Source organism: Neopelma chrysocephalum, unplaced genomic scaffold (genome assembly GCF_003984885.1).
Source record: "Neopelma chrysocephalum unplaced genomic scaffold, ASM398488v2 Primary Assembly neopelma1_63, whole genome shotgun sequence".
Taxonomy (NCBI): Eukaryota; Metazoa; Chordata; class Aves; order Passeriformes; family Pipridae; genus Neopelma; species Neopelma chrysocephalum.
Genome location: NW_020897720.1, coordinates 7,897,331 through 7,958,278, shown reverse-complemented (window position 1 = coordinate 7,958,278; position 60,948 = coordinate 7,897,331). Strand labels below are relative to the sequence as shown.

Below are 60,948 nucleotides of genomic sequence, written 5' to 3'. Positions count from 1 at the left end.
TTGGTCAGGGGGCCATGACTGGCCATGCTCAGCAAGGGCCCTGGGGCATGGGCTACAGCTCAGCTTTAAAGGGAACAGTGAAAAAGGGCTTAAAGCAGTACATCCAAACATTCCTCGTTCTTCAGGGGACTTGAACAAAATTAATGTTTTACTTCTATGAATGAAAAATAGGCAGGAAGCAATATACTCTATAAATGCTTTTTCTTTGGAGATTCACAGTATGTTTAAAATTACAGGGCCTCACCTCAGCTGGTGAAAATCTGGAAACCCCTCCTGGGCTGTGTGGATGTCTGCCAGCTGGAGACAGGCTCCTTCCACTACTGCTTTCTGCTTTGTTCCTATCTACTCGTTGATCCGCGGAGAGCATGCAACCAGAGCCCAGGGCATGGCAAAGAATCAAATAAAACTGTATCAAACATTAAATTACAACAAGAGAATGAACATTTCTGAGTGTGAACATACTGATGGATGAAATGGCTGCATACCAGAGTTATACTCCTTTAAACGTAGAGGTCTGAGAAAATTTTTCAGTTCCCAAATTATTTTCTTTGCTAACAGCCAGTTAAATAGACCTGTGCAACTGATACAATGAGTTTGAATAATTATTTCTGGATTTCTTTTTTTTTTTTCGAGGAACATATGGTTATAAAAGTGCTTTAAAAATCATTTAAATATTCTTCTGAAATGAATATTTAAAAATCAGTGGGATGAGCCTTGTCACTCTCTCACATCCCTCAAGAGAATGACAGAATGTCTAGGCCCATCCACATGCCTCTAGCAAATGCAGCACATGAGAAAAAAGATAAACCAAGGGAAAATTATCAGCAGACATAATTTTGAAAGGCATAGATTTTTTGATAAAGTTTTTGAATGAAGTTTGGGTGCAGACACACTCAAGCAAAAGTTGTGGGGTTTGTTTTTCAAGTCACAGATGGGTAAGTGCTGATAAAAGGTGAAAAAAGATATCTCTGCTCAATATGAAAAGACTAAGTATTGTTTTCTACATTCCACTTATCAATCAAAATTTAAATGATTCACCTAATTCTTCCCCCTCTTTGTTTTGTAAGAAAAATTACTGTAGACTCAGAAAACATTGATAACACTATAAAGATAAGTCAGACAAACAAGGAAAGGGAGAGGACATTTATATTCTTAACATATTGCCTCTGTGATATGTACTGGTACATGTACAGGTCACAAATCCTGAGGCTGGACTGTCACCAGTGTGAAACACGTCAAAGTTTGTCAACCCTTGGCACAGCTCAGCCACTCTGTGCCCAGCTCCAGAGCCAAGGGCTGCAGCCTGTGGAGTGGGACCAGCTGCATTTCAGCACTAAATTTTAGATGCCTGATGTTGCAACTGTATGCAAAAATGACTGGAAAGTCGTTTTTTTCTTTGCTGCATCCTTGACTGAGGATATAAAGCTGCTTCCGTTCACAGCAAGAGTGCAAAAATAAGAGTCCCCTGAAGCAGGACTCAAACCATGCTTGCTTCTGATTCTTTCAGTGTCTCTTTCCAAGCTAAAAACCAAGCTTTCCTAGCACAACTGTTGAGTGGTTTTTGAGAGAAACCTGAACATTTTGAAGCTGCTCGGGCTTTTGCTCAAGGTGAGTAAGAAAGTCACCCTCAGGGCTCTGCAGCATTATGCACCTGAGCAGTGATGGAGCAGCAGGCTGAGCAGCACCAGGGTGTCTGTCACCTACACCCTGGAGATGTTACTGAGTATATTTGCAGTCTGGCAAGCACTGAGTTCATGAGATGATTGGGGACCCTGCTTGAGCAGAGAGGTTGGACTAGATGACCTCCAGTGATCCTTTCCATTTCGCGATTCTGTGATTTCTTGCTGTTTCCCACCGCGGTAACCTCTATCTATCCATGTATCCAACATTCCTCTATCTATGGCCAAGCAGGCACCCAATTCAGTGAACTGTAACCTGGACCACCTTTCAAGTTAGTGACACTTGAAACTTGGTATTGTTCTACCTCTCTCCTAAACCACAAAAATTCAATGTTTCCTCTTGAATGTGTTTGTCTTTGCCTGATCATTGCTTCCTTGTCATTGAAATGTTTGGGCTGGAAAAGATCTTTAGGATCATCAAGTTCAAACATGACCCCAGCACTGCCAGGGTCACCACTAAACCATGTCCTCAAGTGTCACATCTACATGTCTTCTAAATCCCTCCAGGGATGGTGACTCAACCACTTCCCTGAGCAACCTCTTCCAGTGCTTGACAACCCTTTCCATGAATAAATTTTTCCTGATATCAGATCTAAAGCTCCCTTGATGCAACTTGAGGCCATTTCCAACACAAAGCAGAAAGAAATCATCCAAGTAACAAACACTCAGTAAGTAACCCTGGAACAACTGAAAAACAAATCCAAGGCACAGGAAACCACACTGTCCCTGAGAAGGATGCCCTATTTTTATAGTTATATTGCTTCATAAAACACCCCCTGAGCCTGGGGGATATTTAAACTCCAATGTCAGGCTTTTCCCATTTCCTGGCCCAGTTTTAGTGATTTATTCCATTATGTGCTTCTACATGAAACCTACTGGTGAATACTGCATGGAAACCTCTGTCTAATAACCCCTTTGGCTGCTTCACTGGATTGCTCTGACTTATCCTCAACTTTGTTCCTCCTTGAATTCTTGTTTGCTTTTGGTGTCATCAGACAATGAGCTCCACAGAGGAGGCTTTGGCAGGGGTGTGCCAAGCCAATGCCATTCAGTTGGCCCTTGACAGCTTTACTGCAAAGGCTTCAGAAGGCTTGAAAAAGCCAGTGGTCAGAGCTCAGTCCAAGTTAAAGGCTGTCAAAGTCCACAAAAAAAAATATTCAGGTCTTATCCCTGAGGATAACCCAGTAACACTTAAACAAGACTGAAGCAGCATGTTCTGCAAAAGCACCTGAACAGAAAATGGCAAAAAGGTTATATAAACTAAAGGAACATTTACTTTAGGACGCAGACCAAAGAAAAGTACAATAAGCTATTGTTAGTTACAAATCATCTTGAAAACGGACACTAATGGCACAGAGGTACTATGGCCTCATTCTCTGGTACAATAGCCCCAGTATCTCCAAGTCAGGAACATTTGCCTGTAGCCTATTCTTCTGGCCTGACAATTCAAAGAGTGACTTTCCAAACTGATCCAAATAATTGTGTTACTCTCTGGTAAACTACAATGGGACATTGAACTGGGGAGGCACTAGCTGTAGCCCAGAAGAAACCCTGAACCCTAAAATACTGGACTTGCAATAGCTTTGGTGACCTCATGTGGAGGTAGTGGCAGTGGCTGTACCTGTGTTGCCAACAGATGAAGGGCAGCCCCAATGTTCCACTACCTCCCTGCCATCCATACAGACCACCAAAATGACAACAATTGTATCACCAAGTCATGACCTCTTTGGTCTCAGAAAAGTAGTAAAAACAACTCTGAGGCAGAATTGTTTTCCTATGACTTCTTATATATTCAGTTAAAACTGGTCACAAATGAACCTCTGAATCCTTTTGCTTCCCAGAAGTCTTTAGAAAGCAGCTCAGTGATGTACTAGGGCTGTCCCCCATCTCAGGGGTGATCACTGCCCACCAGTCCTGGAGATATTCTGTTGCATTAATAAATTAAGATATTTCATGAGTGGACACTTTTGCTGTTTGTGACCCTGATTGCAGCTCAATATACCCCTCCTGTAGATTATATCCTATAACAGCACTTGACACTGAGGACAAATTCAGTGGAGACAGACTGGAATCACCTTTCCTGACAGCAGCTGCTGTCCCTTCCATGGGACAGGCAGCACAGGCAGCAGGAACTGGGACAGGGGCACCTCTTGGCTAGGCAGCCAATTTCCTTTTCTAGCCCAAGCAAAAAAGTTCTCTTCTTGAGAGCAAATCAGCACCCACATCCAAACCATTTCCCTATGGAGGAGGTGGACCACACTCTCAAGGTGAATGTCTCCTTGCAGTGACTGTAAAGATGGAGTCTGTGATCAGGTCATACAGAGATATAGTTAGATAAGATTAACACTGACAAGGAGACTCTGAGGAGTAAGGAAGTGACTGGGAGCTCCACGGGGAGGTCAAGCCCTCATCAGAGCAGGGATGGCACTGACACGTGGCAGGAAAGGTTTCATCCACACTGTTTGGTAGAGGAGAACACCAACAGAAAAATACACAGGCACTCAAAGTACCATGTCAGGGAGGAGATGGGGCAAAACAGATGCAATATGCCATTAAGACAGAGAAACTTTGCCAAGTCAGTTTATTGAACAAGTATCTCAGGAGCTAAGGAAACAAGGCAAACTGAAGGAATGTTACTAGGGAAGATCAGCCCATGGCAAGTCTCATTTAAGGGAGCTTGTCTTCCTGGGCTGAACTCCAGCACAGACTTAGCATTCAGCCAAAGTCATGAGATTGAGAGTCATCCTGCTTTCCCTGGTGAGAAAAGGGGAGAGGAGAATTAGACACAGAGCATATTAAGTGCTGAAGCCACATTCCTCATTTCACTGGCCCAAGTGATGATTTAGTGTTGACTGGAGATGAAGAACAGTCTCAAAACCCCAAATACTCCCTTTCATTATCATCTTTAAAGGAAAGATGAAGGTTTCATACATTTGATACTATCCAATTGGTTTGGTGAAGTACTTTCCACATGCCCTCATGAGCTTGTGGGACACATTGAGTGCTGGTGAAAATGAATAAAATACTTTTAAAATAAACAAACAGAAGGCCAGGTACAGATCACAGAAATGGGCCCCTTGCATTTTCCCCTAAAATGCAAAAAGCCCATCTCCTTGCACAACTCATGGTGCACTGGAAATGTCCAGTATATACTCATAAGCTGTTAGTCAAAAAGGCATCATGAAAACAGCCCTGAATTCATAGTAGGTGCAGGAACTGATCATGAAAGAAAAGGTTTTACTCTTATACTTACAGGTAGGCATTGCAGAACATACATCTGTTGCTGTATGTTTTGCCATCAGAGCCACAGTGGGGCATATATTCCATGGTGCATACAGGAGACATTTCTTTGAAGCCCTTGCAGAGCTCCTGCACAAAGAAAATAGACATGAGTCTCTCTGCCTGAGAGCAAACTGAGTCCCCCCAGCATAAGGAATGACACCCACTGAGAAATGAAAGTGGCTGTAACATTATTATAACCAACTCAAAGTTTCCTCCTGGTGGCAGATATGATTTTGTACTGTTTCTGCTCCTTGCCATGCCTTTTCCTACATTGTTACACAGTAGTGGGACAGATGTTGGCTGTTTTATGACCTGTGTGAAATTCCCAAGGGATCTCCTCAGGTCTGTACACCACCACTCCCCCAGTTTGTAAAACAGAGTGAAAACAGTCCCTCATGAGCGTAACAGACACTGGACTTCACCCTTTGTTCCCATCCTTTCTCACTCACTCTTGTAATGTCCTCTTCACAGCGTCCGTTCTTTCTTTTGCCAAGGTTGGTCCGATGCTCCCTGGAGGAAGGAGAGAGCATTGTTAACCATGACCTTCCCCAGTACAACCACAGAGCAAGAACAAACCTCACTCCCATGGAGCCACAGGATTTTCAGATCAACCACCTTAGCACTGCCTGCACAGCACTAACAAGAAGGTGCCCTTGTGGTTCAGCCATGTGCCCATGGTTGATGCACCCCCCCTTTGTGGGGCTCTGGGGTTGAACTTCTATGTCAAACACCAACAAAGTAAGCAGGAAAATATGGGCAGACAGACAGGACCCCTCCAGCACAGGGTTTCAGAGAGAGCCCTTGAATTTTACTTGGCACTCAGGGATCCATCCACCCCCAGGGAGGTACTTACATGTTGTGGGCACACAGCGTACACTCGCTGGCATAAGTGACACCGTCGGTGCCACAGACGGGATCGTAGATCATCGTGCAGGCCATCAGCTGTGTGCCATCCTTCTGCGTGGACATTCGGTACTGGCTGCAGTTGAGCTGGGGAACAAGGACACCAAAAGCTCTGACACAGGCTCTGCTCTGTGCAAGGGAGCCCAGACACAACCCCCTCTGCTTTTGCCTCTGCCTAAATCTGCCTATGCCAGATCCTGAAGGGATCTGCTAGAGGACAAATTATGGTTATACATTAACTCATTCTTCATGGAAAACTAGGAATTTCCTTTCACAGCCTTATGCTGGAGAAGACTGAATGAAGGCTGGAAGGTAGACATTACTCATTCAGCTTTGCATTTATCACGTTGCCCCTATACCTTGCTGAACTGACCAGGATATTACAAAGCGCAGCTCAAAAATAATCTGCAAATCAAAATGACACGATTTATGCACTTCCTGCAAGGGGGCTGACTGTGACCAGGGTGTTTTTCATGGCCCACAAGAATGGAGGGGGGATGTGCTGACAGGACTTTTGTTGCAATGGGATGGTTCTGAGTGTTGAAACCTGCCAGCAGGACTGGCAGCCGTTGAAGCTGATTTACACCAGCTGAAGAGCTGCCCTTGCATTTTAGCACTCCCAGTTTCTCCAGTGTGAGCTCTTCTTTCCTGATTTATGTATCTCACCCACCCTGAGCACAAAGTGTACTCAGGAAACAAAGGAATGACATTTCATAGTTTGTTTGTATAGAAATGAAATATCTGACTCGGGATGTTGACTCTTTCAAACAAATGCTAATGAGGTGGCTTTGTTCTTCTATTCCCCAAGGAGAGTAAATAGTTTAGAGCTGGCCAAATATAGTTAATCTGGTATTTTTACAAGATTCATTGTTGGTATACATTAGATTACATTGCATTTACAAAAAAAAAAAAAGCAGGGATGGGTATCAGGTATCCCCTGATACCTTAGGTATTAGCATTCAAAACACAGGCAATTCTCTAATCTTTGTAGAACATCCTTTTGTAAAACACAAGCATCCAGGAGGCACTGGGTTCCCTGGGTACCCTTTCCATATTGCCAAAATGGGCTGCTAAGTTCCCGCAGCAGACATGATAGACCACTATGGGAAAAGGATTTCTTTGTGTAAAGCCTTAAATCATTTATGTTACCTGTCTCATAACTCATTCCTCACCTGTCCTCTCCTCTTTCTTTTCCTGACTGTGTGCAGGAAGTGCACAGCGTTCCTGCTGCCAAGAGGGTGCTATTCACCCACAGAAGGAAGGTCAGCACAAGCCATGACCTCCGGGGAGGCTACACCACCCAAACCAACCAGCGTTTGTTCAAGTTATGCAGTTGGCACCTGCTCAAACTGTTGTTTTTCTTTAGGTTTCACTTACCTGGGGAGCTTCCTCTACGCACCTTCCATCGTGCCTCTTGGCAACTTCGGTTCCAGAGGCGCTGGAAGAGAAAGGAGAGTTAAAAATGCTCAACAAATAACTCTGTGGAGCTCTCAGGGGGTGACCTCCAGGGCTTACATGTTATGAGCACAGAGCGCACAGTCGTTGCTGTAGGTGACACCGTCTGTCCCACAGAGCTCACGCAGGATGAAGGGACAGGCCATCATGACTTCCCCTGATTTGGTGTTGCTCAGGTATGTGCTGCAGTCAACCTGGGGAGGAAAACAGCAATGCTGGGTCAGCTGGTGCGAGATGGAAGAGTGTCTCACCTGCAGTCTGTCCACGCTGATCCTCCAGATTTTAAAGGCTTATGTCAGGGGAAAATCAGAGGTTTTTTAAGTTTACTTTTGCATTAGAAAATAGTCAAGTAATGGTAGTTGGGTTTGGTATTTTGTGCTAGCAGAGGGAAGAAAGGAACAGCCGGCCAAAAAGATTATTTTCCTAGAGTAGTACGCATACAAGTCTTAAATCCAGCATTTCACAGAATCATAAAGGTTGGAAAAGACCCCTGAAATCCAACTGTTAACTCAGCACCACCACGTTCACCACCAAACCATATCCCTCAGTGCCGCATCCACAGGTCTTTTGAACACTTCCAGGGACAGTGATTCCACCAATTCTCTGGTCAACCTTTTCCACTTACTGACCAGACTTTCAATGAGGAATTTTTTCCTAATGTTTAATCTAAATGTCCCTTAGTGCAACTTGACAAATCTGATTGAAAGTGTTTGATATAAAGTCCAGCTTGACATGGTTAACTGTATCTGAGATTTTGTTTCAGAGTTTCCAAAACAGCAGCAAGACCTGTTTCACCAGCTCCTGCCACAAAAATATTTACAATCTATTAATTCAAATATTTGAGGATAAATAGACAAACATCTATAGGAAATCAGTCTACACTGGCTAAGCACCACTGACACTTCACTGTCATTTTGCACAGTTTCCCCAAAGCAGTGTCTCTTATTATCCACATTTCCCACATGGTCCAAGAGCAAATTAAAGCAAAGACAGCATTTTAACAACTTGTCTTTTGTATAGAAAATATATTGCAGTCCCTCAGGATGCATGAAATTATTTTTGGTGCTTCAGAGCTGCTCTGCATAAGCAGAATAAATGTGTTGAGATATTATCAGCACATATTGTTGCTGTGCAGGATAATAAAGCTATTTCTGTACACATACCTGAGAGCAGATTTGTCCTGGCTGACCAGAGCACAAGGATTTTTTAACCTGCCTGTCTAGTGCAATGGAAATCCTATCACTGAATAAATACACTGACACCTAACACAGCCTTCTGCCTTCTCTCCTACTGTGCTAAAATGAGCTGCATGGTTCTTGTTCTGCCTCTGATGATTTCTGTTCAGAGATCTGCAGTACTGGGACATTTTTTTCTGAAGTCCCAACCTGTCCCTATCCTCTCTTGCCCTCATGTACAGCACATTGGCATCAGTAACTGTGAGCAACTAGGGAGAACCACAGCATCAGCATGAGCCCTGTGCACCAAGCTCCATCCATCCATCCATGAGCACAGAGGGTGCACTGAGCCCAGCCAGGGTCTTCCTGGAGACTGGAGAGAGAGTAGATGGTGCTTATTTTATAGCTAAAAGTACACTTACAGGAGTGCTTTCCTCCTTGCATCTTCCCTCATGGCTTTTCTTAACGTCAGTCTCGTGTTGTCTGAAAGGGAGAGGTTGGGGTTAGCACACACACCAGCTGAGCCCTGTGACACCCAGGTACCACAGAAACCAAACCAAACCCATAGCCTATATATATGATAAAGGAGGCATCTGATTTCCTGATGAACCAGCTTATCCCAATCATTTGCAAACATAATGGGTGCAGACCCATCAGGTCCCCTCACTATGTGCTACACAGCAGCCCCATCTTCTCTTTCCTCTGCCCAAACACCACAGTCCCACCCACTCTTTCCCCTGCCCAAACACCACAGTCCCACCCACTCTTTCCCCTGCCCAGATATCACAGCGCTCATACTGTGCTCAAATTAAGAACTGACTCTCCCACAGCTCCCCTGAGGAGCAAAAAGAGAGCATCAGGGAAGAAAATGAAGGTGACAGAGGCTTCAGGAGGTTGAAAGAGAAACAGAAAGAGATGTATGGATATGTTGGCACCAAAGAAAACCATCTGGAGCACTAACCATGGCTAGTCACTCCAAAAGAGAGTCCTATGTGCAGCACTTACACGTTATGGGCACAGATGCTGCACTCGTTGTCATAAGTAAATCCGTCTGTGCCACAGACAGGGCGCAGGATCCTGGGGCAGCGTACCAGGGGTTTACCTCCCTTCACCTGTCTTGTTGGGTATTGGCTGCAATCGATCTGCAAAAGGCAGCAATGACAAACGTGAGGAAGACCTGGTTTTGTGACCAAAAAAAATTCCATCATAACCTCCTTCCATGTCTTTTACGCTGGGATACTGATGCGACACTAGTGCTACGGCTCAGTTCTTGCAATGCCAGGTTGAGTCAGTTCTGCATGAATCCTCTCATGCACAGAAGGAACTGCACGGCACTACATGGTTTGTGAGATGCCAAATCACTGGAGTAAGAAGCTTGGTCAATCTCAAATGCAAGATATGTCAGAAAAGCAATTAAAAAAGGGAAAACATAGTCCTCTTTTCATTGTGCAGTATAGATATAAACAAAACACCAAAACAGTGAAGACTTTGATCTTCCTTTGAGGGTGCCCTTCAAACACAAAGCCCAAAATGACCAATTCCCTCATTTGTTTGTTGGCATGTCCTAGACACCAGCTCTGGGACTTCTCAGCTGATACACTCAGATCAAAACTTCAGGTGTGCTCCATATGCCAGAATACATCCCCACCCCCACCCCAAAGGCTGACATAGGTGTGAATTCATAGTGAAAGCTCTGTGCCTAGCTCTTGTGCAGCCCATCTGCCAGGGCTGTGAGGGCAAGGAGGGCCCAGAGGACACCTGCCTCAGATGGGATTCTCAGGCATCCTCAACACAAGAACCTGACAAGACTTAATAGACCAGTGTAGAAAGCCAGGCTTCAGGCCAGCTCACTTTGAGTACATGTCACTTCAGGGAACCTTTCAGTTGATACAGCTAAGAGAAGTAAGGCTTATATTGAACACTTACATCAGAAGTCTCCTGTCTGCACTGTCCACTATGCTTTCTGCCAACATGCGTCCTTTGTACTCTGGAGGGGGAAACAATAAAATTGAGGAACTAAATGCTTAACCTCTTGGTCACAGTCATGTGCAAAATGAAGCAAACTATGGCTTCAGACTCTATAAAAGTGTATCAGAATAGCTACTTTACTCATTAACAAGCTCATCCCATCTTCCCATAACATGCAATTTAAAGCAATATTCTGAATTGTTCCTTCCTCTGCCCAGTCACTGCCCAGCCCACAGACTAATCCAAGGAGCTGCCTTATTACTCTTCAAGGTTTCCCAAACCAACCCAGTTTCTAAGAGACTTGAAGAAACAGGCATAAGCAGAAATGCAGCAGGGTGGTTCTCAGGACTGCACAGCATTGCTGGCTACTCTGAAGGAGCACTTTAAGTATGGCACTTACCCATTGTGGGCACAGATCCCGCATTCGTTATCATATGTGTTGCCATCTGTGCCGCAAACTGGATTCAGGTCCCTTGGACAGGATACTAATTCTTTGCCATCTTTAGTGACTTGTGTTGGGTACCTGCTGCAGTCAACCTGTCAAAATAAGGACAAAAAGCTCTGGTGGAGCCCTTGCTATGCGAGAAAAGCTGATGCAAAAGCTGTTCACTCTGTATCCAAGCCTCAGTTGTTTCTGCAACAGGACAAAGCCCTGATACATTGAAGTTAAATTTCCAATCAGAAATGAGCTTTCTTAATGTTATCCCAGTTCTCTAGCAGTCAAGGAAAAGGACTATCGTGGCAAAGGGATTCTTCAGGCAGAAGAACATGTATAAAATTTTGGGCCTGTTCTCATCAAAAAAATGTTCTTAAATTTGGTAAGAAACATTTTTCCCCAGCTGTAAATCTGACTAATACTGTTTTGGTTTCTGTTGGTTTTCTCCACACTTCTCCAGCTCTGTGATTACTTCTTACTTCAGATTCCCTGTAGTTCAGCACAGGTTTTGAAAGGATAGGAAAAAATGGTTATCTATCAGTCAGAGAATGGGCTTCAGACATCCCTGAATTTTGGCGCTGAAATACAGAACCTTCTCTTCTTGAAGCACCAGACTGTTGGCCTCACACAAAGATACAATACACCATGCTCTATAAATATGTATGCCTAGTGCTCTTGTGAATCTCACTACGTCTGTGAAAACCACCAGCATGGGAATTTTGAATCTCTGTTGCTGAGGGTTGAAATGCTTGTGATCTCCAGAGAGAAAACTGCCAACCTGCACAGAATGTTGGCAAGTGAAATCTTGCCCCCCACCCCTTCCTCTGGGCACACAAGCCAGCTTAGCACGTAGGGAAGTGAGTTCTGAAGCACTGACTCACTGCAGCTCCTCATTCCATATCCCTCTCCGTCCTCCTTCCTCAGTTTGATATGGTAAGCATGGGATGACCTTCTCTTTGGAGCAAGGAGGATGCCAAATCCACCCACACCATCCAGAAAAGCAAAGCATGAACTGGGACCCCTGTAAGCCTTGTGCTATGATCTCTTGTAGTTTCCTAGGGAAATCTGTGGGGTCCTCAGGATTCTATTTGCAGCCCTAAAAAATTGATTTTTGACTTCTATTGCACTTACAGAGACAGACTCCTTGCATTCTCCGTCATGTATTTTGGTAACATTGGTGTTATGTTCTCTGAAAGAAAGAAAAGTTTTGGTTAGGAAGTATTGAGAATAACTTCCTCCATGTCACTCCAGGTACTGGGACAACAAAGCTGAGTCCCACCCACCTTGTGGGACACTACAACTGCTTGACTTGTCTGAATGCAACCTGCAGATGGCCACAGCAAATGCACAGTGTTCCCATATCCCGTGGGAATGAAGTGTTAGGAGTAATTTGGTATTATAAGTAACACTTTGATCTGTTCATGGCTCTGTTCTGGGTTTTTTGTGATTCCCCTCACGATCATCATCAAAAAATAGGGAAGAAAACTCAAGCTGGCTGAAGAATTAAAAACAGCCAGTTCCAAGGAGACCTACAGAGATACCTGCCTTAAGACTAATATTTTACAGAAGTGCTTCTGAGAGCCTTAAGTCACTAATTATCCAGAAGGATGTTCCACACACAAGACTTACATGTTATAGGCACAGATCCCACATTCGTTGTCATAGGTGAAGCTATCCGAGCCGCAGACTGGTTTCAATATCCTTGGGCACGCTACCACAACGTGATCATCTATTACAGCTCTTCGGTAGTTACTGCAATCAATCTGTACAAATAGCAGGAATAGAGGAAAAAAACCAAAAAACACTCATTTTTGATATAAAGATAAAACACTCCTACATAGTCTGCTTACTCTCAGTCTTTGGGGACAAACTAATTCCACTATCAAAAGCAGAATTCTCTGTGAGAATTCTCTCCCACTGAAAAGAAATGGCATAGCAAGAAGGATTGTGATTTGGGTTTTGCAAGATCCTTCATAAGATCCTGCTGGAGCTATCCAAGTGGTGAGATCCAAACCTCAGCCAACATATTACTTCCATTTTATTCCTAAATACAGAGACTAGAAGTCTGAAGTAGAAAATAAGAGAGACATGGTATCAGATAGCCCATAAAAACCCTCCTAGCTTTGGTTATCATCAAATTTTAATCCCTTTTGGGCTGTGCAGACCAGTTGTGCATGCTCTATTCTCCTTTTGTGTGGTGTTTGAACTGCCCCCATTACAGACTTTGTCTTACCACGACAGATTTTGGCTCGCATTCTCCATCGTGGGCCTTCTCCACACTGTCACCATGTTCCCTAGAAGGAAGCAGACCAGTGTCAAGGATCTCAGAGCACCATTGCCTCGAGGCTGGCAGTGTTGGCACCCAGCTGCTCCTCATCCCAGCTCATCTTTGGGGAACAAAGCTGCCACCTTTACCTGGAACCCTTGCCCTAAAGGTTTCTGTGAGGTTCCAGCAATACTTACTCGTTGTGCAGGCAGATCCCACAGTCGTTGCTGTATGTGTTGCCATCAGTGCCACAGACTGGTTTCAAGATCCTTGGGCAAGCTACCCAGGACCTTCCATCCTTGGTAATGCCTCTGGCATACGTGCTGCAGTCAAGCTGTGAAAGCAGCAAAGAATCAGCCCCAATTTTGGCTCCCTCATGGAATGAAACCCCCAGCAGCCTCCCACTGCCGCAGTGCCTGCAGCTCCTGCCGACAGGCAAATTAGAGGCATTATTGGGAATCTGCTCAGGCAGTCAGGAGAAGGGAATCCTCCCTACAGAAGTTTCTGATTATGCTTTCCTGATGGAGTCCAGGGGTGCACAGCACAGGGGAAGGATTGCTGTGGTTGAGACACTGTTTAATGAAGGCAGCTGGCAATTGGGAGCCCAGCCCTGCACCAGAGCCCCTCGGCTCAACAGCGGATCCTTTCAGATCGTGCTGCACTCTGTGAGTTACAGGAGTCTCGTAGCTGCGTGGGAAGAACCTGCAGACAAATCCATGGCTCAGACCCTGCTGTTTTCCTCTCTGTGATATAGGTACAGAAATTTATGCAAGGAACATAGTTCTTTGGGTCTTACCATATGGAAACAATTATCAGAGTCACAAGTCTTTGATACTTTCAAGCATATCATAAGACAGTATTCCTCATGAGGAGGCAAACTACTGCCTTTGGCTTGGAGTAACTAAATTATGTCTAAGAGCTAATATAATAGGATTGTACAATTACTTCTTGCTTTTTCCTTTTATTTAATGAACTGAAAATACTGTGAGAAATGGGGATCTTTTACTTTCTCATGAAATTGGCAATATTATTCAGCCATGCACTGGAAAATATTATTTGAACTAAGCTAAGATTTCATTAGATTTAATCCATGTGCTCATTGGGTAATTACATACTGTTTCTGCTTTACCAGAAACCTGAATAGAACAGAATAAATAGATCTGTAGCTTACCTGAACTCCAAAGGCAGTACCTAAAAGAAAAAATCGGAGAAAAAAAAATCAAATTACTAATATGCAAAGAATACATTTGTAAAGCTTTTCATGAGACTTTTAAATTCAGTGATGTTGTTGACTAACTTATTTAGTTTAGGAAAAATATGGAGTTCTACATTGTGCCAGTAAATGGCCATAGGATGTATTAAAAGTTACTAAATACAGTTTCGTTGCACTTCTGAGGGCAGATAAAACACGTGAGAGCATATATATTAATCCATCCCTCAGATGTTACAGGGAAGGTACTTTCAATTCAGTACTCTTGGATTTTAACCCAAGAGACTTAATATTTGGCTTTCCAAAGTTTGAACATGCGTGCTTAAGATGACTATCAACCACTGGCACTGTCCATCTCCAAACACATCTTTCTCAGTTACCAGGAGCAGCACAATAAACTTACAGAGCAACCCTAGAGTTTTAAGTTTGCATTTATGTTGCTCACATGGATAATGATGCCATTTCTAACAGCTTTGTTTTGGCCTTTATACACAGGACTCCCACGTGCAAGTTCCTGCCCTGCACTAGGGCTGCTCCTTTGGCAACTGCTCTTACAAACCAAGAAGATGGAAACAGTTGCCTGCATAATGTTTGCTGAAACCTCTATCTTGAAACCTAACTTTTTTGCTACACTCTCTCAAGAAGGATATTTCTGCACGGAATAAGGTTCTCGTCCATGTCGCAAGACCCAAAGACTCCTACTGAAATGAAAATTCAGCTCCAATTCAGCTAGATCAATCTCTGCAGTATCCCAGGAAATACTCACCAAAACAGCAGCAAAGGGCTAGAGCTGCCCTCAGGAAAATGCCTGTTATCTTCATGGCAGCCAAGGATACAGCTCCAGTGCAGTCTGTGTGCTCTCTGCGCGGGCGAGGAAGATTGCAAGTAGGAGCAGGAATATATAGCACACCATGCTATCAAGTGGTCCCACCTTATTAGGTAATGCTCCAAGCCTGTCATCACCATTCAAAGCCAAAAATGTGTTTACCCAGCTCTAGATGTCTAGCTAATGATTGATACAAGAGTGTATGCCAGGAAGGGGATTTCACGAGCAGGAACCGTGCCAAGACCCCTCTCCTCCTGGACAGATCTGCCCAGCTCTGGGCTGCCCCTCACATGGTTGCAGCTTGTTGCAGGCTCACATCTACCCTGTGTCTGGTTAAATGCAATTAGAACTTTCTCCTCCTCTGTAGTTTTCAACTGAGCTGTCAACTGATAGCCAAAACCCTCATTATTTAACCTCAGAGCATGATTTTGTACTCTTCACTGCTGTATTTCATCCCAGTTTGAGCCCAGGCAATTTCAGCCCAGAAGGTCACCCTGTGCTCTGCGGGAGGAATCCTGCTCTTCTCCTGTTTAAAAAACTCAGCAGTGCTCTGCTCCGTGTGCCAACTTTTTTTGTACAACAGCAAAGAGCAAAAATATGAAGTTCGGTCCTAAAACCCATCTTTTTGGCTGTTCACTGATAACTCCCATGGTGCCGTCTGCTCATCTGCTACCACCTCCCCCATGGCCAGTCCCTGACCCACCTCACAAAGCCTAAGTGACACCATCCCACAGGGCAGCAGGCCAAATGCCTTTAATGTCTGCATAGACTAGATGTACTGTATTTCCTTTACCTAGGAAGTCAGCCAACTTTGCAAAGATTGGTATTAGCCCACGCATGGTTTCCTTCCTGAAAATTCACTGTGTACGTTATCTCTTTACGCTTTATATCTTTAGTTTTCTTCAAACATCTCCTTAAGGTTTGCCCACTACTAAGGTAACGGAACTTAGATTGGTCCTGAACACTCCTTTTGTCCTTTATGTAAGGAGATTTTTGGCAGTTCTTTGGATTGGTCTCAATTGTAGTCTTCTCATCCAGGATCCTAAATTCTCCAGATTTCTCACTAACTTTTAATCTTTCAAATTCTGTACTTGGTAATCAAAATCCTTACTTGCAGATCTATTTTTGATATAATTTAAACAGAGCGAGCTCGTGTTGAATCATCACAGTTTTATTTTCTAAGAGAAGGACATTTCCAACATCTTTCTCACTTGAAAAGCAAATCCGCAACAATAAAATTTTGGGGATTGCCTAATGGAAAAATATTTACTTTCATATCCAGGAACTTTGCTACTATTAGTAGTTTGCAGTGTGCACCTGCAAAGCTGAAGTCTCTCCAAATGCCAGCCTTTCCTGCTACATTAGTCTCTAGGAACATGAGAGCTCATCTCCCTATTCATATACGTTGATTTCATTCCTTCCCTCTGATGTTCCGCCTCACGTTTCCTGCCCTTTCCCTTATCTCAGTTCCATCAAGTGTCAAGGGCTCCGGACCTTTGGACCAATCCAAGCCTCAGCTACAAGGACCTCTTTTCATCCTGATTACAATATCCATCTCTCTGGGCTTATTCCAGCCAAGACCAGCATCCATTAATGCTTCCTGGCAGTGGAAAATGTATCTTGACAACTTAATTGCCAGGCTCTGTAAAAGCTGTCATGGTCAAGCAAATTCCTGCCAATGTCCACAGCAATGACACCTGAACCTTATAGGAAAGGAGATATTATTTGCAAACCAAATCTGCAGTTAAAGTAGATTGACTTGGCATGTACTGTCAAAAGCAAAGTAATTCTTTTCCAACTAAGATTAGTTTTGGGGAGTAGTTTGCAATAGGAGACAGAGTAAAGGGACAGAAGAGCAAACACCTGTCAAGGATCTAAAGAAGGAACTAGGATTTAGAAAACATCACCACAGCTACAGCATGTGTCTGCTGTCCCATGTGCAGCCGAGGCACACAATGCTCAGCTTTGGGCTCCTGCCCTGTGCACAAGGAAGGTCCATGCTGTGACCCTACAAGCAAGCCCCTGCTTCAGAGAGAGTAATTCAGCAAAGCATTTGTCCATCAGGACAGAGCCTTTCAAGGCCAGAACAGAAGCTGCAGCAGCCCATCCCACCTACATGGGACAGGAATACCTTTGGTTGTGTTTACACCCTTCTGCTTGTGCAATCCCCACTTGCAGTGATGCTGTGTTGACATCTACTTGCTTATTTTCCCTTGCTGCAAATCCCACCTGGCCAAGCAGCCCTGTACATGAGCATTCCACTCCTCTCTTCTGCTGCCTCTCAGGTTACCTCTAGTCCCAGCTGTGAATCATCTGTCACTATTTCTGCAGAATTTCACTGACACAGGCTGGGAAAGGAGGCAAGAAGACAATAAAGCCAACTCACCTGTTTGTCAGAGATAAATGCATATTGTCCATGCTTCCCATCCTCAAACCACACAGGCAGCTGTTACTACACCAAGCACTAAACTGTTTGTTTTGGGACCTTCTACATCAAGGACCTGATTTTTTAATTTGCAAACAGTTGCATTTACATCTTGTTTTCAGTGAACAACATGAGTGGAGTTGCTCACACTTTCATGCAAATGAGTGTTGAAAGTGCTTGTCTTGCAGTTCAAGGGGAAGAGCTGGGCAGCAGGAGGGGTCTTGCAGCAGAATGGAGCAGGGAGATCCCAAGGAAATGGCATGGATGAGAGTTCCCTGTAGTAGGGAGACTCTTGCAGGAAAAGACAGATATTCTAACAGATGCCAAACAGGAGCCCTAAAGAGGGGAAAGAGGGAGGCCCATTCACCAGTCCCCAGTGTGAAAGCAGATGGGCCATGGAGCAGAAATTGTGATAATCAAGACAAATAACACTGAAATCCCCAGTTACCCATATACAGCTGTTGTGTAGTGGGATTGAGCATCACAGGAATGTAGTGAGAGCCAGAAAAGAGAGGTCTGCCAGAGGGGCTTGCCAGCACAAACAGCACCAGTCTCTTCCTGTCACAACTCACTTGGTTCTTGAAGGAACAAATGCCCCTAAACTGCTGTGGCAGACTGCAGAAGGTGCCCTGGCCAGAGCACACCATGGGGCCGTGCCAGGGCTCTCTATCTCTGTGGCTGCAAGAGCAGCAGGGAGTAGGTGGGCAGAGCTTCCAGGCTTCAAATGGACAGACTGCAGAGGACTGAAAAACACCACGGTGAGTTCAAGGTCTGCTGAAGCATCTGCCAGAGTCAACAGTCCTCACTGTATACAAGAGCAGTACTTGTACACCCTGAAGAATTGCATAAGGTCCTGACACCTTCTATGAAAAAAAGAAAAAAAAACAGTAAGAGGCTTAAGGTCCTTGCAGAGAGTATTTTAGCCCAAAACCCAACCACTGTGAGAGGCTGGAGACCGAACTGTCAGTTCATAATGCCAGTTCTGCAAAACCTCAGGAACTGCTGTGAACCACATGGGGTCTGTGGTTATTGGCAAGCAACACCCTTAATAAAGTGTAATTTACAGCAAACTGAAGAGTCCCCAGAGCGCTGGTACCTTTCCAGTTTCATAGAGGGCTGTTTTGGCCTTGTTACAGTTTTAAAGGGCAACACAAAGGGTAAGCAAGAGCAAACATAAAAGAAAGGGTAGCAAACCCCCAACACCTCATGAGCCTTTGCTTCCTTCTCCCCAGGAGTAACAATGCGTGGCTTCCGTCATGCAGACCCCACCGGAGCTCCACCACACGTGGTGCCACTCAGGACTGTTTCTCACTAGCAGCCCTTGGACCAACCTGCAAAAAGGGGTGGAAAGCAAGAACAGAGCAAGCAAGAAGGCTGCCAGGAGCAGGATGGAGCCGGTATTGCTGCTCACAGCAACACAGGCAGTTTTAGCAGGTCTCTGTCCTGCATCTTCTCAGCAGATAGGCTTGGAATCTGATTAATGATCCCTTATCACCAGCTGCGATTTTTGTGGATGATAATTTCTTCTGGCAGCAGGAAAAATTTAGAAGGTGCTCAAGTACTGACAGAAGAGGCTACTGGGGCACTGGCTTCATCAGCTCATTGCTTTTCAAGCATATTTAATGCAGGTTTTAGGGGTCATTATTTGAAAACTTAAATACTCGAAATCACTACAAATCATAGGAGCTTTCAAGAGCGCTGATTTTCATTTGCAAGAATTTATTTTAAGCCACAAATTGTGCACTGCTTTTATGAAATCATGTAGATGTCCCTGCACATGATTTTAGCTGGAATCAGTGAGCAGACATCATCAGAGCACATTTTTACTGTCTGACATTCATCATTCTTAGGTTGCATAAATAACATTCAAGAATGTACTTGTTTCGTCACAGCTCTAAGACAAACTCTACATTCCCCAAAACAGCTAACCAGCCCCAAATGGGTGACTCTTACCCTACATGACTCTACTTACTGAGGGGATTTTCCACGTAGAAAGAGGCAGTTATAATTTATTTCTAAATCATAGTGTTTGCTCACATTGGAAATCATCGTAAAAAATACTAACAACCACTTATGTCAGAGTCCGTTGATAATAAAATCAGGTTTTATTATTATCAGCTATAATAAAATGTGATGCAATACGTAAGCATTTTGAGAGTTTAAAATCAATTCTCATTAACTGCAGTAGAGTTAAAGGATTTGATAACTTAATTGAAAAAATTTTACGTCTTTGGTGGGAGTGAAATTAATTGGTATTAGGTAAAATCCTGTCAAAATTGAAAGAAAAATCAAGTGACTGTGAAAGAAACACATTCCAGCCTTATCTGCAAGAGAAAGTGTTTACAGATCAGGTCTAAATGGACTCAAACACCGTGTATGTTCATTCAAGGTCTTCTGGAAATGTCCTGAAATAAAGTTTATACAAATAAAGAACCTATTTGCTTTAAGTAACAGCTATAAAAGAAAGTACAGGAAGTACGTGCAAACCGCCAGCAGAGTTCTGTTAACCCACCATCGGTGTCTCCTGCTTTGCATACCACCCTATTCCCAGATTCACTGACCCCAAGAAGCCAGGGAAACCCTTAGCTCAAAGGCCTGGTTTTATCTTAACATAGTTTCAGAATATAAATTAATTAGAACTATCTGTAGGTCAGTTACACCTAAAAACAACAACACCTTTCCTTAAAAACCTTAAGCCATTTCATACCATGGAAATTCTCGCTTCTGCATCTGCCCCAGCACCAGGACCCCAAAGGAATGAGCCTTCTCTCCCTGCAGGAGATGGACCCAAAGATGGGCACTGGCTGAGCCCTTGAGCCCACAGGGAAGTTCAGGTCAAGGCAGAAGGTGAACCAGACAATGACAGTCCATGGGCCACCACGATGTCTAAGCTTTCTGTGCTGCCTTGAGGGTGCCATCAGTTGTTCTGCCCTCTCACAGCAAGAAATACTGCTGGTCAAATTCACACCTTCAGATTCTGCCTGGATGTGCCCCCAGCTCCAGCTTTGGTCGGGCAGGGTTTAGCACACCATCTGACATGACCACTCAAGATGTATCTACTTCCCACTATTGCTCAAAACAAAGTAGTCTGGATTTCCAAGTGCCTTAGATGAGAGGCCTGGAAGAGGACATTTACTGCAACAACTGAACTGCCAGCCCAGAGACAGGGTGCTTTAAAACCAATTTTTCCTTGTAACTTTCCAAATATAAACCAATTAAATCTCAAACAACCCTCTGAGGTAGGTAAGTATCTTTTAATGTTTGTTTTACAGGCAGGAGAAAAGGGCTGATAGGGCAGTGAAGTGATTGACTCAAGACCCCATAATGAGTCAGAAGGAACCTGACCCCTGGTCCCTCCTCACAAAACCCTTGACCACGCTCTTCCTCCTTGGGTCCAACATCTTCGCCAGGTATTTACAGCAGCTGGAGCACCTCAGGGTGCTTATTGCCTAAGGAGCACGTGGTGTAAAGCCGGAGTGGGGACTCGTGTGTCCCTCTCATAAGGCTTAGTGAAGAAAAGTGACATGAAGCTGATGAGTTATCTTTATTGTAGAAGCACGTTAAGACACAGCGAGGCGGCAGAGACTGCAACGACATGCACAGGGCAGACCTGGGAAGACACCACGGAGTCCCACAGCCTTTCGCCCTCCACCTGAGCAAGGACGGGCCCCGTTTGCTGCAGAAGGGGTTGAAGGCAGCTCTGGCAGTCCTGGGGACTTGGCAGCTCCCCTGATGCTCAACATCGACTCTTCCTTTACTTGCTCTATGGAGACAGAGGGCAGACAGTTCATTAGTATAGTCTCAGAAGGCAAAGGGACATGAAAGAACCATGAGGAAACATCAAAGCTGCCCCCATGCTCTGCAGGGGCTCTGGCCAGCCTGCCTCTCTGTGATGGGGGACAGCAGCACGCTGCTCTGCCAACATCCTCCCTGCTCTGCAGGGACAGCCTGGCTGGGAAAAACAGAGCCAGGGGAAAAGGAGTGGGCAGAGCCCACTACTGCAAGTTCCCACAGACTCAGCCCCTCCATCTCACATCTGCAGTGAGAGGAGGAATTCTGCAAAGCCATCTGTCCCAGCCCTGCTGCTTGTGTCCAGCCCTGAGTGTCCAGCAAGGTAAGACACTCCAACCCTTGTGAAACACAGCCCCCAAAGGACAGGCTGGCCAAGCAGGAGTAAGTCACTGCCCCTCTCTCCGTACCTTTGGTCACAGCTGATCCCTGGTGTTTGCTGGCAGTCTGAACTCCACTACTCCTGGAAAGGAAGAGCAAAAAATAAGTCCATCCCCAAGCTTGACCACTGCTGTGTGACACTGGTATCAGTGTGACAGCCCCTCCAGGCCAGCTCAGTGCCCACATGAGACAACTCCAGCACAGCCTGGCACAAGGACAGGCAGATTGGGCCACTGCCAGCTGAGGAAAACAAGACTAATTTCAGCCTGAAGCTAGGTGCTTTCCACACCTATTTTCTAACTGGGAAAGGTCCTGCTTGTCTTCTTTTCTTATTTTGCCACTTCAAAAAGCAGCATGGCAAAACAGAGAGCATTGTAAGGAAACTGGGACTTGCCCATCTAGGAGTTTTCTATTTGTTAAGAAACAGGTTTAAAAAATTAAAAAAGGAGAAACTGGGTATCCCCTTTTTTCCCTGAGTTATTGACTAATGTGGGCAGACTGGTGACTACTGCCTGGGTGATCTGTGGAAAAACCTTTAAACAAGTAGAGGAACTGCAAGATATGCAGCATTAAAAGTCAGATGTGCTGGAAAGACCCACAATCAATTCATCCATGTAACACGGCACTGCAGGACATACCAGCCAGTTAACTTACAAAAAAAACATATCAGGATGCCGACCTACATTTCTCATCAGTAAAGCAGAACAGGATCAAAGGAATTCAGTTACAGCACAGACCTCCCAGGCAAGGTGGCAAGACCCAACGCTGGCCAGTGGGGACAGGCTGACTCTGCAGCAAGGTTTTCCACCTCAGCTGTGCACAGAAACGCCCTTTAGTATCAGATCTCTATCAAACCACATTGCTCCCATCCCTTCCTACAAGCATCCTTCCCTGATGGCCATCAGGTTACCAGAGCTGTCAGAAACACATGGAAATCCAGCTGCAGCTTTGCAGGCAGGAGTGGGTGCAGGCAAAAGGGATGAGGCAGCTTGAACACACATTTTCTCAGGCAACCCAGCACTCTCTATGGATATATTAAAAACACAACTCAAGGGAATATTACAGTTTTTGGGTAACAATTTCTTATCTTCCTCCAAAGCATTTCATATTCTGCACATTCCAACTCTCTAAATCTATTTCTGATGCCAAAAGCACTGCTGGAAGCTGGTTTCCTCCAGGTTTTAGTAGCGTATATTCAGTGCCTGAGTCTTCAGCAGAAAAAAAATTCATTACACTGAAAGTGAGCACAAATTTCAGTGCTGAAAATAGCTTTGCTCTGTACATTGTTTATAAGCTCCCATAAATTTTCAGTCTGATCCTTCAGGTGACATAAAAAAAATGAAGAATAAATCATTGTGCATGGGGGTTTTTGTTTAACTTTTCTTGCCCCTCAGAAAAAGCTTATCACTTTCCCTTTTAATTGCATCCAACTCTCCTTGAAGTACTTAACACAGCTACAAGCTGTGACTGTCAGTTAATGGCATCCCCCTCTAATTGCAATGGCTTGAGAGCTGTAACAGCTTGGTAAAACATGAAACAGTAAGGAATTCCAGACCAGGCACAGTTTTGTGGGAATCCTCTCTACTTTTCTGTTGCCACAGTGTACCCAGTCTCATTCTGTCTCTGGCAGTGTGAGCACAGTCACTAACAGACTCACATACTGCCTGGTCTTCCTGTGCTCCCAGAATTCACAAGCCAACAATGGCTCCCTCTCACTAAAAATCAAGACACAAAGGCTTCCAGTACCATCACAGGCAAAATTCTTTCTCTCTGCACTACAATTTCTTCAATGAAACAAAGTTTAGAGCACCCTGCTGCTTTACAGAGGAGGGGAAAAAGAGCCAGGATGTTTAGTTTTCGCGTCTTGGGGATCTAGGGGCATCCTGTCACTGAGCAAAGGAAGGCATGGCATGACTGCTCTCATATCTCATAGCTCCCTGTTGCCTACAAACCCATGGATACCACAATCTTATTCAAAAGTCAAAGCTCCATCCAAAGCTTTACAGAACTTCTCTTTGACAGGTTCAATATTTGGATCACCTACAGGTTTAGAGTGGGAACAAACCTATTTCCCTTGGTACAAATATTCAGTTTCTCAAGAGTTCATGCCAATGAGGACAGTTGTCCCTGGGTGCCACAGGACATCCTGTGCACTCTACAGACACAAACTGGGAGACACTGGCTGCAAATCCAAATGTTGGAGACTGTCAAGCTTCCACTGGTAGAAAGACAAAGCACAACTGAGAAATGTTTAACTCATCTGCTGTGTGGGATTGCACAAGATGCCAAGACCTTTCTCGAAAGTATGCCACCTAGTGAATAATTTTGATTTCCCAACCATCTCCCTGGATATTATTTAGGGAAGCAGCCATTTATAGTTTACACAGTTGTGGTCTTCCTAGCCAAACCAAAGTCCCAGGAGGAAAGTCAGGTGTTTTCCCATCACTCTCCTACCATACAGCCTAAGCAAAACACGGAGACTATGCCCAGGTTATATATTAAATCTAAGTCTCAACCTGCATATAAATATCTGGACCATGAACATCCATTCCTGGGGCTCTAACGATCCTGCTGCAGATGGCAGAGGCCAGGTTGGCTCCCCAGCAGGCACTTGGAGTGAAAAATGGGATACTACACACAGCAAGAGGCACTTTTTCCTCCACACCTCAGCAACATTCCCATCCAGAAAAACAAAGGCAAGGAGGAAGAGAGATGGGGGCCCCAATACCTCTCTTCCCTCCCAACAAATGTGGCTGAAGAGCAGCTGCAGAGCATGGCTTTAATTATCCCACTGTTAATTGAATGAAAAGTTAACCCAGTTAACCTTCCAGCAGGGTCTAAGTGTAGACCCCCCAGCTACTGCTGAAGGACACAGTGGGCAGTTCCTGACTAAGTGCCAGCTACTTCTCATTCCTCACTCCCCACTGTGGCTTCCTGGATTTGATCCCCACAGGCTGAGGCAGTGCCAAAAGGGGAGTTTCACCAGAGGAAGGGAAAAGACTGATGTTCACAGCCCAGCCGTGGTGTGCCGCTTACCACTTCAGGGGCAGGCTCTCGGCACTCGCCTTGATAGTTTAACGTGATGAAGTTTGAAGCTCTCCTGCAAAGGGAGGACAAGACATTGCTTATTATTCACTTGCAATGCCACAGCTCTCTCTGCCATCAGCATGACAGTCCTCTGTGGACTCCTTAATGCTTTGATGCTTATGGTGGCATTTATTACTCCCCAAACAATCTGTGATTGGGCAGAAAGGGAATAGGGGACCCTGGCAACTTGTGTATCTTAATTAGCTGTCATCAGATTAATCTCAGGCATTTTGATCTATGTTTGCTTAACAGCAAAGCACCGAGGACACACTTGATAGTGAGTCATGATGTATCAAAACAAACACAGTTCTGCAAAAGACACTCGGGAATGGTGGATGGCCCTGTATTAGTGAAATCTCTCCGCCTACTCACATGGCAGCTGAACACAAGTCACATTCATTTTTGTATGTTTTCCCATCAGTGCCACAGACTGGTTGTGAGGATTCGCTGCAGAAAATCCTTCCACCCTTTACCCCGTGCAGAATTCGATCACAGTCCAGCTGAAGAGACAAAGAAATCACATTTGGTACTGGTTCACTTGCAAGACCCTCCTTTACGTGACTTAAAAGTGCTCATAAACCAAGCCCTGCATGGGGCCCCTCTGCCCTCTAGCATGTCCATCACACCTCCAGCCAGGACAGACTTGGAAAGAGATTGTGTCTCTTGTTGGACCAGCCAGTCAAGCTTTTGGGAACAGAGCCCTCACGCCCCACTCATCTAATCCACCTCAACACCATGGTCTTGGGCGGGTTTATTTCTCTCGCTGTTGATCCATAAGAAGACAAACTTCTGGTACCTGTTCCCAGCCCTCCTTATCAGGGCTTTGATGCCATTTCATCTCCAAGAATGAAGACAAAGCCCATTGGCCAAAATTAAGGAAAGACGTCTCCAGCAGCCTGGCGCTGCCCGAGGGCGGTGCGACACGCAGCACAACTTCTGCCGCCCACTGCGTCGACAGACACGAGCATATCTGAGCAGCTATGACTAATGAGGGGTGCCCTCTTGTTTCCTCTCGAGCATGGCAACGGGAACATTTAGGCACAGTTTTCCTTACAAACCCCACGTGGCACAGCCAGGGCAAACTCACAGCACAAGGAGTAACTTTTGGAGACCCCGAAAGAGCCTCTCACACCCTACCAGCAGAGCGGGGTGGGTGTTTGCAGAGTCATAGCAGATTTCCAACAGCAGAGGTCAGGGATAGCACAGCCTGTTCCCTGGCACACACAGCCCCTTCCTCAGCTCCGCCACCCACCGCTGCTCCAGGCATCGAGAAAAGACTGAGCCGAAAAAGTGACTAATGGGCTCCCAACCCCATCTCCAGGTGCTACAAAATATGTTGCTACGACTGCAAATGGTACAGTGGGACTGAGAGGGTATTCTACTTCCCATTCCACCTTGAGATGCAGCATTTAGCTCAAAAACGATGGTTTATCAATAGCCCTACAGGGTGGGGAGCACTACAGGGAAGAAAGATTTCATGCCAGGTGCTGTAGGGGGGTTTCAGTGATGTTGGGGTGCTGTGATAGCACCTGCTGGTTAAACATCACTTGTTAATTTCAGTAATGTGCTGCTTCCTCCCTCACCTGGGTAATTATTGCTGATGTGAAAGCAGACAATGCTGACCTTTGCAATCCTCTGCTCAATGCCTTCCTACGCACCAGACAGTGCTGCCTGCACCTCTGCCCAGGACAGGCGGCCACCCCACCAGCAGCCCCACATATCACAGGTGCCAGCAGCCAGTGCCACCACTCCTTTGGCTCTGGAGAACTGTGTGACAAAACCCACAGGTGGCCCTGGAAAGAGGAGAGGAGCAGATCTGCTCTCTGAATCACCTCTTGTCGGTCAGGCTCATCGGCATCCACTCCCCCTCCAGTGCTACCAGGAAATACCACTAAGCCCTGAAGCAGACTGGCCTTATTACACCTAATACTTCATCTGGAATGCATCAAAATTGCTGTACCTGAACTACCTACTGGGTTTTTAACTCAAATATCCCTTTTCTAAAAGCGGTCAGTGACAGAGGCTTCCGGGAGAATTAAGGCAATTGGTAGTAAGGTCTCTCCACCTATGGAAATACACTTCCTATCTCTTCCAAAATGTTAATTCAATTACTGCATGCAAATGCCAGAGGAATTAAAATATCAGGTAATTTTTTTTTTAATTATCCTACCTCTTGACAACATCCTGTGACAGTGAGATCCACAGTTTAGTCACCCTTTTTGGGGTAACTTATCTTCTCTTATTAGTTCATATTTTCCACTTTTAGCTTTGCTGGAACTATTCCATTTTCTTTCATGAGAAGGGAGACCAGACACTCCCACCTTCCTCCCACATTATTCCATACACACTTATCATCTACCGCTCAGTGTTTCTCCCTTTAGCACTCCCTCCTCCTGCCAACCTTGTCCTCATGCCCTGGTCAGCTCCATCACCCTGTTCTGGCCACGGCCTTTATCTCAGCACCTTCTCAAAATGAAGGAGGGGAGGGGGGGAGGTGGCACTTCTCAACCCAATTTGGCTACATGTGGGGCAGGCATCCAGCCCGAGTTCAAAACCAGCACCCCCATAGCTGATGTACTCCCATACGGAGCCAAGCCCTTCCCTCTTCTTCAGTGCTGGGTGATACAGGGACTGGTATCAGAGTACAGATACTTTCCCTCATTCAAACCCTTCCAAGGACACAGGGCCAAGTGAGAAGCTTTAGGGTTACAGCAAGAACAGGAGCATCTGCTGGGAAAGGTGCAGGGGGGGCTCAGCACTGGCAGAGAAGCCTCCTGTGGGAGAGGTCCCCATTTCTGCCCATACAGTTGCCATCCAAGGTGTAGGAGGTGGCTTTACCATCTGGGACTCATCGGTGTCTCTGCTCTGTGACTTGCGGCCAAGTGACCGGTCGCAGTTCCTGCCACGCTGAGCTGTGTTTCGTTGTGGGCTGGCAAAGAGAGCAAAAATACTGTTCATCACACCATCCTCCCAAACAGGGGGAGCACAGTGCAAACCCACCCTCCCCACGGACCCCCACAGCTCTGAGAGCTGTTTGCACTCTGACATCCACCCGCTCACGGGGATAGGAGAGGGCACATTCTATCAGGGAGGCAACCAACAGCAGGACAACCTTGCCCTGTGCTCAGCCCAAGTGTACCACCACCCCAGGGCTCTGCACCCCCTGTCTGCTGGCATCACTTGGTGGAAGGGGGATTGAGGAATTGCACCAGCCAAAAGCAAGAAATCTCAGTGTTCCCCAAAAAAAACTCTGAAAAAGCAGCAGCTGAATCCTGCTCAGGTCCAGCAGCTATAAAACAAACAGGAGTGCCTGACCAGCGCCCAGAAAGCACATGATACATCAGGCACTACCTCTGAGCCAGGGGATGAGGATGAGCCAGGGCTAACCCACGGGTGCACTGCCAGGAGTCAGGGTTTGCTGGACAAAGCGTCCTGAGAGGGATTCTGAACACAGAAATCACTGGTGCTTAGTACACAAAGTCAAGGCCAAAAAGGAGTAAGGGTTGCATGAGAAACATGCCCCACCATGCCTCTTTCCAATCACCAGCTTAGCCAGTGCAAAGACATGCTGTACTGAGCACCAAACAGAACAACATGGACTTCTCCATCACAGACAGTGCTGCTTGTGTGCTGCCAAAACACTCCTGCTCCAATAAACCTCCTGACCATCCTTAGGAAAACACATGTAGGTGGAAGGGGGCAGAAACCAGTGCCAGGGCTTGTGGTATGTGGGGAAGGACAGGTTGCCAACCCAGGTGCTGCTGAACTCACCCTCGGCCTGTTGAGAAGGGACGTCTCTCATTTACACCCTGCCGTGAACCACCACAGTTCTTCTGCAAAAGCAGATGGGTCACATTCAACAACCACAGAAACAACTTTTATACAACTAGAGAAGTGGCAAAGCTAAAGCAGCTCCTGCCCTCCCCCCTCCTCCTCCCAGACCCAGAGAATTACAGTGCTGTAATTAGAGAAGCAGGTTTGATACGCTCCAAACCCACCAAATGATGTCATCCGATGGCTTACAGGATTGTGGAGAGTCTGGACCTGTCCTTTATCTCTCATATAGCATCACTGGGAAAGTGAGGGGCTGTTCTTTCAGGTCCAAACATGTCCAGTTTGTATGCTTACACCCAGGTCCATCCCACAAATGACTGAAGCTTTGCAACATAATCTGCATCTCCCCCATCATTCACTGGCTACAGCATCCTAAGCACCCTGATTACTCCCAAGATGACCACAGGCAGTCCCTGGCCACCCAGATCCCAGACTCTTTCACTGAGCTCAATATAGTCTCCAAGCTCCATCTCACCTGGTTTGTCCTCTCTGACGTGGGCAATCTGTTACGCTGGCCAGTTCCACCAGACTGACCTCCTCTTTGAGCTTCCTTTTTGCTGGAAGAAGGGAAAAGGAGAAAAAAGGTAGTGCTATGGCAGCACGAGTGCCACCAGCACCCAGGTCTGCCCTGTAAGCCAGCATCATGCCATTAGGCACCACCTCCCCATCCACAGTCCCTGTTCCTGGTGGTCCTGTTCCTAATTCCCACCTCTAAGCCTTCTCCCTTCTCCTCACCATTCCCACTGTATGCTACATCCTGGATCCAGGTGGCTGCTTTCATATCAGGGCTGCTTCTGCATATGCTCTATGGGAGTAGAGAGAGAGCATCTGGAAGGCAAAGTACATGCATGGGAAACTCCTCAGGAGCTGCCCATGCCCAACAGTCCCCCGGGAAAGAGACTGCTCTCTGTCAAACTTGTTTCTCCTCCTCTACTCCATGCTGCTTCTCACCTGCCCCTAGGCCCTTAGCATTGAAAGGGAAGCAGGAAGAGGGGCAATGGCTGGAGCCCTACTGTCAGAGCATCTCTTGGAGGGCCACTGGGAGTCAGGACTCTCCCAGGCATTGCCCAGATGCAGCTTCACAATCAAAAGCTGCAGTTTTGCAGCTGGAGGTTTTCCCCCTTTGCTACTGTTGCTCAGAGGAAGCTGTACTCACAACTTGTCGGCACACATGAGACATTTGTTGGTGTGCTGCTTGCCAGAGGCATCCCGGACAGGGTCATTCTCCCTCGTGCAGGACAGTCGTCCACCAGCTTCAAATTGGGAGCGAAACTCACTGCAGTCATCCTGCAGAAGGAGGGCAGCAGTTTAGGGCACCCTGTCCTCCTTGTCTTATTGACCTGACCCTTAGGAACTTGGGTTTCCCTGCCAGGAAAGCATTGAACCATCACAAATGCATCCCAGGAGAGTCTGGGTGGGGGTGAGAGAAGAGGGTGTGCAGCACCAGTCACTTAGCATATAAACAGAGGAGTGAGTCAGAAAAATTCCAGATCCTTCTGCCTGCACAGCACGTGTTGGGGAGTTTTCTAGTACGGTCCAACTAATTATTATTCTCCTCATTGGGCTATCCAAAGCATGCCAGTGATGTGACCAATACGGTAATAAGTCACTCCCTCTTCTCCCAACATCCTTAATACATAGCTACAGCCTTTTCCCAGATAGTAGCTCAGATAATTTTCTTTACAAAGAGAGTAGTGTCCTCCAAATCAGCCACACTTTGGGATCAAAGTCAATATAGAAGAAGCAGTTAAAACATAAAAGCACAATGCAAACACACATAATAGTCCACAGGCAGAGGCAGGTGGATCATTAATTTGTTCCTTGTTCAAAATTGCTGCACAGAAACTGTGTTAACTTGCCCCTGTTATGTAACATGGATGGAAACATTCGGCCTCCCTAATTTCAACTATTTCACACACTGCAATAGCCAGTTCCAAACAGCAAGTACAGAGGGTAAGTAACTGAATTTCACTTACTCTTTTCTTTTTACAAAAGAGGTTTTAACACTTACAATTTTCTGCCCTTTTTGTGCACAGGATTTTTGATATCTTGCATGAAGGTCCCTAGCAGGTCACTGGCCTCGTTCTTTGCTTTGCTCAGAGGTTTATAGCACCTCCTCCTCTCTGCCACCAGATTTCCCCAGTGTTGTCCCTCATCCCATCCAGAGCATCTCAGCCTCCATCCCCTCAGCTTTCCCACAGCACTAACACTGGCAAACCACTCTGAGTGCAAAACCCCAAGTTTTCCTAGAGTCACACTAGCCATGGGTAGGAGAGGTGATCCGGTGCAGGATGAGCCTGCTCCTGCTGTGCTCAGCAGTCACAGTGCATTACTCCCACCACAAATAAGTACTGCACCCACTTCAGAGGGGCTCCCCAAGAGCCTTGCTGCTTCTTCCCCACCACCAGCATGTGCTCACACCCCTGGGCAGTTCAGGCAATGCCTTTGCTCCATGACTAGCACAGAAAGCTCTCCCAGCTCCTCTCTGTCTTGTTCCCTGGGGCCAGCCCAGCTCAGCAGCCCAATCCTCAGCCTTCAAGACAAATCTGCCTTCCCCAACAGCCTCTCTCAAATGCTCTCCCTTTGAACCAGCATTTCTGGAGCCCTGTTAACTTCCCGACCTCTGCTGCAAAAATCTCACTGAGTACATCTGAGTTGTGCATTTGCCTTTTTTGTGGCTTGTCGCATCCCTGACCCACTAATAAATGCAGAGCTTTCTTATCCTCTGTCACTTTTAACCAATGAGTATGAATTCTTGTTAATCACTGACTGTGTGATCTTGCAGTGCCATTACATTTTATCTTGTTTCTATTACTCCAGGCCTCAGTGCTATCCAATTAGTCTTGAGTGATCTGCTGATCCTCTTCTGCTGATACTGCCTCCCAGCTTTACCATAAGCAAATTTCACTTATACTTCTATTTTTTGGTGCCAAAATCATTAGAAAAACACTAAAACAGGATTATCCCCAAGACTGAAGCTTAAGGGGACCACACCAGTCCCTACCATAGCAGGAATCAAGAGGTAAGGACTGGAAAGCAACTATTTTCCACCCTTACAGAGCTGTTTTTGACAGCAAAGCATCAGGGCACAGGGACATGGTGGCTGCAGCATGCCAGGGAAAAGGTGGTGAGTGGCAGCTCCACGAGAACAAGGTTTCCAACAAAAAAAGCTAAAACTGAACAAGAGGTCTGGAGATAACACAAGGCTGAGCTTTCCTCCCAGAACACAATGATCTCTTAAGATGTGCAGAGTTCAGATTCAGTTTTCCACACATTTTTCTTTTTCACCTAATTAGCACCGTCAGCAGCACTGATGTCTCCACCCTCGAGCCCAGATTCAGGACAGTACAGCACAGCTGGTTTCCTACTCTTTTGGGGTTTGCCTGTACCTAGATCCACAGGTCAGTGGGACAGATCATGACATTCAGGCACAAGTTGTTTACTTGAGGGATTCAAGAGCATGAATAATAAATAGGGAGGGAAAAGAAAGTGGATCTCAAAATTAAGTCAGAGGAGACCGAGCAACTGCGTAGAATAACATTGCCTTTTGTCTGTCTTGGGTGGAAATCCAATAAAGTTCTATATTGACCTGCCTAATACTTTAATCTCACCTTATCTTTTCCTTGTCTGTTTTTAGATAACTTCCGTTCATTCTCCCTTTTGCTGGAAGAGAAGGAAGATGAGAAAGTGAATACCAGGGTGCTCCAGGGAGGAGAGGTTTTCCCCTTCATCAGCCGCAGGAGGGGCAAGTGATTATTTTCTGTTACTCACAACTTCTCTGCACACATGATGCACTTATTGCTGTGTTGCTTCCCAGAGGCATCTCGGACAGGGTCATTTTCCCTGGTGCAGGAAAGTTTCCCTCTCTTGAACAGATCCCGAAACTCCCGACAGTCATCCTGTACAAATACCAAAAGCATGGGTTGACACCGATATGCTGACAGAGACGCATCTCCCACAAATCCACAAAGGATTATTCACCCAATGAAATACATTTCAAACACGATTTTATTTCCTTGAGGCGTAACTCAATGGAAAACCATAGCATGCAGCATAAAACAAATAAATCAGCATGTTTAGATGAGCAGATCTGTCTTTTACATCCAGGGTAGACTTATTTCTATCGCTAACAGAAAAGACATGCAAGAGCCTGCCCAAAGGACCTAAGTTCTGCTCTAAGTATAAAATCTACAATTGCAGTGAATTTTAAATGAGAAAGTCAGTTTTCCCATCTCTCGTGAGAGAACATACTACCAAGAATTTTAAAATTCATGCACAGTAAAAAGATGAAGCTGCAGGCATAAAAAAGTATAATCCTTGCACACCTTACATTCCCAGGTACAGGAGAGTAAGACGTGGGTGTTTTTACCTTCCACTTAACGTGATGGTATGTGTTAATTGAACCCAAGCACTCTATTTCACAAAAGGCTTTTGTAGCAAAACCCACTTAAGCATTTCAGGCTGGCCTTTACTTTCCTCCGAACAGCTTTCCTATAACTTTCAGGGCAGGTCTGCAGCATGAGAAACCCATGGTACATGGGAAGTCTTTAGGTTCGTTTATGCAGCACTTACAACCTTATCTGCCATGTGATCTGTAATATATTTTTTCCTTCGCGCTGTGTAGAGGAGATGGTTTGATAACTTATCCCAGCTCTGCAGATGGGGAAGTCAGGCCTAGAAAATTACTTGCCAAAAGCCAGACAGAAAATCTATGGCTTAACAAAGAAATTCAGTGTAGGTCCCTTCCTGATGCTGTAAAACTGTCCTTCTGCCTTCAGGACCACACTTTGGCAAGTCAGGTGTTTAAAAAAAAGATCCCCCTTAGGACAGCTATGCTTTACAAAGCCTTTAATTTGCCCAGACACACAAGAGCTAGGAAGCTACCCTGCTTAACCAGATGTAAAATATAAATAAATAAATCACCACAACCAACACTATCTGATGGAAACCAATTCACTCCTACCTAGAATAAAAACCCAAGGCTAAAAAGGCAGCTCCCTCCACATAAAGACCTGCTATCTAGAAAGGCAGCTATGGGTAAAAGAAACCATCCAGGTGCATCGACAAGATAAACAAGGGACAATTAGAGCCGGCCTGTTCCCACACCCTGCCCTAGTCAGAGCTCACATGAGCCAAACTTGCTATTAATTATTTGCCAGATACCAATGGTGTGCCTTATAAACAGGCAGCTATCCTCCTTGGTGTGTACTCTGGGTCAGGCACAGACTGTATGTGCCATGTCGGTAATTGCCCGATTGGGACGAGATTGCCTGGGAGGAGCCGTGAGGAGTTTTGGTTTCTTTTATGCTCGTGAATGGCATAAAGCTTCACACTCCTTCAGATCCTCTTCCCATGGCAGAGCATGTTTGCCCAGTTCTCATTGCAGGTACATTGCTGGACCTTTTCCCATTGTCCAAGCCAGGATTTCCCACACTGCAGACAAGGAAGCACACTCGGGAAGCGGGTCAGAGGCAGGAGACACAAAGCCACTGCATCATCCTGCTCCCAGTGCACCAATAAAACTGGCTTCAGCAGTGATGTTTCACCTCACCTTTCCCAAGGAGTTCACATTCCTGTCCAGCTCTCCACCACTCCCTTTGTTTGAGTCTCTTTCCCTGCAAGAAAGGGAGGCGTGAGTGACGGAGCAGCTGCAGTCCTTGGATGCAAAGCCAAGACAGGTGGTGATTAAAGGCCAGTCCTGCCGACCCCACCTCCCCATTGCGCAAGGCAGCAGGATGGACCAGCACTGGGTGTTTAGCATCTCTGCACTGAGGGTGCCATCCTTTCTCCCTGCCTAATATCCAGGTCCCTCATCCTAATAAACACCATCTACAGAAATAAGAAACTAAATCTGTGTCAGTTCTCACTCTGCATACCCCGTGGTGAGTCCCCACCATGCGATGAGCTGGAGAGATGGACTGGGTTCACAGCTTTGCTGAAGAGTTACTAACTGGTCTGACTGGCCCAGGACAGCACAGAGACTCCTGAGAGTGGGCTCATCACTATGGCAGGAGAGGACATGTTGTGGATGGGCAGGATGGCCACTGGAGCCAGCAGGCAGCCAATACTCACAGCAGCCTTTGGCACATCATGCACTTGTTGAGGTCTCCTTTGCTATTCGGGCTCCTGAAGGGCTCCTTGGTGGTGGGACAGGAAAACTTCCCACTGCGCAGAAGTGACCAAATTTTCCTGCACTCATTCTGAAAAGCACAGAGAACAGTCAGTGGAGGCTCCCATCAAGATCCTGAGAACAGTTCATTCACATTTAATCTTTTTTGGGTGTGCTACATGCTCTCAAACAGCACCAGTTTGCTCACACCAGGCCTGGGGCTGCCACACTCCTGTTCATCCCTCACTATGCACCACACATGGTACAGGCTGTATCAGAGCCCTGCTCACAGCTCCCAAGGCAGAAAAGACAACTAGAAAGTCCAAAACCCATTGCAAGAATCATTAATCATGTGAAAAGGAATACATATTTAAAGAATATATATTTAATTTGCATACAGATGCAAATTGCTACCCGCTGCAGGGAAGGACTCCATGTTATAAAGTTATTCAAGAGCAGAAAATACAGGCCTAGAAGTGCCAGAGGGATGCAAGAGGAATGAACGGACCAGAGTGACTCAAGAGCAATTCAGGTGCAAGACAAGCATAGAAAAGTACAACCCTCTCAGGAAGCAGAGCAGTAATATTATGTGATGCTGCAGCAGCCCTTCCCTCATCTGCTGGGTAACTGGAATGCAGACTAGGGAGAAGCAATGAACCGTTTAGTTATTTTTGGCTACTCTGTTTTCCGAAAGGATCTTTACCAAGGAGACAAGCTTGCTTGATTAAAACATGAATGGAACTGACTTCTCAGTCATTGAATCAAATTATTTTCTGAGACTCAAAGGACTTGCCTTAATTCTTTTAATTATGAAACTCAGGAATTATCAGAAGCAGGAGTTTCTGATGGATCAGAAGCTATATTATAAAATATCATTAAAAATATAATTCATGCAATTTCTAACTTCATTTCATGAGATTTTCAGCCCACAGCTGTTTGAATATGTTCTCAGCATCATGCACCAAACACACACTATCAGCTAGAGCCATTACTCTATTACATTATAACAGTATTGTCTCTAAATATGAAGGGATTCACTGCTTTTTCCACCACTAAAAAAGCACTATGATGCCTAAGTATAGTCCTTCTAAATGACTTTGCTCAGAGCACGCATTAAGCAGCGTAAGTTTGCAAAACAAAAGGAGAATCAGAATAGAAAAGGTTGGACTCGCCTTAATCGAAGCTTGGCTGGCAACATCTGCGACAGAAAAACCAACAATGAAACCATACAAAAATCTTTGAAGGGAAATTTTAAACCAAAAGCATTTAATTAAAATAATGCAGTTTCCTAATCCACCCAAATACCTCTCGATAAAAGCTAATCCAATGCATTATTTCACACTGACAGAAAGGACTGGGCATTAGAGAGTTTCTGGAACATTGCACTTTTTGTTATTCAAATGCAAAAGCACATCCATATTTTGTGCCTTTGTGCCCTCCTTTACTGTGTTCCTTTTCTCAGGCTTAAAATCCAAGGATGGTTCAGTAACTGTTTTTCCATTATTCTACATCCCTGCCTTGGTAGTTGTATCAACGTCACAAAATATTTTTGGCTTTCTTCACCATCACTTAAAACTGGGATATCAGAGCTAGGCTATACCATTGTTGTTTGTCCAAAATGACAAATTCCTTTTCAAGGCCCATTCCATTTGCAATACCTCACACAAATTACTAAATTAATACTGAGTCAGCAGGTGAGTAGCTGATACATATTTCTTTCTACTAAGCCACTTAAAGCTGGTATAATATGTTTCATCCTCTTTTACATCATCAGTAGCATCGCAGGGAACCATCAAGAAATCCTCCATTATCTCTTTTTCAATGGAAACAGGCAGTAAATTGAAAGACCATTACATCAAACATAACTCCTGCTGAAGTCTCTCTATTGTAGCCAATTATTGCAGCCATATAAAAATGCATTCCTTAGCAAGTGTTGACAAGAAATTACCATTTTTCTGAATTTACCAAAAATTGTATTACATTCGTGTTCAAAGTTGGGCTTTTCATGCAAAAATTCAGTCTGTTTCGAAATTGGTATTCTTTCACTTAGACAAATGGAGTTTGGGTTGGGTTTTTTTTTCTTGAACTGTTAATTCTATTAAAAATAGATGCTTTTACCTACCAACAAAACTTCACCATTTTCACACACAAGAGCAAAAGCCATTATCAAGACGTTATATCAAATCAATACATGTAGTACAGCAAAAAAAAGGGTGGTCTTCTGTTATGCCACTATGCTCTTTAAACAACAAGGGCTCTAGTCCTTTATCCCACTGTTTTTATGGGATCTCCCAGGCTGCGTCCTCTGCCAGTCCCAGATTCAGCACAGAGAACATCAGAAGTTACTAACCTGAGAAGAAGCAGAAAAATGCCAGAGCAAAGACCAACGAGGCACCTTCTATTTTCATGGTGAGGGTGGCAGCTGTTTGCCTGTGTTGACTCTACTAGTGCATTGCTCAATGAAACCCAAAGAAAGGGCTCAGGTCTGACCACATATATATAGATGACCAGATTCTCCGCCTTCATTATGACATAATCTTCCCAAGAACCATCATTAGCTGAAAAACCAGTTTGTTGACACTACTCTAAATTCTAATGATCCCATTAACACAATTAATTTCCATAAGGATGGGACATATTTGAGTCACTCCCTGCATTTTGTCAAGGTAAGAAAATTATGAATAGATCATTTCAGATCCCCCACACAGCCAGAGGGATTCTTGCCATCTTTAGGGTGGTTCATAAGACAGTGGGTACTCCAGTCAACACACCACTAATACCCTTCCATATCTCAACAAAATAGCTGAAAGGGCTTTATTTTAATAACATGGCTCCAGAAAAGACAACAGGAAGGCCAGGTCACTCAAACCCCTGGAAGTCAGTTTGCTTTTATAAAAGCCCCTCAAGAGTAAACATTCAGGAAAGGTTGAAAAACAGCAAGTTTGAGGCTTTATTGAAATTCTTTAGGCTTGATGCTACAGTTCACAGAGTAGTTGTGTCAATGAAAAAACCATACTGCCAGATCCTCATCTTTTCCCTGTTGTCTTCAGAAAAAATTGCAGTGTTATTAGTGAAAACCCTTCCTCAGCCCCAGTGGGACTTGGCAGACCATATAGAAGCTGCTCTTTGAGGTACTCACAGAGGTGTGTTGTTATTGATGCTAAAGGGTCCAGTGAAGCAGCCCTGCTCAGGTCTCTCCCAAAGATGAGATAAGATGAAGGTAATCATCCTGTGCAGGGTTTCTCAGGAGATTCCAGAGAGGAAAATAAAGATGACATCAAAGTTTTGGAATGTGATTTACATGGGAAGAAGCTGCGTGCCCTGTTCTCCAGTGAAAAAGAGAAGAATTTGGAGAGAAAAGCCATTTGCAAGGTTTGAAAGAGGATAAATGAGTCAGTGAAGCAGAGCAGAGCGATGAGGGACTCAAGCACAGGCTGTGGCTGTGCAGAGAGGCAGATCAGTACCATCTGAGGAAGAAAACATACTTCTGCATGACATATGTGTTTGGCCAGACAAGCCACCACAGCTCAGTATAAATCCTTGTAATAAACTGCTGCCACACGCTTCTGAGACCAGAACAGTTGTTACTGTTTACAACTGGAGCCAAAGCCAAGCAATTAGAATCCTACTTTAGTGTGTGGTCATCCTTAACATTTCTCCTGAACTCAAAATGAAATCATGTGCAGGTTCACACAGTGGAGAGTTTGGAACAGAGAAGTAAACTGCCTGAGGTCATACAGATGGTTCATGGCAGATGTGAAGAGCTGTGTGTTGTCCTGAATCATAATTTCTGCATGCATATTTGGGTGTGGAATTAGAGGGGAGGCCAACAGGAAGAGAATAAAACTAAGCTGATACAGCATGTGTCAGTAAATCCTTGGGAGAACTGGAAGAGAAAAAGCAAGAAAGTGTATGGTAGTTTAAAAGAGCTGGGAAATCTATTTGAAGGACAAAAACAAAAGATGTTATTTGTTACTGAAGTGTCTGTCCATGAGTCAGCCATGAGGTGGGAGGGTTTGGGAAGGGGAAATGCATTTTTAAAACGGGTTTTGTTTTTTAAAATTTTCAATCCTCCAAAAGCTCGATTCCTACAGAGAAGTGAAACAATTCCCTGATTTAAGACAAGCTGGTTGATTGCCCTGTTCCTGAAGGAAGCAGAGTGGGTGCCAGATCTGGTCAGACTGGCCAGGTGAGAGCAGCTCCCAACCTGGCAGGGTAGAGAGGGACAAGGAAAAGAAGAGAGAGATCCAGGTCCTGACCCCACACTGGCCCTGTGACCACCCCATCTCTCTCCCATATTCCCACTACAGCAGCATCCTGTCCACCAATTATACCCACATCAACATGTGGGAGAAGGTCGGAATGGCCCAAACACACCTTGATATCAAAACCAGAACCATATTCAGTAACAAAACTCTAAGGAGAAAAAAAAAAAAAAAAGAGAAGGATTTCCATCTTAATTACTACTGCATAACTACAACTTCCAAAAAAAACCAGCAATGGTATGAAATGTGAAGTAAAGGGATGGAGAGAACCCAGCAAAGCCATATGGTTTGAAGGATTTGCCTGTGTATGCTTGAGTTACACAAACCTGAACAGAATAATGAGGGATGACAGCAAGAGTGTATTAAGCATAAACCTTGCCTGACTCACTTGATTGCCTGTATTGACCGATTTACACTATATTGATTGATTTACACTATAAAGTCTCAATCCTGCACTGGAATTCAGACAGCCCATTAATTTCCATAGGAATTTGTATTGGAGGACTGGATCTGTAAGAGAGATGATTCTGATGCTTTAGCAATGCATTTAGGATAGCATCTTGCTAATCTTAATTTTAAAAGTTATGCCAAACAGCTGAAGAGCAATATGCCACTGAGAAAAGCAGCAGAGGGCAAGAAGAGATATTGCAAAGATTCTTTTGTTCATGTCTCAGTTAAAATTTTGGAAAAGTAAACAGCGTATAATGATGCTATCCCTGGTAGGACAGCTCTCACTGGGTCTATTTTTCACCACATTCTGCTAGAAAAACAGGAATCAGGATAAAAATAATCATGAAGGAGCAACTATGAAAATGCAGGAGAAAATGGGAGCACAACATGAAATTTAGGGAAACTCTCATCTGCTGAAAACCCAAGAGACTGTGAGGAGTCCCAGGGACAAAATCCTAAAGCCACCAAGCTGGGCCAGCACTGTGGTGGGCAGGACACAGCCAGAGGGGCCATTCACCTCTTCCCTCTCCAGGGACACTGAAGGAGGAGAATGGGGAAGGAGTCCAATAAGCAGCCAAATGATTCACACCCCAATTAGTGATGTACATTACACTCCTTTTCCTATGAAAATTCTCCCCTTTTCTGATGTTGCCACATTTCACTCCTTCACAGCCTGTGCCTGCACAGGAATGTATCTATGGAGAGATAAAAATAATTGAGATGCCTTGTCCACTCAGGAAGTTGTTTTTCTTCCCATTAGTGACATGTTTTGCAGAGAGGATCACCTCCTTCCTAATGGGTTTAGCATCACTTAGGGATATTTTTATCAGGGAAAAACATCTTGGCAGAATAACTGGTTGGGGGCGAGGGTTGTTTGTTTATTTTGGAGGGGTTGGGTTTGCTTTTTTTTTCAGGGGGTTCAGGGGGAGAGGATGGGGTGAGGGTAGGGTGGGTTTGCCTGGGGATTTTTTTGATTGGTTGGGTTTGGGGCGTTTTTTAAACCATTTGTGCTCTGGTAGCTCTTCATTGTTTGAATGCCAGTTTCCAGCAGGACTTCAGAGACACCCATTTTTAATCAGTTTCTCAGCATTAACACTTTATATTCAGAGCAAACAGCCCCTTGCAGCTCATTTTGGGCTTATCTGCAGCTGCCAAATAAGAAATACCAAGGGCAGATTATTGTGCTGCTCCACTAACATCGAAGCTAACACAGCCTTTTGAGCAGCATCAGCAGGAGTGCTGCCCACAGGGAAAGTCTGTTCTGCACATCTTGCCTAATGCCTCGGAAAAGGAACCACCTCTGCTGGCAACCACCACGTCTAGATGGTTCCCTGTCCAAGATACCCAGTTATGCACCCACCCTGGGCTGCACTCTGCTGCAGGAGCAGTTGCAAGTCTCACCTATCTCCTGTGTGCAGCTTCAGAGGTCCCTCATCCACACACATCCCATGGAAGAACAAGGTTTATGACATTGGACGAAGCTCTTTGCCCTCATACCCTCCTGTGACCAAAATCCAGGTGCTGATCAGCCAACAAGCCAGTCAGCCCCAAGCTAATGGACGTAGGCTTGAGTTTCTGGACTGCAGTAGCCACATGCCTCAGAGTTCCCCTGTTTGTACCTTCTGCTGCTGCAGGTCTCAGGTGAGAACTCTGGAGAAACAAGTTTAGGTCACTTGAAATCCCGTCGTCACTAGAGGTACCCACAATCTACAACACAGTCTCTTCCCTTCAGCCAGGACAAGCTCCCTGAGCCCAAAGCAGAGCTCCACCAGTCTGCCCCAGTGTGAAGTCCTTCCCAAGAGGCTGCTCAATTCCCACCGTGGTGCTGGGTGTGCAACCCATCTGCTGACCCTTCACAACACCTGGCTGCATCCCTGCAAATGCTGCAGGGGAGGGTGTTAACTCCCAGCATCCTGGTGCACTACTCCCTCTCTGGCAGCTCACCAAGGAGGATGAATTGCTCGAGTCCAGGAGAGGAACGATGGGAACTTCCCAATTTCATCCACCTCTGAGAATCAGGTGCACAGTGAGTGCTGTGCACCCTAGAGCACAGGAAGCCTCAGCAAAAAGCATTCAGAAACACATCCAGAGCACAGCAGCAGTCTTTACTGAAGAATAAAACAGACTCAAAAAAACCCCCAGAATTCTGTGTTAAGTGAACTTACTATATCAAAAGGAAAGAAAGGGGATAAACTTAATTTGGAACAATTGATTTGCAAATCTCTGTGCACTAACAGCATTTAAGAACTTTCCCTAAATCCAGCATCTGCTGCAGCCTCCTCTGGACCTAGTGCCTCATAAGTTACACTCTTCCCTGTCTCCAGGTTTCCTTTCTCGCCAAAATCCACCTTTTTAGTTCTGATCTGAAAGTCACAGAATGTATCTTGGGTTATGGACTGTTATGTACATCCTCCAGCACAGAAAACTCCTGGGTCTCCTCGTCACACCTGCAGTGCCATGGCAGCAATTCCCAGCCCCCTGTGCTTGAACCAGAGCATGAACCTCATCTTTGCAACCCTTCCCAGGCCATGAGCCACCATGACATGTAGCTGACTGTCCTGGACAGGTGTTTGCCACTGCTGATGTGGCTTCACAGTGCCAGGGAGGAGGGGGAAATGAATCAGGAAGTGAGCAACAGCAAGAGGTGTAGGTCCAAAAGGCAACTTTGGAAGATCACAATAATAGCATGTAACACATACCATCTTCAAAGGACTAATGAATCCCTACAAGGTTCCCCTATTATTATTTGCATTTCAGAGATGAATACATTAAGATGCAGAAGGCTGCATTATCCTCTGGGTCACACCTAATTCAGTCTATTCATCTCTGGTCTTATATTGGAACTCATCCCTGTGGTGCGAGAGATCCTCCCACAAGTCAAAACAACAATGCTATCTCTCAGGCAAGCCTGGTACAGGACTCACTAGTGTGTCTTGGGTCTGATTTGCACAGCACACCAGACTGACTGGTCCTATTGATCTCTCCTGACCTTGAAAACTGATTAACTTATCAATTCTCCTTCCCTCCCATCAGGCTGAGCAGTACAAGCAGCTCTGGCTAACTGCTGGCTTGATTTTTTTTTTAAATGTACTTTTTCCTCTAGATGTGAAATACAAGACAGAAGAACCCTGGGGAGAGATGCATCTGAGTATGTAACACACCATCCAGTCTCATTCCACCCACCAGCCTCAGTCAGGCTGTGGAAAGGTCCCACCTTCCAGCCAGGAGCTTCCCTGCAGCTCAACAACTTTTGTTCGCAGAAGAATAAAGCTGCCCTGGGAAACAATGCTCGCTGGGAGAGCAAAGCTGCTCCCCAAGCTATAACTGATGCCATGTGGGGCTGGGGATGCTGGAACCAGTCTCTGCATTCAGAGGGAGATCCAGCATCGAAGCAACAAGCTCTCCCTGCTGACTCTGAGGAAGCAGCCTGCCATTCCTGCTGTCAACACTTCCCAGGGCAGTATTTGCTCATTGAAAATTGTGAGGCTGGAGATGGCAGGAGTTGGGTTTTGATCTACAAGGCCTCAGTAAATAACATCTGCATCCATAGCAAAGCACCATGACATCCCGTTGGAACTGCCAAGGACTTTCAGCCTCTGAAGGCCACCAAGATCTGTGCTTTGATAGTCCTTACCAGAGCCAGCTGATTTCACCACTGGTATAACAGTATTTGTACCTTAGATAAGGGTAATCAAAATCTCATCATTCAGGGTGTAAACTGATCGCCTGCAGGGGTTAGAAAGGAATTTTACTTCATGTGTAGCATTGCATAACTGCCTGGATTCATTGTGGGTATTCTCCAGCCTCTGCTGAGCACCAGCTGTGGACCACAGCTAGAAGTAAAGCATGGCACACCGGCTGGAAACCCGGAGTGGTCATGCAAAAAAACACAGTCCTATTGTTTGGGAACAAAGTAGAAATTTTTCTGACTCTGGCTTCAACTCACATATGGAAATGAAAGACAATGACTGTCACTGGGCTACTGAAACAGGAGAATTTCAAGAGAGGAAGAAAAATCTGTCCTGAGACGGTAAGGAGAGTGCCAGGAGAGCACAGTGCACAAAGGATTATGCCATAACCTGCCTGCCAGTAAGGACTGAGCCCCTCCATGCCACCCAACAACCCTCACCCCCAACCACCCCCATCTGAACAGCAAGTGACAAGAACATAGTGTTTCTCTCTCTGCAAAATTATTATTTATGTTTTATCAGCAGCCAAGGCTCTACAGTGCTGGAATCGGCCACAGGGTGTGGTGGCCTAAGTGCCGGTACCCATGGCTGCAGTGACAGCAGGAGGCCAAAAACACGCCCCATGTGGGCGTTGGTTGCTCTCAGATTAGAGTATCACCCCGCCCCGCTCTCCTAATTGCTCTGTGAAACTGATCTCTGCCCTATCCCATAACCAGCCTGATGCAGGTGCCTCGAGCCAGAGTGTGATCCCCCAAGGCAGCAGCGGTTCCTCTAGAATAGCCCACAGGAAGATTAGATCCCAATTTTCCTTGCTATGTAGAAAGTAATTGAGAATAAGGCATTTCTGTGCATGCACATGATAGAAAGCTGGTGATAGAACAAAGGAGAAGTGGCTTTAAACTGAAAGAGCTTAGGTTAGATATTAGGAAGAAATTGTTCACTATGAGAGTGGCAGGACACTGGCACAGGTTGCCCGGAGAAGTTGTGGCTGCCCCATCCTTGGAAGTGTTCAAGGCCAGGTTGGATGGGGCTTGGAACAACCTGGTCTAGGGGAAGGTGTCCCTGCCCATGGCAGGGAGATGGAACTGGATGATCTTTAAGGTTCCTTCCAACCCAAACCATGCCATGATTTTGTGGTGTTCTGTTTCTCCTTCCATATCCCCCAAATTTAAGGGAGAGCATACAACTGATATGAATATTTGCATTTGATCAACCCCCCCTATTTTTAAATTGAAAGCTGCAGAATATCTTCAAGGCACTCATCACTATTCAATCACTGTACTACCTTCCCCCAGTGTGCTGGTGATGTGGCAGTACCTGGAAAAGAGGAGACTTGTCCTTTTATGTGAGATGTAAAAAGGTTTAAACACATTTCTTTGTGAAAAGGAGGCACACTGCCAAACAGCATCATTACATTCAATAGCATCATTCTGGTTGCTGAAAGAATAGTTCAGCCTTAAAGATAATGGCACAGCCCTTGATGCTGCAGAGAGGAATCAGCAGAAATGCACTGGGATGTTGAGGAATCACTTCAAGTCTAACACACTTAAAGCATTTCAATTTAGTCCTCACTCACACACCAAAGCCCAAGTTTCATGCATTCAATATGTAACCCTGCAGTCTGCTCCTCTGTGCTGTGGTCAAGTGCTCCAGAGTACACGTCTGCAAACACTGAATTCCTTACAAGTTTGTACTTGATTTTCAGCTAATGCACTCACTACTGACCTAATACTCCCTGTGCTTTGGTGGGAGGGCTTGCCAGGCCCTTTCTGGCAGCAGCACTAGGACACCATGAGAGATTCCAGCTTGCATGGTTTCTCCTGCACACAAATATGACACTCATGACACAGAACTGTTATCCCTGAAGCAGGAATGTGCTCACCATGGGAAGTCCTGAGGCTTGCCTTGTTACATTTAATTACCTGTGGCTTTTGGCTTGCATTTAAAAACAATTTCACAAAACACACTTGCCTGTGCAAATATATCCCACTCAATAAGCATCCCATTGCACCTGGATCAGCAGGAAAATGGTGGAGGAGATCAGCTAACAAATGCCTGATGACTACAGTGGGAATCAATATGTCCAGCAGCAATAACTGATTAGGAAATTAGCTACCAGGAGTGACATGTGCCAGACAACAGCATCCCAGACCTGAAACAAAGCCAGTGAAAGACCTGAATCAGTGCTATTTCAGCTTTTTTTAAGAACATCTAGATCATAGTCCAGCCCTTTTCATCACCAGTTAGTTCCTGGCAGAAGGGTAAAACCTCAAATACACAGCAGAGTAGCCGAGCTCCTGTTAATGTGTACCTTATCCCAAGAGGTACACATGTTTTGGCTGAAAACACACCAGGTGTTTGCCCATGATGGTACAAAAACCACATCTTGATCCTTCCTGGTGGATTGAGATCTGTGGTCCCTTACAGGGCTAGGATTGCATTCACCCTGTGTTTCCCAACTGAAAACAAGGCCATAATCCAACATCTGGGCTGCAGGAACAGAGCCTTCTGAATAGGATTTAGTAAATTTGCATAAAGCTTATATTTGCAACTCTTACAGGAGCTGATTATGAAGCTGAGAATGCAGCACTCCAGCTGTTGCATGTGAGCACATCTGTACAAGTGTGAGCACACTTCAGGGTGTGAACCAAAAAATATCTCCCCTTTGCAGCACTGAAACAGAGAGCCCAGTGACAGACAGAGCCCTGGGGCTGGGGAGCAGGGCCTGAGCTGCTGCCTCAGGAATTCCCCCTTCATTTCCTTGTAGCAAGGTAGGTCTCTTATATTTGCAGATCCCTTTTCCTTTCTGAATCTGTTGCATGAACACTTGATTCTGGTGGCTACCTCTCCCACCATCCAGCTGCATTCACTGCAGAGGTTCATCCTTCCGGGAGTTCCTGCCTGTCCAGGTCTGACCTCCCTTCACTGGCTCAGGACTAGATGCAGCAAACAACTACCAGTACCCAAATGCTATTTTCGCCTTGCATTCATTGTGTACATGCCTGGTCCATGAGCTGTTGGCTGGTGTGCTGACTTGAGGGGACACACTTTGCCTAGTTGGAGCATAGTTGGAGATGCCATGGAGCCTGCTTCCAAGGATATAGAACAGATACACCCATGATTCATTCTAGCATTAGCATTGCGCTGCCTCGATGGAGCACAGAAGTGGAAAGGACCTCCTGGGTCATCAAGTTCATCTGCCTGTCATCACTGGTAACCACATCACTAGATCAATTAGGAGCTGTTTGATTGGCCTATCACAGCTAATGGGCTCCTCCGTCTGGCAGAGGAATAACAGGATCCAAGCGCTGGGAGCCACAACAAGGCGATGCCAGGCTGGAATCAAGGGGTGACCATCTAACGGTGCCTGGGTCTGTTCAGGGAAAGAGCACTCCAGGACATCCCACGTCACCCACAAGTTTTCAGACTAGCCTGAATGTTGTGCCAAGATTATTTTATCCAGTGGCTTTCTGCCCCAAACCCACAAGTCTGGGAATTTCCAGACAGCTGCTGCATGGTTTGTGAGAAGTAACAAAGAAAAGCGGTTATACAAGAACACACTCAAGTTTGGCTGAGGTTTTGGTGGGGGTTTTTTGTGGGTTTTGTTGGTGTTGTTATTTTGAATTTTAAGGAATTACGCCTTCTCTGAGAAACACCCAAAGGAAAAAATAAGCTGAAAGACAAGGTTAAAAAAAAAAAAGAAAAAAAAAGAAAGAAAATCAATGCTCTGAGCAAAACAAGAACTAATTCTTAAGCATCCTCTGGCTGCAGCTAACTGGTTTAAATCCCACCCTAAATGCTATGCCCATCACCAGGTTTACAAAAGTACACAGTGAAATGGAATTTATTGTTTGTTTTCATAATAATGGAAAAATACCATATCCATATGCCCTAGGCTTTTTCCCACATGCTTTTGAAGATGCCCTCCTAGAGATTAGACTGACATCTAAGATAATTAACATATCTTCAGGCTGGAGATTTAATTAATAACAAACAAATATGTCTCTCATATTTACTAAAGAGCCTGGGCAATCTCTATTCTAATATTTTCTCCTAACTGAACATATACACACTGCACCATGATTATAGTGGTGCTAGGATTCACTTTCTGTTCACTATCAATTCCAGAAAAAAAAAAATTACAAAAAAACCCACAAAAGTTGGGGGGAGTTAAAATTTCAGGCAAAATAAGATGTTTTCCTTCATTCTTGAGATTTTCTATACTCCACATTTCACATAAAACCAAAATATCTCACTTAAATGATGCAAATCACTGCAACGACTGCAAATCATTGCAACATCCCAGACACATACAAAAATAAACATTTTTATTCCATGGAGCTATGTTTCAGGCTTGTGTGGGATGCTTAGACTATGTAATTTAGTGGAATTACCCAGGATTGACAGCACATTCTACACAAGGGATCCTGAATTCATGGCGAGAATCTAATGGAGAGGATTTTGAATCCCTGAATGACAGGACATGAATTCACCTTGCCACTGAGCAATAAGACAAGCAGTTAAGTTCTGCTCAGGAGTGGAAGACAACCCTATCGTTTCTTAGAGAATATTTGTAGGATCTCTCAAAAAGCAACACACTTGAAAAGGTGCAAAAATCCTATAAAAAGAAACAAGTCTAAGCATTTACACCTGAGTACGGCACATTTCAAGGGAATAACTTACTCAATCTACCCCTGTTTAGTGGACATCCAAAGGCCTTTTCTAGATGAAGAACTCGTGGTTTGGTCCCCATGGTCACCACCAATGCAGGATGGAGAGAATAATCTTGAAGGCAATATTCAGCTGAAGACCAGGACCAACTCAGTAACATGCTCAGAAATGCTTCCCCAAGTGCCCTAAAATTAAGTCCAGAGTCACCCCAAGGTACAGAGTGTAGTACCTGAGGACAGGCTTGAATAGGTAGAGCCTATACAGTAAAGATATAAGTATTAAAGGAAATGAAAATGGATCAAAGCTACTGGCACAAAAAGAAGATCCTTTAAACTAAATATTATAGGAAAGCCAACAGTTTGACAAGATGTAGCTTGGGAAAAGGCAGTCTCCAGTGGAGATATCATGAAAATTTTGTATCCTTGAAGAAAAGGATAGGAGAGAAGCCAAAAACAGTCAGGGAGGAAACAGCAGGCTGCACCCCAGCAGACATCCCTCCCAGGCCTGCAGAGAGAGAACAGGACAGGACACAACGTATGCATTTCTATCCAAGCAAGGCTAAAAAGCTGGCTGAGTGAACAGTAGTGCCTTGATTTCAGATGGGGCTATTAACATAACCAGCACCTCAGAAACCTGGGAGAGGGGGGAAGAAAGCAGCAGAACATGGTAATTAGTGGATACAAATCAAACAGGAATGAGAGTAGGCCGTGCAGGTGGAGAAGCTGAGCATCAAAGGAGCCGCACGTTAAGGCACTCATTAAGGAGAGCTTATCAAAGGGCACAACCAAGTTAACTGTATCAACAAGTGCCACAGAGTCCTAGGACTGCAGTCCCATGCCCAGACATAATAGTGTTAGTTATTCCATTGTCCACCCACCCAGGGCAACAACTGCGAAGCCTTCAGTGAGACAAGTGAGGGCGTGATGGCTATAAGCAGAGACAAGCACAAACAACAGAAGATGTCCATCTCCCTGTACAGATGGGATCACTGTCAGGAGGGAACATGTCTACATTTAAAATGGAAAGCTACTGCTCCCTCCAGCAGTAATTTATGACCTCTGACACAAGAGCCTCTTCATCAGCACATCCTGAGCATCACCCAGGAACCAGTGGTTATGATTTCAAGTATATTGCCAGAGGCTCTTTGCACCTTAAAACTGACAGTCTTGAGGGCAGCCTTGCAAACCTGCTACTGTAAGTTTAACTTGATGAGGGAACTGCCTAAACACACACACACTTGTTCAAAGAAAATTAAAAACGAAAAGTCAGTAAGGAAAAACATACCCAGGAGGTGGGAAGACCATTTGAAGAAGTCATTAGAGTAAAAGTGTATTGCTTAAGGGAAAAATTCAGAATAAAATTTAGTATGCTTAAAGTGAGACAATTAACATTAAAATGGGACTAAGGAGAAGCACTGTCCAAATAATAAAAATGTAAAAAAAAAAAAAGACTAAAATGTAGAATCTGCAGCTGCACCAAAATACACCAAAGACAGAGAAGAGTTTTCCAAGTCACAACTACTAATAATAAAACACATTGATGAGTCCTTGATCACAGGGCTAAGGGAGGCTCCAAGTAAGATAACACCATTGTAGAAAAGCTAAATTAACTCTTATTCACAATAAACTGATAAATCTTGGTAACACAGAGCAACAATCAGAGATTAAATCATCTCCAGCAGAACTGAGTTGCTCAAACATGGAGTGACCCAGCTCAAGCTCCATACTGCACTTTGGGGGAAAGGGAGGAAAATTTATATAAACAGAGTAATCTCACACAGAGATGTGACAGACTGTGCAAGACTCACCACAGGTTTTGGGAAGGCAAGTCCTGCCTTATCAGTCCATCTGAGCCCCCCAAAGTGTGGGCAAGCAATGGCACTGCTTGACACGAACTTCTGTTTCTAATGAACCAGTTTCAAGAATGTAAGGTGCCATAAAATGAAGGAGCAGTTTCTTTGAGTTAAAAATGGAAACAGTAATAAGAGGTCAGCTCTCCCAGTGTAGGTGAGACCCAACAGGCATCTCTGTAGTTCAGCCTTTTATAAATTACTCTGAAAAGGCAATTAGCAAAGGGACAAATGGAATGATTCAAGAGAGTTCAAAGCTTCAAGTCGACTGAGAGAAAAGCACAAGTCACTCAGGAAACAATGTCTGGGCAAGAAAGCGGCAGACAAATTTCAGTGTTGAAAAACACTGGGAGGAAAAGCTTGCTATGCTCTACCTGCACATTACAGCTCCACATTAGCCATAGCTGTCAGGGTGTGTATTAAGGAGTTCTGTGGCTAAGGTCACAAATAAATGTCACCTCATTGTTGAGAAGCAATCAGAAAGGTTTTAGCACCTGATAGGAACTGTTAGGAAACAGAGAGAGGGTAAAACAAATTATTTCTATCCTGTTGCCATGACTGCTGGGTCTGCTCAGTTGCATCATTCTGCACAGCTGTGGCACTGTGGCCTTCCTCATCATCGTCACAATAGGGATGTAGGGAGCTAGAATAGGCACAGAGAGCCCCTCTCCTGACCACAGAGAGGAGCAGAAATGGGAAAGGCTTTTGTCAACTCACAGCAACTCTTGTGGCGGAAAACAGGCTACAGAGGGGGTATGGTCATGAGAGTCCACAAAATCAGGAGGAACCCAGAGAAAATAAAGAGTAGCCATTGTTCAGGATTACTCATAGCAGTAGAATTAAGGGATACTCAATAAATTATCATATAGTAGGTTTAAACAAACAAAGGGAAGTTTTTTTCCCCTCCCCATACAATGTAATTGCATTGTGGAACTCATCGCCCCGGGATGTTGTGGATGCCAAACATATCAAGAGAGTCAAAAGTCAATTAAAGAAATTCATGGACTGGTCCATCAGTGGCTATTAAACATGATGATGGAGATGCAGCCTCTGGCTGACAAGTCTCTAAACCACATGAAGCTTTATCACAGGAAGATTTACTTTATGATTACCCTGTTTGTTCCCCTCAGCCAACCATGATCAGGTCCAGAACCCAGGTATAGGAGCTATTCCAAGCTGCTCACATCAACTCAGAGCCTTCACCATTCTCAGGTCCCAGCACATGTCAGCTCCGGTCTAGAAATCTGGACTGCCTCTTTGGCCCTGTCCTGAAGTGACACTAAATCTCCTAAACACAGGGTGGATTGCCAATGTCTTAGGCTAAAATTTTGGGCTTTAAACCTCAGGAGATTCCTAGGACATGAAATCCAAAATTACACCCAGATGTCAGTCCTTTGTTTGGATGTCATGATTTATACTATGAGTGACACTTCCTCTTCTGTCTCCCTAACAATGACAAAACAAAGAGCTATAAACAAAACCTGGCTCCAGATGTTCTTTTGCCCTCATTAGCGACCAGCTTGGCTAATACTATTTCATCAGCCCTTTGTTTCAGGGTGGTAAGCCAACATCAGCAACTCAAGGACACTTTGATGGGCTCCCCCCACTTGGGATGCGACAAATTCCCAGGACACTCCTGCCCAATACTCACTACAATAACAAGCACAGGGCTGGATTACTGCCCTCGACAATGTTTGGTACGTGGAAAAACTTGTGCTTGCTAATTACCCCGATTGCTCCATAAAAATCCCCCTCGGGCAGCCACGTGCAATCCTGGTGAGCTGCAGCCCTGCCCTCGGCAGCAGCCCAGGTGGAGATGGAGTTTCCTCTTTGAAGAGCCTCCCCAGCATCAGAGGTGTCCCACCCACTCGTCAGATCTATTCCTAGACATATCAGCTTCTATTTATTTTCCCCACTGACTCTTACACTGGTGCAAAGAGACAATGTTGAGAGTCAGTCAGACCAGACACATAAGTAGGCTACAAAACAAAGATCTTTCCTCTTCCTTTGAAGCCCACTATCCATTATTTTTGATAAGAGGTGTAGCAGATTTATTTCCCTGGTTTGAGCATTCCTAAGCCTCTTTACTAAACCTGGCAGCAAGAACCTCAAAGCAAATGCCAAACCCTGCAATCTTTTTATGTGTGGTAGAAATAATCCCTTTTCCCAGTGCCTGGGAGAGCTGAACCCTGACATCCACACGAGCTGCTGATGGACCAGCACTCGGGAGGCGAAGCAGAGCCAGCAACAGGGTCTCTTCTCCCCAGAGACCTTCTCTCTGCAGCCAACCGACAACCACACACTTTGTTTTTGTCTGGGCTCCAACCCCGCTCTTGGGCCAAGGTTGGCAAGAGATACACAAATCTGACCCTAAAGCCCACACATCTCCCTGTGCAAGGTCTCTACAGGGAAATTTGGGCAGTTTCCTCCTAACAAAGGATCCTTCCTCCTCCTTCTCCTGCAATTTCACTTCTACCTTTAGATGCTTTGTGAATTGAAACATGGAGCTCAAAGAAAGCCTTGTAACAGGGCAACCCAGCTTCCAAAGCCACCTCTGCTCCCAGATAAACACGGGCCAAGCTAACAAGGTCCTTTTGGCTGGCTGCCTGCCTTGGAGTGATGAAGTCTAACTACATGAGTCACAACTCCAAATCCCAAAGCCAAATCCCCAGTACCAAGGAAATGCAGACATTTTGAACCAGATCAAGCTCCAAAGGCAGAGGTAAGCTAATCATAAAAGGAATAAATCAAGGGGAAATACTTGGCACTTCAATTTTTGGCAGGGAGGGGCTGATCAACTTTTACTTTGGAGGAATAAGGAGTGAAAGAGGGAAGATTCACTTTGACTCCACTCCCAGGATGCCCAAGGACTTTCACATCCCTGCACAGAGAACAGCTGCTGTATGTCTTTACATCTCACAATGATAGATTCCTCATTTAAAAATAAATCAGTGCAGCCTGGGATGGATGCCAACACATTTCCCCCAGTTTTCCCACATCCTACATTTTAAAGGCAGCTGATGAGCTCCATCCTTTCTGAGCCCTCATCCTTCCTTTAATAACTCCCCATGTTCCCATTAAAACCAGTGCATTGCCCTCCTCACCCTTAAATTTCCCCAGCGCTGTAGCTCCCTGGTTTGGCTGCTGTTGTTCAGTTTTGCATCACATTGTGTAACTGCTTCAACAGCACTAACAGGCTTTTGGTAACTTTTCTCCCCACACAGCACCACTGAACCCTGTGTGTACCAGCTCTAAAAAACCACCTCTGCTGGGTTTATCCATCTTCAAAATTACTGCCTCATCAATCACTTGTGAAAGTGTCTTAAAGTTAAAATCAATAGTTTGGGGCCAGTTGGAATCATCACTTATTCTTCACATATTGATCTTGATCTTCAGGTTGATATTGTTCCCTAAAATTTAAAGAAAGGGACCCAAGTTTGCAAACAGGGTGCCCAAGCACACCATGTTGTGGAACACAGAGACTATCAGATGTGGGATCTCATTACACCCTCTGCCTCCCACTCTGGTTGTGTTCCCTTGTTACCTCTTATTTCAAATTAGACTGAAAGCTCGTCATGCCAGCGGCAGTGGCTCCCTGTGGCACCACTGCAGCAAACAGGATTAATAAGCAAGACTAAAGACAGCTCTGGAAAGCTAGGAAAAAAAACAAAGAGATGTGGGAAGTCTGTGCCCCTGCCCCAAATAAGGAACTCTCAAGATGCTTGAATAACTTCAGGACATCCGTGAACTTGACTTCTCTATCATAACTTTCATTTTTCACTTCTAGCCTCAGCACTTCACAAATTAGGTGAACCCAAGTGAAAAGATTCTTTGCATGGTCTGAGATTTTTTATGTTCTGTTTCATCAGCATAGCTCAAAGATTTAACTAGTCCATTCAAACTGGGTCATTTGTGTTGTAGACAACAGGGCACACTCAGCAAGCAGGGGATAAGGATTTTAGTGGCGAGAAAACAATCAGACTGTCCTTTGTCAGCAGGCTGCTCTGTCCTAGCCCGGGATCTCACACCCTCCAAAGCATGGTTCTGTCACTGCTTTACTCCCCTGACTTCAGTTTTAGGACCTACCTTTGGAATTAAGCTATCCCTCCCACAATAACAGCTGGCTGGAGAGGTGCTCTCTGATCAGCTTCCCACCTAACTGCACACAGAGCCCCCCTTCCATTGGGTCACACAAAGATGTGCCATTTAGGCATCTGGCCATCAATTTCCAGGGGCTTTACACCAACTGAACCACTTTTCCCATTGCCTGAATATGCTGACCTGGGAACACTGTCTGTTGTTTGTCAGGTGGGACACAGAGAAAGGAGAGATTTGCCACTGGCCACAAAGAAGCCAGTGCTTAAGACAAGAAGCTCTTACCTTCTCTACAGGTGAGGTTGGTGTTCAGTTCACTGTCTCCCATCATCTCTGCACACTCATCTGCTGAGGTCTATGGTAACAGCACTGAGGTTTGGGAGAGCTCACATTGCACAGCCATTTCACTCATCTGCAGTTGAGAGTTTCTTCACTAGACACGATTGCTGTAACAAAAAGCTTTTGGTGATAGAAATCCCTAGGCCAAAGTATAATTCTAATAGTTGAGGTTCATAACAGCAGTTCAGATGTCACCACTTCTCAGGAGGCCTTAACTCCTTTCTCCCCCTGCCCACCCTCCCTAAGAGCATCATCTCTGCAAGTCCATGTCTCCCAGAACTAGCACATTATCACTGGATTTTCCTTCTACAGGACCTTCTGACACCAAAAATAAAGCCCAAGCAGTGGTTCTGGTGATTTTTTTTTCTAAGTAGGCATAGTGGGACTGCCCTAATAGCAGCATATCCTTGGACAGTAGTGCTGTCCCTGATACCACGAACCTCCAGAGAAAATGGCTCTGGGGATTAGAGAGGGAACATTCAGTGCCCAAATCAGCACACTTACTCACAGAAGACAAACAGCACTGGAAAGCAGAGCTGTCATTCCATGGGAAATCCTCATTTTCAAACGATTAGTTTTGCTTTTAATCATCCTCCATACAACTTGTGCTCAGGACAAGAGGACTTGAAGGCAAAATTTAACCTCCCCGTCTTACTCTTTGCTTGCAGCTGTCATTATGAAAACCCACAAATGAGACCATCATATTTGCAAGCCATTTAACTTGGCATGACAGTTTTCCTGCTGGGATGAAAGCTTCCTTGGGATGGGCGGGGTAGGGCTGTCCAGGAACAAAACCCTTTCCTACAGAAAAGGAGGAAGAAGATAGTTATGCCCTGCCTTGTCCTAGAGTTTTGGAGTGGAGGCACTTATGGCAACAGCAAACAAGTGCTCAGCAGCACTTTAGTGATGTGGTTTAAGCAGAAGAAAAAAACAAACCTTTTTTGAGCATGGAGCTAAGCAAGCCCCAGGCAGTAATGGGTACATGATGAATAATAAACCCATCTGAAGCAAGATGCGTGAGTCAACCCAGATGAAGAGTTCCTTATAGTTCCTTCCCTCCCCCCTGCCTTTGGCTGTTCCTTGGAAAACCCATATGCGTTATAAGGGTGCCCACAAAACAAACATTTGGCTGCTTTCTTGAAGAAACCTTGGAGAGCCCAAAACTGGCTGTGTGGGCTGAGTACTCAGCAGGGTACAGTAACCAAAGCAAAAAGAAACCTCCTCGGGGGCTGTTAGAGCATTTGGGATGGGGGAAATGGAGCAGAAATCTTTGTAGAAAAGCTATTTACATCTGTTTGACCCTCGTAAAACAGGTCCCCAAGCTCTCCCTCACTTGGAGGGATTTGGATGACAGGCTGCAGCAGCAGTTTGATCCTTCCCAGGGGAAAGGAGTGGGGCAGAGCAGCCACGGGTAACCACCAAGCACACACATCCTTTGCCGCAGGCAGAGCGGTCCCACCTGCTCTGCCAGGCAGGAAGGGGACCACAGGAGGCTTCCTGCAGGGACCAGGGTGGTGCCTGCAGTGCTGCCTCTTGGCTCACAGTCACAGGAGAAGCCAATGAAAGTGAAAGATACCTGAACCCTCCTCCAGACTCCACCTTGCCCCCCCCAGCCTTCTCTGACAGGCTGCTCCTCCCTAGGAGGCTGTTCATCCTCTCCCACTCAAATCCCCTGATCTGCTTGCCAGGCTGCTCCAGGAGGGTCTGTCTGCCCACATACTGCCAGTTACCACAGGGTTGCAGCTCAGCTCTGGGCTACCTCAAGGCCAGGTGGCTTCAGGTCTGGTCTTCCCTTGCTTTTTTCCAAATGCCTGTTGGAGGTCTACAAGTTCACCCATCCCAATACCACATGCTGGCCCCAGACCTTGAGAAAGCCAATCCCATGTACTAAGACTAAGAGTCCAAGGCTTTTGCTGAAACTAGTGTAGATGCACACAAGTGACCAACCCAGCTCCTGCTGCTGGTCTGGAGCCAGGCTCACACACAGCTCACTGCCCCAGTCTGCCTCCACATTTGCTGCCACCACAACCTTCCTCACCCAGAGGCCAGCACCATCTCCAGGTCTCCCTGCATCACAGGTGGCACAAAGCCAGGAGGACTGGAGGTGGTCTGTTTGCAGGGGCCATGAACAGCAGAGAAATGGGATGAGAGAGACCTGTACAGTCCTACATCCAGCATTCCCCAGCAACTTTGTTCCAATGGGAAGTAGACCACAAGAGGTGGCAGATGAATGCTGACCCATCTTAACATGCTATGTCTTTCCAGAAGGAAAGTTTCAAGTCTGGTCTCATTCAGGGCAGTGCTGGGTGTGCCAGCCAGCTTGGCTGCTGGCTCTGTCCCTGCTCATCCTGCAGGACAAAGCCTTTCCCTGTCCACTACTCCAGGAAGAGAGAAAATTGTTTTAAACTCCCTCTTATTCCACTGTGGATGTCCTGCAGTACATGTACTATACAAAGGGCTTGTCCTAAGGGCTGGCACACAGACCCCAGGAGTGCTCTGCCCCAAACCCAGAGCATTGGCCACTCCATGGAGGCACCTTGTTCCCTGGGGATGGGCCATCCCATTGTGGCTGGAAATCCTCAGCAGGCTCATCCTCTGTCAGGCACTCAGCACCATCAGCAGCCAAGTGAACATTGCCTCCTCCTCCTTCAGCCTGTTGAGCAACCACCAGTGGGTGGACACACACCCAGGCTAAACACAGCTCGAGTGCTGCCACCCCCACCTGCCATGGCTTATACCCAGGTCACCAAACACATTCTTGCTTTGGGTGCGCTGGTTCTCATGCTCCTCCCCAGGAGGGAGCCCGTGTTACTCAACCCCACTCTACCTCTGGTTTTCCCTACACTGAACCCGGAACCAGATTTCACTCATCACAAAACATGCTGGCCCTTCTTGCTGCACAGCTCTGTCCCAAGGACTGGGAGTGCTGCCACCACTACAGCCAGAGCTGTACCTTGCCACTTGGGCTGCAGCATGACAGCCTGTTCCTGAGAGCAGGGGTGCAGGCTGGCCCAGGACTTAACAGGGAGGGAAAGGTCTCACTGTTGCAATTGCCATTGTTCCTAATCCCTGTGTTTGACACAGGTCAGCCTGTGAGGTGCCTGACACATGAAGGACAGGGGGTTAAGGCTCACGGTGCCTCCTCAGCACAGCCTTTACCTCCACATGACACACTGAGCTTTTGCAATCCTGGTTAGTACCAATCTGCCCTATTTCAACTTCAAAGCACTTCATGAACATTAACCAATTAATCCTCTCACCACCCTCCAAGGGAGGCAAGCATCTTTATTTTTATCCATTTCCCCAACAGCGAGAAGGACAGAGTTAAGTGCCTCTCCTAAAGCCATCCCTCACTGATTCCCAGCTGTCTGCACTTGCCTCCCAGCCCCAGGCTTGGGCCACCAGAGGAAGGGACAGGTACACCTCACACAGAGGAAATGCTGCAGGAATCATAGCAACTAAACTAAGCAACTTTGGTTTTCTCCATGCCTCCATATGACTTAGCTTCTTGAGCACTTTCTGCTTATCAGTCAAGGACCTGGAAGAAAAATGATCTGAGACAAGTGAGACAGAGCAGGCCACCAACAGAGCAACCAGGACCAGCTGGAGAGCCAGGGGCACACGCACAATAAGTGTTTTTAACAAGCCAGGAAAAGCCTGCATCTTGCAATAAAAGAGCTCAGCAGGGATGGTACCAGAGTAAGGGGACAAACTTTGATGTGACCACAGCTAGACAGACAGCCAAAACATGACATGAGCTACTGGCAGTGCTTAAAACTGGTGCAGAACATGCCAGCTCATTCTGCACTTGGAGTCACACTTATTTCCTCCAGCTTGGGCAGAGCTCAGTTTAGGGAACCCCATAAACCTCTGAGGCATTACTAAGGGCAGGGAGCTGGAAAGGGAGCTGGTCTTCAACTGTGAAACTGCGGGAAGTCAGCATGTGACACACCAGCAAGGTGGCAGCTCACTTAGGGTGGGACACATTACTGGGACTGATGTTCTCCCTTAGCCATGCTCTACATCAGTCAGCTCTCACTCAGACACTGCCAGCAAGGAGCACAGCACCCACATTCACCAGGTACCTCCAAGGTATAACCAGCCAAAAAAAAAAGGTCATTTCAAGTGACAAAACGCTTTATTTGTTGAAGACACTCCTCTCTTCCTTGGCAGACAGTGGGCAGAACTCTCATGCAAGGGCAACCAGGTGTGCTGAGGAGGAGGGAAGGGAACACCCTGGTCCCTAACAGCCCGAAGACAGGGAGCTACAGAGAGGGAAAGTGGGGTGCACACATGCACAAGGAGGGGCTGCATTTATTATAACCTTTTCAGGAATGTTAGTACTCACTCAGGGGAAGGGACCGCCTGAGCCACAGGAGTGCTCCCGCTCTTTCCGTGACTCTGTGGGATGGGCCAGGCAGGGCTGGGATGTTGCTACCAGCTCCCTTTCACTTCAGCAGCAATTTCTGTCCCCAGGGTTCCTCAGAGCATGTGAGTGAAAGTCTCTCTGCTTTTGCAACATCACTGACCCAGAGTGGGACTCTGTTCCTCCTCCACTGCTCCAGAGGCAGGAAAAACCCACAATTGCAGGGCTTACAAGGAAGCACTGGTTCATTTTTCTCATCATTTCCAACGGCTGTGGCTCAACTCTAGCCACTGACAATTATTCTTTAGCACTCACCCCAAGGTCCCAAATTGCTCACTAAACCTTGTGAAGATGTAGGGATCCCAAAGCCTTTTGGATGGAGAGGGGCAGCCTTTAAACAACGCTCTGCAATGTTAGATCAATACTGGAAAGAGCTGAAATCAGTCCAGCGTCTTGCTGAAGCAGCAGGAGAATTTCAGGCAGATGAAATGCAATTCTCTAACTGCAGTTATTAGAGGCAGTGGGGGTAGAAGCCTTACTTCTATTCCAGATACAGCACCATCCCAAGGGAAGGCTTTTCTTAGCATCAAGAATCACTATGTACTGTTTTAAACAGGTATTCAGAACATGCCTTAAATTTATTGCTAAGCACAGATCTCGAGTCACAGTAGCACCTTAAAGAGCCAGATTTGCCCACCTACACAGGGGATGTCACATCTGCACCTACAATGTGGATGCAAACGGGCCCCAGGGAGGGGAAGCAGGTCTGTGGCTGCCCCAGGTCCCACTCCTGCAGGAGCACCCCAAGGAGCAGAGAGAACATGGAGCTGGCTCACAGCAGACAGTGCCACCTGCTGACACCTGGTCCCTGTCCCATCCCTGCCACCAGGGCCCCCAAGCACCCTCTCACCTCATCAGTTATAGCTCCCATGCAAGCCACACTCCAAAAGCCACAGTTTTTCTGTATAATATTCTTGTCTACTCATTGGGCTCTTCCCCCTTTTCATGTGGGCGTGTGGGACTGAGCTGCTGGATCATGCACTGTCTGGTCATGACCTTCAGCATAGCATGGGATTTGACACCACATACCAATACTATTGGAAAGGAGAAAAAGATACCTGCATTGGGATACAGCAAGGAACAATTTCTCTGTGTGCTTTGTCTCCCTTCCCAAATTAAACCCCTGTCCTTGGGTATAGTTTTTGAGCATTGGCATCATTTTTTCCCCTCCTAAACCTCTCACCACTTTTTTAGGGCATGGAGAGGAGCCCAAGCTGCCTTAGAAACACCTTGGAGATGAACATGGAGACCCCCTCACCCTATTCATACACCATGATTAGATGTGCATTCGAATACTGCAATTGCATGGCCTGGCCACAAACCCAGTATACCTTAGATAACAGTTGACCCCATAGTGATGCAAAACCCTCACAAAATTCCTATAAACTCCTCCAGGCAGCATTTGCAGTATGGCCCAAACCAGAATTAAAACATGGAGCAACCCAAGCTCAGCAAGACTCTGGAACATTCACTACAAGAAAATTCTTAATGGATGGGTGGATTCTTTATCATGTTGCCAAGCCTGTAAGCCTTTAACTTCCACTTCTTTTTGTTAAAAGTGGTTGAAAGATGGAATCCCGCCCCCTCAAGAAATCTACTTCCCAAGCCATTTTCAAGCTCGAGTTTGCTTTTCCATTAACTGGGCACCAAGATATTTAGATTTCATACCTTGACCAACAGCTCACTAATCTTTGCCATATTTGAGAAGTGAAAGGCCAAAGGGTTAACTATAACAGATACTTAAACCAGTTTGCAAAACAAAGTTAAAGCTAAAGGGGAAATCCCCAGAAAGAAGAGAGAAACATTCTTTGTGTAAGAACTACCATTTTTACCAAATATTTACCCTGCAGCAGTCACTACAAGCTCCAGTACCATTGTGCCAGATACCAGATAATATGCACGTGTTAAAAGGCAATATTCTTTTCTGTAGAAATTGTAAAGAGAGAAAAGACAAAAGACAAGAGCACCGTCTCATGTGGAAGCAAAACCAGAAATTGACTTGCCTAAATCATACAATGAGTGCCAATACTGAGCTGAGCACACTAATTTCCTTATAAAACATGCTTATTAGATATATTAAAGGCCACGGGACACTGCTATGAGTCTGTATAAACAGCACCAGCCTGTACTACTCAATTCTCACTTGTAAAGCATACCCCCAAATCTTTCCTCCTCCTGCCCTGCCCTCCCCTTATAGGCACTCCAATTTTAGAGCCAGTTAAATTAAACCTCTGACTCACCTCAGATCTCTGATTTAGGCTGACACGGTCGCTGCTACAAGACCTCTCTGTGCTGTTATTTGGCAGCACTCCCCCAAACATGCCTGACTCTGCCTCTAC

The 60,948-nt window shown here is 45.6% G+C and overlaps 2 protein-coding genes and 1 long non-coding RNA gene across 3 annotated transcripts; all 3 read right to left on the bottom strand.

Annotated features, from left to right (window-relative positions):
• Positions 1–4,231: 4,231 nt before the first annotated feature.
• LOC113967205 (ovoinhibitor-like) lies at positions 4,232–15,272 on the bottom strand. The gene is made up of 16 exons (XM_027682615.1): positions 15,141–15,272; positions 14,336–14,355; positions 13,362–13,498; positions 13,132–13,192; positions 12,528–12,661; positions 12,036–12,087; positions 10,863–10,999; positions 10,421–10,481; positions 9,500–9,636; positions 8,917–8,977; positions 7,380–7,513; positions 7,242–7,302; positions 5,815–5,951; positions 5,411–5,471; positions 4,933–5,048; positions 4,232–4,433 (listed from the first exon to the last, which is right to left on the bottom strand). The coding sequence occupies exons 1-16, from the start codon at positions 15,193–15,195 to the stop codon at positions 4,388–4,390; spliced, it is 1,410 nt and encodes a 469-aa protein (XP_027538416.1). The 5' UTR covers positions 15,196–15,272; the 3' UTR covers positions 4,232–4,387.
• Positions 15,273–20,892: 5,620 nt separating this feature from the next.
• LOC113967399 (serine protease inhibitor Kazal-type 9-like) lies at positions 20,893–27,869 on the bottom strand. Its single transcript, XM_027682955.1, has 5 exons — positions 27,721–27,869; positions 25,255–25,382; positions 24,832–24,895; positions 21,825–21,877; positions 20,893–21,388 (listed from the first exon to the last, which is right to left on the bottom strand). The coding sequence occupies exons 1-4, from the start codon at positions 27,838–27,840 to the stop codon at positions 21,872–21,874; spliced, it is 318 nt and encodes a 105-aa protein (XP_027538756.1). The 5' UTR covers positions 27,841–27,869; the 3' UTR covers positions 20,893–21,388; positions 21,825–21,871.
• Positions 27,870–32,512: 4,643 nt separating this feature from the next.
• LOC113967240 lies at positions 32,513–34,878 on the bottom strand. The gene is made up of 3 exons (XR_003534121.1): positions 34,789–34,878; positions 34,268–34,331; positions 32,513–32,615 (listed from the first exon to the last, which is right to left on the bottom strand). It is a non-coding gene; the product is annotated as an uncharacterized LOC113967240 (long non-coding RNA).
• Between the last annotated feature and the right edge of the window lie 26,070 nt (positions 34,879–60,948).

What these genes read in the sequence shown, in the direction of transcription:
- LOC113967205 (XM_027682615.1), bottom strand. Translation starts at nt 15,195, where the DNA reads ATGAAGATAACAGGCATTTTCCTGAGGGCAGCTCTAGCCCTTTGCTGC. An exon ending in ACGGAGAATGCAAGGAGTCT is followed by an intron (nt 11,000 to 12,035) that starts GTCTCTGTAAGT and finishes TTATTTTGACAG; the next exon opens with GTTGACTGCAGCAGGTACCC. An exon ending in AGCATCTGTGCCCATAACGT is followed by an intron (nt 8,978 to 9,499) that starts GTAAGTGCTGCA and finishes TCTCCCTTTCAG; the next exon opens with ACAACACGAGACTGACGTTA.
- LOC113967399 (XM_027682955.1), bottom strand. Translation starts at nt 27,840, where the DNA reads ATGAACAGTATTTTTGCTCTCTTTGCCAGCCCACAACGAAACACAGCT. An exon ending in ACACCGATGAGTCCCAGATG is followed by an intron (nt 25,383 to 27,720) that starts GTAAAGCCACCT and finishes TTGTCTCTTCAG; the next exon opens with CTGGACTGTGATCGAATTCT. An exon ending in GACTTGTGTTCAGCTGCCAT is followed by an intron (nt 24,896 to 25,254) that starts GTGAGTAGGCGG and finishes CTCCCTTTGCAG; the next exon opens with GAGAGCTTCAAACTTCATCA.